Genomic DNA, 71,020 nt, shown 5'->3' with positions numbered 1-71,020 from the left:
CCTTGGCATTTTGGTCGCCTTAATTTTGCGCTTCGAGATCAAGGTAAATGAACCATCACGACTCCATCATTGAATGGACCGTGATATTAAATTGGTGTCACGACAGGATTCTGAGAATACAGAGGAGTGCAGGTGCTGTGTGGTCTGTAATAGGGGAAGAAAGTTTCGCTCCAGCCACACCTGGCCCTACACCCGATAAGGTGAGAGGTGTCCAGAAAGTAAGGGGGGTGATTCAGTTTTTTTGCACACCACACATGCCTTGGTGTTGAGCACTCCAAACTTGAGTTGAGGGCTCTGTCTCTGGGATCTCAAAGTGCAAAAATGGGTGTTGTTCTCATGTTGATGAGAATTGTCCGCTAGGGAGAGTGAAGGGGCAATCCTGTGTGTTTGCGTAACTAAGTTGAGCCTGCCCGTAGCAGATTTTTGTCCCCTCCAACCACTCGGGAAAGAGAAGGGTGACACAGCAGTTGCTGTGCTTTTGTATAACTAACTTGTGCCTTCCCAACGTGGGTTTGGTCCCTTCATAATAAGAATGACTGAAAAGGTTGATAATCAAGATTTTTGCTTAGGGAAAGATCGAGACTCATTCTACACACTTTTAGCAAAGTGCGGGGCTCGACCCTCCATACCCAGAGAGGACTGGGCTTGTGATAATTGGGCTAATTTACAGAGTGTAGTTGTGGATAACTTTTTAGGAGACATAACATGTATGTGTGGTAAGCAATCCAGGGCTCCACATGGCCGCGGTTTAGGTTTAGGCTGCCGCTTGCCGTCCTCTACCAGCAGAGACATGGAACGTCACGGCGCGTGGACAGTGGCTGATCACCAATAGCAAATGGGGATGGGACGCGTGATCAGCGCATTGTAGCCAATCATTACCGTTTCTTTAGCGCGTGCTCAGGGAAAAAGTTCTATATAGTCTTTGTTGTTATGTTGAATAAAGGAGAACGATTTAACCCACATTGGGATGCTGTTGTTATTCTGGCCAACTCTTTCCGTCCAACGAGGCTCGTCCTAAGGATCCACTCCGACATGTAGTGGACCGAGTGATTTCTCTACAGACTAAGTCTAAGTTCAGATCAGATAAGAACAAAGCTATGGTCTGTGCTGTCCTAGGCCAGCCTAGTAGCAACGATTGAAGATCACCTCAGGCAACGTAGTAATGAAAGCAAAATTATAGAATCCCTTGAAAATCTGGTGCAGATTTCGCAAAAAACGATCTCCAATTTAGAACAATTAGAAAATTCTTCACAAGGATTCGAAAAAGAGAGGGAAGAAAACCGCTCATTAAAAGCTACTCTAAAGGAGGAATGTTTATAAAACACAGGAGTGCTGAGGGAGCGGCAGCTAGAGGAGAAAAGTATCTGAGAAATAAATCAAATTTACCCTCAGAAAGAATTGGAGGAGATGAGAAAACGTGATGAGGAATACCCACACGTGAGACCCTTAGTGAAAACAGAATATTTTTATGCAAATGAAGAGGATACTGACCCTCACATTACAACTAAGCAAACACCTTACACTGCCACCGAGCTGGCCAAGCTAAAGAGAGAGTATGGGCGCCTCCCTAAAGAATCTGAACCGGAGCACGTGTGGCACGTATCCCTAACTGGGGGAGACCAAATTCAGTGAAGTGAACAGGAAGCTAATGGTTACTGGGGGCATGGAGTTTTCTTAACAACTGGTGACAGACGTGCCCCATGGTCCCTAACCCAGCGAGCTGCTTATTGGGCTGGAGGGCTAAACCCTTTAGATAGAGGAGAGCCCCTGGCAATCACTGTCACACCTCATCAATTGCTAGAAAGTGCACACAAAGCAGCCTGCTTGCAAATGGTACATGAAAGAAAATTGATTCCCGAATGCGAATCCTCAATGATGCTGGCAGTGAGTCCTGACATGATGACTCCCTTGATAAGGGGACTTCAGGAATCACTTAAACCTTCAAAGGACAATCGCATTGATGAGCCCAGTAGGTTGGAAGGTTTGATTAGAAGCCAGGGTACCAGAAGTGGGAGCCAGAGAGGTGGACCTGACACTGCCATTGATTCACTCTTTACCCCTGCCCCGACTTCCCCCAACCAACTAAATACTAAAAAGGTGTGGACGTGGGGGGAAGCAGCACAAGAATTGATACATTATATAATAGGAAATATGGCCCTGTAAAAATCCTAGATGAAAGGTCAAGAGCAATCCATCATATTGAAGGAAAGAATCTGCCCCTCTCTACTGGTACTGCTGCTGCTACCAGTGCTGCGAGAAAGCAGCATCCGCATATTAAAAGAGGAAAGGGAGAAAAACCTAAGATCTGACAACAACGGTGGTTTTTAGGAATTAAAAAGGGAGTTCCCAGAGATATAATAAAGGGCTTACCCCTTGATAAACTGAGTAAACTGGTATCAAGGTGGCGTAATCCAAAAGAACATTCACAGAGCATGAAAGAAGTCCTACCCGTTATACCTTCAGCTCCCTCCTCCACCGAGGATGAAACTCTCCCAGAAACAGGAAAACTAGAACCTCCATTCCCTCCATTCCGCACTCATACCTGAGGGCAGGACGTGACAGGCTGTGGGCATTACAACATAGTCCAGGAGCTTCTCAGCTTCTCTGGGCACCTCCTTTGTTGAGGACCCTGTCAACTGACTGAGGGTCCCACCCCTCCTGCCCCCCAGCTGGTGCAGGTGAAGTCACCCTGCCCGGGGCAGGGGAGGATGTGACTGTCAGCACCTTGGTACCACCCTGGTGTGTACGTGGGGACAGGCACAGTGGGGCACAAAAGGTGCTAAGGAGCCATCGACTGCCCCACTGAAGGCTCTGGATCTCAGGGGGATGTGCAACTGCCACAGTGGGGCATTGTGATGTCACTGGTGATGTCACAAAGGGCCCTGCCCAGGCACCCCTTTAAAAGCGGGGCTGGGGGTGCAGAGCTGCATCCTCTGGCAGGACAGGGAGGTGGCCACTCCACCATGGCCCAGTCCTGGTGAAAGAGGAGATGTCGCCGCAGCTGGAAACGCTGCCGTGGCCGGCGCCGCTACCAGAGCCGCTCTTGCTGCCGCTATGTCCCATCCCTGGAAACTGTGAGGCCCCTAAGAGCCAAAATTTCCCATCCCTGCACACCTTGGGCCACGCAGGGTAAAATTTCCTGTCCCTGGACCCTTTAGGTCACCAAGATCTAAAATGTCACATCCCTGGATCCAAGATGTCCCGTCTCTAGACACTTTAGGCCACCCAGGCCCAGATATCCCATCTCTGGACCCCATGAAGCCACCAAGACCCAGGATGACCCATCCTTGGAAACTCTGGGGACACCAAGTCCTAAGATGTCCCATCTCCAGCCACCTTGGGCCACCAAGATCAAGATGTCCCATTCCTGGACACTTTGGGCCACCAAGACCTAAAATGTCGCATCCCTGGATCAAAGATATCTCATGCCTGGACACTTTGGGCCACCAAGACGCAGGATGTCCCATCCCTAGACCCAAGATGTCCCATCTCCAGCCCCCTTGGGCTACCCAGGCCAAGATGTCCCATCCCTGGAAACTTTGGGCCACCAAGACCCAGGATGTCCCATCTCTGGATCCCTTAGGCCACGAAGAACTAAAATGTCCCATCCCTGGACACTTTGGGCCACCAAGATGAAGATGCCTCATCTCTGGACACTTTGGAACACGAAGACCAAGATGTCCCATCTCTGGACCCAAGATGTCCCATCTCCAGCCCTCTTGGGCCAACCAGACCCCTGATATCCAATCCCTGGACCCCTTAGGCCAACAAGATGTCCCATGCCTGGACTCTGTGAGGCCATCAGGTGCCAGAATGCCCCATCCTTGGATCCTTTAGGTGACCAAGGCCAAGATGTCTCATCCCTGAAAACTATGAGGTCACCAAGACAGAGGATGACCCATGCCTGTACACATTTGGTGACCAAGACCTAAAATATCCTATCCTTGGGCCCCTTGGGCTACCAAGACCTAAAATGTCTCATCCCTGGACACTTTGGGCCACCAAGACCCAGGATATCTCATCCCTGGACTAAAAATGTCCCATTTGCAGCCATCTTGGGCCACCAAGACCTAAAATGTCCCAACCCTTGCACCCCTTGGACCACCCAGGCCAAGATGTCCCATCCCTGGACACTGTGAGGCCACGAAGACCCGGGATGTCCCATCCCTGCACCCTTTGGGGACACCAAGTCCTAAGATGTCCCATCTCCAGCCCCCTTGAGCCAGCCAGGCCAAGATGTCCCATCTTTGGACCCCTTAGGCCACCAAAAGACCTAAAATGTTCCTTTCCTGGACCCACTGAGCCACCAAAACCCAGGATGTGCCATCCCAGGCTCCAGATGTCCCATCCCTGGACACTTTGGGCCAATCAGACCCAAAATGTCCCATCCTTGGAACACCCAGGCCAAGATGTCCCATCCCTGGACACTTTGGGCCACCAAGACCCAGTTTGTCCCATCTCAGGACCCAAGATGTCTCATCTGCAGCCATCTTGGGCCACCAAGACCTTAAATGTCCCAACCTTTGGACCCCTTGGAGCACCCAGGCCAAGGTGTCCCATCCCTGAACACTGTGAGGACACCAAGACCCAGGATGTCTCATCCCTAGACCCTTTGGGGACACCAAGTCCTAAGATGTCCCATCTCCAGCCCCCTTGGACCACCCAGACCAAGATTTCCCATCTCTGGACAACTTTGGCCACAAAGACATAAAATGTCCAATCCCAGACCCTGCATATACCATCCCTGGAGACTTTGGGTGATCAAGACCTAAAATGTCCCATCCCTGGACCTCTCGGACCACCAAGACCAAAAATGTCCCATCCCTGGACCCCTTGGGCCACAGAGAGCAAGGGTGTCTCATTCCAGACCCCGGATGTCCCATCCCTGGACATTTGGGCCAACCAGAGCCAAGAGGTCCCATCCCTGGATCCCTTAGGCCAAAGAGACCAAGATGTCTCATCCCTGGACACTTTGGGCCAACAAGACCCAGGATGTCCCATCTCTGGACACAATATGTCCCATCTCCAGCCCCTTTGAGCCACCAATACCTAAAATACCCCAATCCATGGACCACCCAGGCCAAGATGTCAATTCCCTGGACACTTTGAACCACCAAGACCCAGGATGTCCCTTTTCTGGACCCCTTAGGCCACCAAGATATAAAATGTCCAATCCCAGACCCCAGATGTCCCATCCCTGGACACATTTGGCCACCAAGACTTAAAATGTCCCATCCCTGGACACTTTGGGACACCCAGGCATAGATGTCCCATCCCTGGACACTGTGAGGCCACCAAGACCCAGGATGTCGTATCTCCAGACCCCTTCGGCTACCAAGACCAGGATGTCCCATGTTCAGCCATCTTGGGAAACCAAGACCAAGATGTCCCATCTTTGGACTCCTTGGACAACTGTGAACCAAAATGACCCATCTCAGAGCTCCGATGTCCCATCACTGGAAACTTTGGGCCATTGAGACCAAGATGTCCCATCCCTAGATCCAAGATGTCCCATCTCTGAACACAAAATGTCCCATCCCTGGACACTTTGGGCCACCAAGGTGCAGGATGTCCCATCTCTGGAACTTTTAAGCCACCAAGACCCAAAATGTCCCATCTCCAGGCATCTTGGTCCACCAAGACCAAGATGTCGCATCACTGGACCCCTTGGGCCACTGAGACCAAGACGTCCCATTCCTGGAGCAAAGATGTCCCATCCCTGGACTCTCTGGGCCACCAAGACCCAGGATGTCCCAACCCTTGGACCCCTGGAGCTCCCAGGCCAAGATGTCCTATCCTTGCACCAAAGATCTCCCATCGCTGGACACTTTGGGCGACCAAGATGCAGAATGTCCAATCTCCAGCCCCCTTGCTCCACCAAGACCAAGGTTGTGCCATCTCTGGACCCAAAATGTCCCACCTCCAGCGCCCTTGGGCCATCAAGAGCCAAAATTTCCCATCCCTGGATACCTTGGGCCACTCAGCGCAAGATGTGCCATCCCTGAAACCCTTAGGCCACCAGGACATAAAATGTCCCATATCTGAACACTTTGGGCCATCAATACTGAAAATGTTCTAAACCGGGACCCCTTAGACCACCAATACCCAAGATGTCCCATCCTTGGACACTTTGGGGACAATAAGACCAAGGACATCCCTTCTCTGGACTCAAGATGTCCCATTTGCAGCCATCTTGAGCCATCAAGATGTTAAATGCCCCAACCCATGGACCACCCAGGCCAGGATGTCCCATCCCTGGACACTGTGAGGCCGCAAGACCCAGGATGTCCCATCTCTGGACCCCTTTGACTACCAAGATCAGGATGTCCCATCCCTGGACCACCTGGGCCACCCAGACCCAGGATATCTCATCCCTGGACTCAAATTGTCCCATCTCCAGCCCCCTTGGGCCATCAAGAGCCAAAATTTCCCATCCCTGTATCCTCTGGGCTACGCAGAGCAGGATGTCCCATCCCTGGACCCCTTAGGCCAACAAGACCTAGAATGTCCCATCCCCGGACACTTCGGGCCACCCAGGCCAAGATGTCACATCCCTGGACCCTGTGAAGCCATCAAGACTCAGGATGTCCTATTCGTGGACACTTTGGGGACACCAAGTCTTATGATGTCCCGTCTCCAGCTCCATTGTGCCACCCAGGCCCCGATGTCCCATGTCTGGACCCCTTGGGCCAACCAGAACCTCAACATCTCCCCCAACTTCGTCCCACCTTATGTGGAGAGTATTGAACTCCAAGACCTCAAAACTTCTCCCCAAACTTACCCCCTCCTCACCTGGGGATGTTCAGCCCCAACCATCTCCCTAACTTCACCGCACCTCATCAAGAGGATGTTGGACCGCCAGACCAAACATCTCCCCCAACTTCACCCCACCTCACATGGAGGAGGTTGAACTCCAGCTGAGACCAAACATCTCCTCCAATGTTGTCCCATCTGGGGAATAGTGAACCCAAGACCCCAAACACCTCTCCAACTTTGTCCCACCTCATCTAGAGGGTGGAGAATCCCAAGACCCCAACCATCTCCCCAAATTCACCCCACCTCATATGGAGGATGTTGAACCCCAGCCAAGACCCCAAACATCTCTCCAACATTGTCCCACCTCATCTAGAGAGTGGAGAACCCCAAGACACCAAACATCTCCCGCAGTGTTGTCCCACATCATCCAGAGGATGTTGAACCCCAACATCTCACCCAATTTTGTCCCACCTGGAGGATATTGAACCCCAAGACCCCAAACACCTCCCCAACTTCATGCCTTCTTCACCTGGAGGATGTTGAACCCCAACCAAGACTCCAAACATCTTTGCCAATTTTGTCCTACCTCATCTGGAATGTGGAGAACCCAGGACTCCAAAACATCTCCCGCAGTGTTGTCCCACCTGGGGGATGGAGTACTCAAGACCCAACCATCTCCCCCAACTTCATCTCTCCTCATCTAGCCGGTGGAGATCTCCAAGACCCCCAACATCTCCCTCAGTGTTGTCCCACCCGGAGGATGTTGAACCCCAACCAAGACTGCAAACATCTCCCCAACTTCATCCCTCTTCCCCTAGAAGGATGGAGAACCCAAGACATGAACCATCTCCCCCAATGTTGTCCCACCTCACGCTGACAACGTTGAACTCCAAGACTCCAAGATCTCCCCAACTTTGTCCCACCTGGAGGATGTCGAACCCCAACTGAGACCCCCAAACATCTTCCCAACTTCATCCAACCTCATCTGGAGGATGGAAAACACAAGACCCTAACATCTCCCGCGAACTCCTCCTGATTGGTGAGTGGAGGGGGTGGGGTGGGGTGGGGTCTGTGGGCGGGGCCTGCCAGGGGCAGTGGCCACTGCTGCTCTCCCAGGGAAGTTCATCTGGATCCATTTTGGGGCCACCAGGAAGTTGGTGTCGCCCAACAAGACGTGTGAGCGGGCGGAGGGCCCAGCAGGTGCCATCTAGTTGGCCGGCGTCTACTTGTCCATCATCCATCTGTCCATCCATCCGTCCCTCCACATGGCCATCCCTCCATCTCCTCATCCCACCACCCATCTGACCCTCATTCTCCATCTCCTGGTGTCTCCACCCTCATCTGTCCGTATGTCCATCCCCATCTTCTCACCCACCTCCTGGTCCCTCCATCTCCATCTCCTGGTGTCTCCACCCTCATCTGTCCATCTGTCCATCCCCACCTTCTCACCCACCTCCTGGTCCCTCCATCATCTCCATCTCCATCTCCATCTCCATCTCCACCTCCATCTCCATCTCCATCATCTCCATCTCCATCTCCACCTCCATCTCCATCTCCACCTCCAACTCCACCTCCATCTCCACCTCCATCTCCATCTCCATCTCCATCATCTCCATCTCCATCTCCATCTCCATCTCCATCTCCACCTCCATCTCCACCTCCATCTCCACCTCCATCTCCATCTCCACCTCCACCTCTATCTCCTGGTGTCTCCATCACCTCGTGTCTCTGTCCATCTGTCCATCCCGAGCTCCTCACCCACCACCCACCCGACCCTCCCTCTCTTGGTGTCTCTATCTCCTCATCCATCCATCTCCTCACATCTCCCTCTCCTGGCCCCTCCATCTCACAGAATCACAGAAATCAGGGATTGGAAGGTGTAAGAGTCGGTCTGAAGAACAGTACTTGCCTGAACATCACCATCAGGGACTTGGAGAACAGATGTCCTGATAGAAAGAATTGGAAAACGACTTGGAGAGAGGCCTGACGAAAAAAGTTGTGTTGTACAGGTCTCTCCAACCCGGGGGCTACAGGTAACAGTGGCTGCTGTACGGATTCCACCTGCTGCCGCAGCCAGACTTGCCCCCACCTCCTAAAAGGAATTGTGTTCTACAGGTCTCTCCCACCTGGGGACTATAGCTGCTGTCCAGAAGATGGATTTTCACCTGCTGCCTCAGCCAAACTTGCCCCCACCTCCTCCCTGCTACTAAGGCCAGTGAAGAAGAGCATGCGCAGAGGCTTGACGAAGGTCTTGAGGTCACCCAATGGACCAGTAAGAGACCCCTGAACCGAGGCGATGCAGGCACAGACGGGTTCTGGCAAGCGAAGCGGGGACTCTTCAGGCCTGCGCAGTTCAGCCTGGATTGCGAAACAAAGGCAGAGATTGGCCTCAATCCATGGGAGAAAAGCGGGGTGAAGAAGCATGAAAGACGATTCCCGACGGGACATCGCTGAGCTCTCCCCACCAAAGGATCACGGATCACAACGGAGAACCGGCAGGACTCTTCTCACGACACCTGAGACCATAGGGACGCCTTTGCATCTCGTAGTGGTAGCCAACCCTTTTTTTTCCCCCTTTCTTTTCTTTCCTTTTTCACCACTCTCTCTATCGTGTGCCGCTTTACAATCAAAATAATAAAGTAACACTGTTTGATTGAATTATAACCGCTTGGCATTTTGGTTGCCTTAATTTTGCGCTTCGAGATCAGGGTAAATGAACCATCACGAGTGTATCACCGGATGGACTGTGACAGATGGGACCTTGAAAGTTCATCCAGTCCAATCCTCCCGCCAGGGCAGGAGCACCCAGATGAGGTTACACAGGAAGGTGTCCAGTCGGGTTGGAATGTCTGCAGAGAAGGAGACTCCACAACCTCCCTGGGCGGCCTGGTCCAGGCTCTGTTACCATCACTGAGAAGAAGTTTCTTCTCATCTTTAAGTGGAACCTCCTGTGTTCCAGTTTGCACCCATTGCCCCTTGTCCTATCACTGGTTGTCACCCAGAAGAGCCTGGCTCCATCTTCATGACACTCACCCTTCACATATTGATCCCCATGAATGAGGTCACCCCTCAGTCTCCTCTTCTCCAAGCTCAAGAGCCTCAGCTCCCTCCGCCTTTCCTCACACAGGAACTGCTGTCCCTGAGGCTTTTTCAAGGTGAGGGGTGGGAGTGTGATCGCCATCACTGTGGTAACGCCCACGCCACGTCCGCCACTCTCGCAAGGGCTCCCAGGGGCTTCCAGGTGGCGAAATCAAAACCCAAAAAGGTCCTTCAGCAGAGGGAATCTCACAGTTAGGGTTCCAGTTAGGTGCCTTCCGCTGCCCTGTCAGAGACACTGGAAGTTGTGAGCTTAAAAGCACACATCCCAGAAACAAGTCATGAGCTGAACTATCAGCTATTAATATTCCAGAAAGGATCATAGAATCACAGAATCATTTCCGGTGGAAGAGTCCATTGAGATCATCGAGTCCAACCATAACCCAACTCTTGCACTAAACCCTAAGAACCGCATCTATACATCTTTTAGACACCTCCAGCAATGGTGACTCAACCACTTCCCCGGACAGCCTGTTCCACTGCTTCACAACCTTTTCCATGAAGAAATGTTTCCCAATATCAATTCTGAACCTTCTCTGGCACAAGCTGAGGCCATTTCCTCTCATCCTATCACTTGCTACCCAGGAGAAGACCAACACCCTCCATGCTGCAACCTCCTTTCAGGTAGCTGTAGAGAGCAAAAAGGTCTCCCCTCCATCTCCTTTTCTCCAGGCTAAACACCCCGAGGTCCCTCAGCTACTCCTCAGAAGACTTGTGCTCCAGACTCTCAACAGCCTTGTCCCCTCCTCTGCACTCACTCCAGCACCTCAAGGTCTTTCCTACAGTGAGGAACCCAAAACCGAACTGAGGATTCGAGTTGTGTCCTCACCAGCACCAAGTACAAGGGGATGATCGCTGCCCCAGTTCTGCCCACTACACTATTCTTGATGCACACCAGGAGGCCATTGGCCTTTTGGCCACCTGGGCACACGCTGGCTCATGTTCAGCACCTGTCAATCAACACCCCCAAGTCTTTTTCCGCCAGGCAGCTTTCCAGCCACTCTTCCCCAAGCCTGTATTGTTGCAGGGGATTGTTATAAACCAAGTGCAGGACCCGGCACTTGGCCTTGTTGAATCTCAGATAATTGGCCTCAGTCAGCCAACGTCCCTCTGTGTGGCCTTCCCACCCTCCAGCAGATCAGCACTCCCACCCAGTTTGGTGTCATCTGCAAACTTACTGAGGGTGCACTTGATCCCTTCATACCGATCATTGATAAAGAGATTAAACAGAACTGGCCCCAATACTGAGCCCTGGGGACACCACTAGTGACCGGCCGCCAACTGGGGTTGGCTCCGTTCACCACAACTCTTTGGGCCCGGCCCTCCAGCCAGTTCTTTATCCATCGCAGATACACCATCCAGGCCATGAGCTGCAGCTTCTCCAGGAGATGCTGTGGGATACGGTGTCAAAGGCTTTACTGAAGTCTAAGTGTACAACATCCACAGCCTGTGTGGCGGATTCACTCCCCCACGACAGACTTTCCCTCATCTGCTAAGCTGGTCACCTTGTCACAGGAGGAGATCAGGTTGGTCAGGCAGGACCTGCCTTTCATAAAGCCATGCTGATTGGGCCCGATTGCTCGTCTCGTATGTGTGACCTCCCAGTCCTTTCCCAGCCCTGTTCCTGCTGTTGGCCTGTCCCCTGCAGGGGCACAAGTGACTCACAGTCCCCTCCACAGCCATTGGCTTCCTGCTGGACTGTGAGTTCCTGAGACACAGCTGAGCACATGACATCGTACCCAGCCATCGCCCTCCTTGTGCTCCAGTGTGTGAGCAGGTAAAACTAAGCTGGTTTCATCAAATGTATCTAATAGATTTCCTATCAAGGGTTTGAGTGGAGAAACGTTCCTCAGAGGAGCTGCTGTATTTACACTGGGGCATTTTATGTCTCTGCTTCTGCCTCTTTTTCTTTCTTCTTCCTCTGTCTATTCTGACATGAAAGAGCTCTCCAAGAAAAGATTCATGGAATCCTACAATAACGCAGGTTGGAAGAGACCCCTGAACACCATCTCTGTCCCACTGACCTTTATGGCACTCCAAGGAAGAGCTGATAGCATTTGTGCTCCCTTGGGTTCATCTTACCACATGCACACAGTGGACAGGCACATGATGTGTATGCTTACAACTCATCTGTACAACGAAAACATGGAATCATAGAATGTCCTGAGTTGGAAGGGACCCACCAGAATCATGGAGTCCAATTCCTGTCTCTGCACAGGACAACCACACAGTTCATACCATGTGTCTGAGGGCTTTGTCCAGTCTCTTCTTGATCACTGTCAGGTTGGGGCCGTGACACCTCCCTGGGGAGCCTGTTCAGTGTCCAGCACCTCTGGGTGAAGAACCTTTTCCTCATGGCCAACTGACCCTCCCCTGGCACATCTTCCTGCCATTCCCTTGGGTTCTGTCACTGGTCACCAGAGAGAAGAGCTCAGTACCTACCCTTCCTTCTCCCCTTGTGAGGAAGCTGTAGCCACCATGAGGTCTTCTTTTAGTGTTTTCCTCAGCTCTGATGGTCAGAAACCCCTTGGTTTGCTTTCTGAAGCAGAAAGGAGAAGCCATGACCTCCAGGCAATGGGAAGGGGGATCCTGCCCCTCACACACGGCTCAGGGCTCTTCCTGGGACCGTGGGATGTGGGTGTGCAAGGCCGAGGGAAGGACAACACTGGTACAACAACTTCCAGCTTCCCCATGGGGCTGCAAGGAGGCAACAAGGCCCCAGTGCCGTGAGGACAACATGTCTTCTCCCAGGCCTCAGTGGCAGAGACAACTGCCATGGCCAAGGGGTCAGAGACCTGGGTCCTGTTGGTTCCTTCCAGCCTCACCAGTGCCCTTTGCCATCTCCATCACAGGCTGTTCTACACGGTCCTACACCTGCCCCTCTTTCCCTGCAGGCTGCACACACCCATCTGCTTCCCCACCTGCTCTCACCCCAGCATTTCTGGACCTTCACTGATGTGTCTGCACCCTCACTGGCTGTTCTTTGGAACACAAACCATGGGCTGATCCAGCTCCCTCTGGGTGACCTCTTGCACCACAGCACTGCCCTTCCAGTGACATTTCTTCCTCCTGATATCCAGTCTCCATCTTCCAAGTTGCACTTTCTGACATATTTTTTCTCTCTTCTGCTTCTTCCCACTATCAAGGAAAGCTCAACCATCTCAGAACCTGCCCTTCATGCAGGGAACCCAACCCGTTAGGCTTCTTGTGGTGTTTCACCTCACCAGAAAGAAGTAACCTCACCATGATCTTCTAAATCCCAGGACTGCTGCTGGCCTTTCAGCTTCTCTGATAGACACGACCATGTCCCTGCTGCTGTGCCATCATGTACTCAGGTGGGATGGACATGACAGCCCGTCTCCAAGGCCTCTTCCTGGGTAGGGGCTGTGGGTACTTTGGCAGAGGTTCTTTCCCAGCCACGTTCCTGCTGCTGGGCTGTCACCTCCAGAGACAGAACTGACCCCACAGTCCCCTTCACAGCCACACGCTGCTTACTGGATTAGGAGTTACTGAGACACAACTGACCTCATAATACCACACCCATCCATCCCCCTCCTTAGCACCCAGGACCTGACCAAGACTGAAGTGTGCTCTACACAGTCCTACACCTGCCTCTCTTTCCCACAGGCTATAGGCACCCATCTCACATCCTCACCTTGTTCAAATTTGTCAAACATATTTCCTACTAACAATATGAGTGAAAAGCATTCTGGTTTCTCTAGCACTTTTGAGAGCACAATCTGGAATCACGGGCAAGGTTGATGTGCCAGAATGCAGCACTTGCAATGATCCTATCCAGGGAAGCTGAGATGAATCTCACTGGGCCAATGGGGTTTGTTCCTGGAGTCACACACAGAAATGTCAGGTTCTGTCAGGTGTCCACATCTGAGCTGGCCTCATGGGCTCCTTCTGCACCCAAGGATGCTCAGAGATGGGGTCTGTCCATTTTACAAACAGAGGCAGGAGTCACAGTGTCTCTCTGGCCTCCTGTTCCACTCCCAAAAGATGGGAAACACCTCAGCCCTGTGGTGTGTCACCCTGCTCTGCACTCATCTGAGATGTCCCACGTCATGAGGAATGGACACGGGGACCTCAGTTCAAGGAAGCACATCCCAGTGCTGCATTCAGGTGGTTTCCCACGGGATGTTCCTCCCAATATGAAGTGACCTCAAGACCTTGTCTGTGCCACAGGCCTTCATGGAAACCAAAGGAATAGTTGATGGTGTTTGTGCTCACTCGTGTTCATGTCACCTCACGTACATGATGTGTGTGCTCACATCTCATCTCTACAATACAAACTCGGACTGGTGAACAACTCATTCAATGTCCATCCATGGAGGGAAGAAGAACCTCTGTGAGATGGGGAGAGAGGCCAGGGCTGGAAATGTTGGTTGTGAGGGGCCAGTCCATGACGATGCCCTGGGGCAGCTTCCATGGGGTGTCCAGTGCACAGGGGCACAGCCCAGCCCCTGCTCTGCTGGTCCTGCAGGTCTCTGGCAGGAGGCCTGGCTGTGAGAGGACACTGCTGTGTGCCCAGCCCTGCACACACACACTGTTTATCTCTACACTGCTGTTTCCACCTGCAGGCTGCTTTCTTGTGCATGTCCTGAAGACGAACTTGAAGAAGACCTAAGCCTTCAGGCACTGCCCTATGAACATCACTTTCCTTTATAGAAGTAGTGTTACGGAGGCCAGCTCTGTCACAGCAGTGCCCATGGCCTGTCCCTGCCTGCGCTCACAGGACTGACACACAGCAGGACGGTGACCAGGCTGCCAGAGCACTCAGGCCTTGCACCAACACAAGGGATGAGAAGGAGAGTGTGGGAGTGGAACGAGAACAGCTCTGGAAGGCCAAGCGCTGGTGCTCCCTGGCAGGGCTGCCAGGCTGGACTCTTTTCCCCTCCTCCCATGCACACAGGAACTGTCCCTGCAGCTTGAAAAAGGTCTTGGAGTTCGGATGTCAGCAGAAAACAGTTTGCCGGAGAGCCCTTTGTTTTGCTTAAACACAGGGAGCATGATTCCTCATGGACACAGACACTCAGTGAGAAAAGAAAAGCAGGCAGTGAACTAAAAATGAAATTACAGTAGTATCATAAGAGAAAAACACAACTAGAGACAAAAAATACTGCACACAGGATGAACCTGCAATAAGTTAGACTATAACTCGTATGTAGAAGAAGACAGAGACAGTTTATAGCTTCGGAAGAAATCCAGTCATCAGTTTCCACAGGGCATCCTTGAGCTCCTGGTTCCTCATGCTGTAGATGAGGGGGTTCACTGCTGGAGGAACCACCGAGTACGGAACAGACACCACCAGGTCCAGGGATGGGGACGAGATGGAGGGGGGTTTCAGATAGGCAAACACGGCAGTGATGACAAACAAGGAGACCACGGCCAGGTGAGGGAGGCACGTGGCAAAGGCTTTGTGCCGTCCCTGCTCAGAGGGGATCCTCAGAACAGCCCTCAAGATCTGCACATAGGATACCACAATGAACACAAAACACCCAAATGATAAACAGACACTAACCAAAATAAGCCCAGCTTCCCTAAAGTAGGACTGTGAGCAGGAGAGCTTGAGGATCTGGGGGATTTCACAGAAGAACTGGTCCAGGGCATTGCCCTTGCACAGTGGCAGTGAAAATGTATTGGCCGTGTGCAGCAGAGCACTGAGAAACCCAGTGGCCCAGGCAGCTGCTGCCATGTGGACACAAGCTCTGCTGCCCAGGAGGGTCCCGTAGTGCAGGGGTTTGCAGATGGCAACATAGCGGTCATAGGACATGATGGTGAGAAGATAATACTCTGCTGAAATGAAAAAGACAAACTGAGAGACCTGGGCAGCACATCCTATGTAGGAGATGTTCCTGGTGTCCCAGAGGGAATTGGCCATGGACTTCGGGACAGTGGTGGAGATGCAGCCCAGGTCCAGGAGGTCGAGGTTGAGCAAGAAGAAGTACATGGGGGTGTGGAGGTGCTGGTCACAGGCTATGGTGGTGATGATGAGGCCGTTGCCCAGGAGGGCAGCCAGGTAGATGCCCAGGAAGAGCCAGAAGTGCAAGAGCTGCAGCTCCCGTGTGTCTGTGAACGCCAGGAGGAGGAACTGGGTGATGCAGCTGCTGTTGGACATTTGCTGCCTGTGGGCATGAGGACCTGTGCAAGGAGGAAAAGACAGTGACGGTTTAGATGAGACTTGTCTGGGAAAAACCAAAGTCATTTCCCACAGACCCTCCCACAAAGAGAAGCTTTTCTTTCAGAGGAGAACATCCTGGCTGGAGTCCTGGTCAGTGCTTGATGAGTGTGCAATGAAGAGCAGGGTCTCTGCCCAGGGGCTCTTGAGGAGTCAGCCTGACCCTGTGTGATGGGTAGGGCAGGGGCCAGTCCTGGGGTTCAGCTTTGTCAGATGGAACCGCTGCTGCTGCAGAAGGGACTGCCAGCATCTATACCCGCAGGGCTGAGAAACTGAGTTTGAGAGGTTTGGCGTTTCTACAGCTCCTTCTCCCCTCCCACCCTGGGGAGTGTTCTTGGATGTTAGAAACCCTCAGCATTTCTGCTGCACTCAGGGAGAACAAAGAGAGTCCTGCGAGACCAGAGGATGCCTGTGGGTCAGTGCAGAGTGAGGGCAGCTGCTCTGTCCCTCTGTCTTGCTCCAGCTGCTCTGGGCTGGCACCTTTCTGAGATGGTGATCACACTGCCATGTTACCATGAAAAGCCACCAGGCATTGCTGAGAGCAGAGGGATCCACCTCAGACCATGACATGTCTCACGCTTTCGTCAGGTCTCAGCACCCCACTTCTATCCCAGGACACACACGGCTCATTTCACAAGCCAAACAGCATTTCTTCCATCATAGCATCTCTGCACTTCTGCATGAGTAATTCAGATAATGCTAACGTGCTATAGGAGAGGTTTGCATCCTGGAGGGAAGCTCACAGCTTGGAAGAAAAACTCAAGGAGACAGCCAAGTGTCCTAATGATGGCATTTGATTCAGGGAGACTCAGCTCATTCCCCAGCCCCACACACTGCATTGCCCACAGCCCCACAGCTCAGAGCAAAGCTGGGACACGTGTTCCCATGGACACAGCTGCAGGAAAGGACCCACAAGATCAGGCTGTGACTCTGCAGCTGAAACTCCCATCCCCAGAGAGCCTGACAGCAAGAACCAGATCACACCAGCAGTGACCCAGAGCAGTGGAGCAAGAAGGAAACTGCGGTGAGGGTGGGTGTGAGAGAGGCCAGGGCAGAGGCAGCCGGGCACTCAGACAGCGTCACCCTTCCCCAGCTGTGCAGCCACCTCCCACACACCAGCATTGCCGGGCAGCTGCTCTCAGCCCCTGTGCTCTGCAGAGGGAACTGGAGCTCTGGCTGCACAGGAGCTGCTTCATGCCTTGGAGCCCCCGGCCCTGAGGGCAGAGGCTTTGCTGGGTGGGAGAGGAGGCGAGGGGGCTGCTCACAGGAGGGATCTGCACTGTTCTCTGTTCTCTCTTCTCTCTCCCATAAGAATTACAGGTTTAGTGTCCCCTCATTTCGGATTATTTCCCTGCTGTTTGGAGATTCTCCCCCTGGGAGGTGTTTCCCTGTCCACGTCTCTTCCCTGTCAGCACTCACAGACCATCCCGCCCTCTGTGCCCTCACCCTGACCCTACAGATCCTGCCTGTTCACAGGGCACTGCCTGGGGGCGTCTTCCTGTTTGCAGGTTGGAAAACAGGACAGGTCAGACTAAGGCTGACAGGTACAGCAGATGTGATGCTGGTGCTGTGCACAGGCAGAGCAGCAGCTGAAGGGCTGTTATGAGGCTTCTGGCAGACATACTGATCACTTAAAGTTGCAGTTCAGGAGTCTCAGCAACTTTTTTAAGCAGGAGGGCTCATTTTCCTTTTCTCTTTTCCTGTACCCCTCACCACTTCGATAGGAAACTGAAAAGAAAGGCTCAGAAAAGCTCCCTATCTGTCTACTAATGCTTGCATTGATCTTCTGCTTGAGGCATTCACTTGGAAAAATCGTGGGGGTGATCTGGAGCTGTGTGCACACCTGACCCACATAGCACGCTCTCCACAGCAGAAGCACCTTTCCTGCCCTGATAGGGGTCGCTCCTTCCCCCCACAGCTTCTCCCCACAGCACCGTGGGGATCTCCCCGGGCAGGCTGAGCGCTGACCCTGGCAGGCGGCAGAGTCCCTGCCCCGGCACAGCCCTGGGGTGCAGGGACCCTGCTCTGCAGGACAGCTCTGGGCAACTCTGGCTGCTCACCCACCTTCACACAGCTGCAATTGATTCAGGAGAAAGGAGCTGTCTTGGCCTGGGTCTTTTACGGTGTAGAATGAATCTCTCCCTAGGAGGAGCCCATATTCCTTCACAACTATGAAAACGACACTGCCATCCTGCCAGATCTTATCTGCTGCAGGACATGCCAGCTTCAGGAGGTCCCTCCAGGAACTGCAGCTTCATTCCTCTGTAGCCATAGACTTGCTATGTCAAGGACAGTGAAGATTTCTCCTTTGAATTCACAGCATCCTCCCACCCCAGACTGCTTTTCCCTCTCTCTGCCTGGCTCCTCTCCCCTCGGTGCTGCAGGCAGAGCCCTCAGCCCTGCTGCGCTTTGCAGAGGAGCTGCTCCTGGGCAGAGCTGTCTCTCTGCAGCGCTGCCGCTTGCCATGAGCTCCCTGTGTCCCAGGAGCCCAGCCCAGCTCAGCAGCACAGGAGCAGCCCAAGGCACTTTAATGACCCCTCTGGTGGCTTTGGTGCTGAGTCCATGAACATCAGACCCTGAGGGAAAGTTGATAAAACCTCTCAAGAAGTCAAAGTCAGATTCAAACTCCAAAGATTCTTGTCATGTTAATGGGTCCACTCAGGGAACCTACTGAGAAACCATCCCCAGGGTCTAGTCAGAGAAAAAAAATGGAAGCAGTGATGACAGGTCAGGAAAAGCAAAGCAAAGGTGGCTCTAATGCAAACCTGGATGTGTTTCATTAACCAAAGGGCCAAGCCCTGACCCCCAGCCCTGGGAAGGCAGATCCTGTCCCTCCCACGTTGCCCAGGGCCCTTCCTGGGACAGTGTGATGTGGGGCTGTGCAAGGCCAAGGGCAGGACTATGGTCCCACACCTCCCAGGTTCCTGGCTGGGGACAAGGAGGCCATGAGGCCCCTGTGCTGCAAGGACAAGGTGTCTCCTCACAGGCATCAGAGCTGGAGACAACAGCCACAGCCAAGGGGAGAAGCAGCTCGTGTCTTGTGGGGGCTTTCAGCCTCTTTACATCCCTTGATCATCTCCACGACAGCCTGTCCTATGCTGTGGCATCCCCTGCACCTCTTTCCCTGCAGGCTGGAGACATCCCCCCTGCTGCCCCACCTTGCTCTTGTCTGAGCATCTTCCTTCCTTTGCTGATCTCTCTCCATCCTCCCCAGCTGTTCCTTGAAGCACAAAGCCTTGGGCTGATGCAGACTCCCTCTGGGTGACCTGCTCCACCACAGCACTGCCCTTCCACTCACATTCCTTCCTGCTCATGTCCAGCCTGGACCTCCCCAGCTGCACGTTGTGCCATTATTTCTTTCCTATTCTGTTTCCCACTATGAAGAAAACCTCCACCATCTCTGAAACCACCCTTCCAGCACTCTCAGGCTACTCCTACACTGCTGCAGCCTCCCCAGCGCTGCTGGGCCAGAGCAGCCCAGGTCCCTCAGCATCCCACACCATGTGCACAAGGTCCTGAACCCTGCCTTGGCACAGCCCTGCACTCTCCAGTTCCTCCCTGCTTCTCCAAACTGGGAGCCGCACACTGGCACACACCCGTGTGTGGGGGGTCACACCAGTGCTGAACCGAATGGGATGAGAACTCCAGGTGTCTGGGTCCCCACGCTCCTCCTCATGCAGCCCTGTGTGCAGCTGCCTTGTTCATGGTGAGCGTGCAGCACAGGCTTGTGTGGCGGCCCTTGTAGTGCCCAGGCCCTTCTCCTCAGGGTCACTGCTCAGCGTGTCAGGTCCTGCTCTGTTCTCATGGATGGGGTTGTTCTCCTGCCCTGATAAAGAACTGGTTATTTTTCCTTTTAAAACTTCAGAGATTCCTGATGGTGGAACCCCAAATTTCTCAAGGTCTGGACTCTCTCTGGACTGCTGCAGCCACGGTCCCTCCAATTCCAGCGAGGGCAGGGACCGCTCGCCCGGGGAGCCCCCGGTGCCCCCTAAAGAAAAGGGGCCTCAGCCTCCAGGACTCTCCTGAGCCCAGAAAGTGGCCACTAAAATGGCAGCAGTAGCAGGGTTCCATCCAGAGTTTATTCAAGAAAAAAGAAATAATTTCCAATTTCCCTAGCACAGTCTTTCAGTGCTGCTTTCTCCTCCTTATGCTGGTGCCTCTCCCTGACTGCTGTGCCCCACTTTCAGTGGCACCAGATTGTTGGGGACTGGTCATGTGCCCCCACAGCCCCAGGGCTTTGTCATTGTGGCCACACTCACAAGGGAAAACCCATTTTGTCACTTGCCACGTAAAGGAGCTCCATACATCCACGCAACTTCTTCACTCTGAGGGAATCCCACTGCTGACCCTTCCAGCCCGTCTCTCCTGAAACGCCCGTACCCAGCCATTGCAGCACCCCAAGCTGTGTGACTTGTCCCACCACGCCTGGCAGTGACTCCATGGGTGTCAAACAGCACAGGCTGCAGCTTGTCCTGGCTGTGCCCTTGGCTGAGGGCATCAGTGCACAGTTGGGCTGTGGCACCTCAGCTGTAGCACCCGGCCAAGCTCTGAGAGTCTTAGGGAAATCTGGTTGGTCTCAAGAATCCAGGTCCCCATGTGTGCAAAGGTTTGACTTCAGAGCAGAGCAATGTCACAGTGCTTGGCAGATGGAAAGTTAGGGCTGAAACTGGGCAACAGGAGAGTGAGCAAGCCCTGCTGTCCCCAAGGCCAGAGAGAAACAGGGCTGGGAATGACAGACCTGGAAGGAAATGTGTGTTTTGTCAGTGGCGTCTCTGCTGCCCCTGAGGTACTTGGGCAGACGTGTCACTGATCTCTAGGAATGACAAGGTGCTGCTGACAGGCCCAAGGTGACAATGGTTTGTCTGTTCCTTGATTGTGTTATCAAGGGGTTGAGAACAGGGTGGTCTCTTTTTTTCCAGGCTAAACAGCCTCAGGTCCTTCAGCCGCTCTTCATAAAACTTGTGCTTCAGACCCTCACCAGCTCTTTTGCCGTTCTCTGAACTTGCTCCGGCACCTCATGGTCTTTCCCTTTGCGAGGGGGCCAGAGCTGAACAGAGGATTCGAGGTGGGGCCTCACCAGTGCCCAGTACACGGGAAGGTCACTGCCCTGGTACTGCTGGCTGTGCTATTCTTGGTGCACGTCAGGATGCTGGTGGCCTTTTTGGCCACCTGGGCACATGCTGGCTCCTGTTCAGCTGCTGTCAGTCAACACCCGCAGATCCCTTTCTGCCGAGCAGCTTTCCAGCCACTCTTCCCTGAGCCTGGAGCCTTCATGGGGTTGTTGTGACCGAAGTGCAGGACCCAGGACTTGCCCTTGTTGAACCTCAGACAACTGGCCTCAGCCCATCAATCCAGCTCATCCAGATCGCTCTATATGACCTTCCTATCCTCCAGCAGATCAACACTCCTTCCCTGCTGTGCTGTGCTTTACTTGGTGGCCAAAATAGCTTTGAGAACACGCTGACATTTTAGTTCTTGCTGAGCAGTGCTGGCACAGCCTCAAGGCCTTCTGTGTTTCTCAGTCTGCCCCAAAAACAAGAGGGCTGGATGTGGCTAAAGGGTGGGAGGGGACCAAGCCAGGACAGCTGACCCCAACTGACCAAAGAGATATTCCACACCATATGGCAGCATGCTCAGCAACCTCATACAATTGTTCTCAGTCCATCATTTCATCCGGTCCAGATCCCTCTGTATGGCCTTCCCACCCTCCAGCAGATCAACACTCCCACCCAATTTGGTGTCACCTGCAAGCTTACTGAGGGTGCACTCGATCCCCTCGTCCAGATCATTGACAAAGAGATTAAACAGAACTGGCGCCAATACTGAGCCCTGGGAACACCACTCATGACCGGCCGCCAACTGGGTTTGTTTCCGTTCACCACAACTCTTTGGGCCCGGCCCTCCAGCCAGTTCTTTCTCCATCACAGATACACCATCCAGGCCATGAGCTGCAGCTTCTCCAGGAGATGCTGTGGGATACGGTGTCAAAGGCTTTACTGAAGTCTAAGTGCACAACATCCACAGCCTGTGTGGCGGATTCACTCCCCCACGACAGACTTTCCCTCATCTGCTAAGCCGGTCACCTTGTCACAGGAGGAGATCAGGTTGGTCAAGCAGGACCTGCCTTTCATAAAGCCATGCTGATTGGGCCCGATTGCTCGTCTCGTATGTGTGACCGCACAGTCCCTTTCCCAGCCCTGTTCCTGCTCTTCCTGGGTAGGTACTTTGGCAGAGCTTCTTTCCCAGGCACGTTCCTTCTGCTGGGCTGTCACCTCCAGAGACAGAACTGACCCCACAGTCCCCTTCACAGCCACACTCTGCTTACTGGATTATGAGTTACTGAGACACAACTGACCTCATAATACCACACCCATCCATCCCCCTCCGTAGCACGCAGGACCCAACCAAGACTGAAGTGTGTTCTACATGGTCCTACACCTCCCTTCTTTCCCACAGGCCCTAGACATCCATCTCGCTTCCTCACATTTTTTCAAATTTGTCAAATATATTTCCTACTAACAATGTGAGTGAAAAGCACTCCTCGCTGGAACTGCTATACTTATATTAACACTTCTATATCTCCACTTCTGCTTTTTTGTTTTTACTATTCTTCTACGTATTTTCTTCCAGAAACCTCTCCAAGGCAAAAAGTATTTCAAATCACAGAATAAGATTTGAAGAGAGCCCTTGTCTCACTCATCTTGTCTCACTCTCCTGCTCAGGGCAGGGTGAAACAGGGGAGGTTGCTCAAGGCCTCCACCCAGGTTTGCACCATCCACAAAGGCACTGAAAGTGCACTCTGTTACATCATAGAAGGGGAGAAAAAAGATGTTCAACAGTGTTGGCCCAAGTGCTGGTCACTGAGAGATGACACTGGTAACTGGCTGCTCGGAGGACTTTGTACCACTGGTGATATTTGGGCTTGATGGTTCAGCCAACTTCCCACCCAGCATCCACTTCTTGAGCCCCATCAGCACCACTCTGCCCAGAAGGAGACCATGTCTGAGGCCTTGCAAACGCCCTGCACACAACATGCCTTTCTTGCTCCTGTCCATTCGGGTTCAGCAATCCCTTCCTTGTCCTTCACGTTCCTGGAAATGGCTGCAGGATGACATATCCCATCCCCTTCCCAGGGCTGGAGGTAGGGTGGCCAGCCTGTTATTCTCCCAGTTCCTGTTCCTGCTCTTCTTGAAGATGGGTTTGAGGTCTGAATTTGCTAAGTACCCCAGATCCATTCTGGTTTCTATGGTACTTTGGACAGCACAATCCAGAATCAAAGGCAAGGGTGACATAGCAGACTGGAGGACTTCCAATGCGCCTGTCCAAGGCAGCTGAGATGAATCTCACTGGGCCACTGGGGTTTGTTCCTGGAGTCACACACAGAAATGTCAGGGTTCCATCAAACATCCATATCTGAGCTGGCCTCATCGGCTTCTCATGGACCCAGGGATGCTCAGATCCTGTTCCTTTTCAACACAGAGGCAGGAGTCACAGTGTCCCTATGGCCTCCTGTTCCACTCCCAAAGGATGGGAAACACCTCAGCCCTGTGGTGTGTCACCCTGCTCTGCACTCATCTGAGATGTCCCATGTCATGAGGAATGGACACGGGACCTCAGTTCAAGGAAGCACATCCCAGTGCTGCATTCAGGTGGTTTCCCACGGGATGTTCCTCCCAACATGAAGTGACCTCAAGACCTTGTCTGTGCCACAGGCCTTCATGGAACTCCAAGGAATAGTTGATGGTGTTTGTGCTCACTCGCGTTCATGTCACCTCACGTACACGATGTGCGTGCTCACATCTCATCTGTACAATACAAACTCGGGCTGGTGAACTACTCATAGAGTGTCCCTCCATGGAGGGACAAAGAACCACTCTGAGCTGGGATTTGAGGCCAGGGTTGGAAAAGGTGTTTGTGAGGGGCCAGTCCGTGACGATGCCCTGGAGCAGCTTCCGTGGGGTGTCCAGTGCACAGGGGCACAGCCCAGCCCCTGCTCTGCTGGTCCTGCAGGTCTCTGGCAGGAGGCCTGGCTGTGAGAGGACACTGCTGAGTGCCCAGCCCTGCACACACACACTGTGCAGCTGTACCCTGCTGCTTGCATCTGTGGCCACTTTCGTGGGCAAGTTTTTGAGAGAAGGTTTGTAAAAAGACCTAAACCTTGAGGGCCTGCCCATAGGAGATCACCTTTCTTTCTGCAAAGGCTGTTCTGAGGCCAGCTCTGTCACAGCAGTGCCCATGGCCTGTCCCTGCCTGCGCTCACAGGACTGACACACAGCAGGACGGTGACCAGGCTGCCAGAGCACTCAGGCCTTGCACCAACACAAGGGATGAGAAGGAGAGTGTGGGAGTGGAACGAGAACAGCTCTGGAAGGCCAAGCGCTGCTGCTCCCTGGCAGTGCTGCCAGGCTGGACTCTTTTCCTCTCCTCCCATGGACACGGAAACTGTCCCTGCAGCTCCAAACAGGCCTTGCAGGGACGATATAATGAAAAACACATCACTACGGGACCCTTTATTTTGTTTAAATACGCACAGACCATGGCTCCTCATTTACACAGCCAGTGGTTATAAAAGAAAAGCAGACAGTGATTTACAGGGAATGACAATGTTATCACAATAAAAAACAACTTCAATAAAAACAGAAAATACAAATGAGAGGCTGGACCTGTAACTAGTTACATTAAAACTACTATGTAGAAGGAGAGAAGCAGTTTATTGCTTCAGAAAACACAGAGATATGAGTTTCCACAGGGCATCCTTGAGCTCCTGGTTCCTCATGCTGTAGATGAGGGGGTTCACTGCTGGAGGCACCACCGAGTACAGAACAGACACCACCAGGTCCAGGGATGGGGAGGAGATGGAGGGGGGCTTCAGGTAGGCAAACATGCCAGTGCTGACAAACAGGGAGACCACGGCCAGGTGAGGGAGGCACGTGGCAAAGGCTTTGTGCCGTCCCTGCTCAGAGGGGATCCTCAGCACGGCCCTCAAGATCTGCACATAGGACAGCACAATGAACACAAAACACCCAAATATTACTAAGAGACTAACCACAGAAAGCCAAACTTCCCTGAGGGAGGCATCTGAGCAGGAGAGCTTGAGGATCTGGGGGATTTCACAGAAGAACTGCTCCAGGGCATTGCCCTTGCACAGTGGCAGTGAAAATGTATTGGCCATGTGCAGCAGAGCATTGAGAAACCCACTGGCCCAGGCAGCTGCTGCCATGTGGACACAAGCTCTGCTGCCCAGGAGGGTCCCGTAGTGCAGGGGTTTGCAGATGGCAACGTAGCGGTCGTAGGACATGATGGTGAGAAGAGAATACTCTGCTGAAATGAAAAAGAGAAAGAAAAACATCTGTGCAGCACATCCTACATATGAGATGACCCTGGTGTCCCATAAAGAATTTGCCATGGATTTGGGGACAATGCTGGAGATGCAGCCCAGGTCAAGGAGGGAGAGGTTGAGCAGGAAGAAGTACATGGGGGTGTGGAGGTGCTGGTCACAGGCTATGGTGGTGATGATGAGGCCGTTGCCCAGGAGGGCAGCCAGGTAGATGCCCAGGAAGAGCCAGAAGTGCAAGAGCTGCAGCTCCCGTGTGTCTGTGAACGCCAGGAGGAGGAACTGGGTGATGCAGCTGCTGTTGGACATTTGCTGCCTGTGGGCATGAGGACCTGTGCAAGGAGGAAAAGACAGTGACAGTTTAGATGAGACTTCTCTGGGAAAAACCAAAGCCATTTCCCACAGCCCCTCCCACAAAGAGACCCTTTTCTTTTTCCAGGAGAACGTCCTGGCTGGAGCCTTCGTCGGTGCTTGATGAGTGTGCAATGAAGAGCAGGGTCTCTGCCCAGGGGCTCTTGAGGAGTCAGCCTGACCCTGTGTGATGGGTGGGGCAGGGGCCAGTCCTGGGGTTCAGCTTTGTCAGATGGAACCGCTGCTGCTGCAGAAGGGACTGTCAGCATCTGTACCCGCAGGGCTGAGAAACTGAGTCTGAGAGGTTTGGCGTTTCTACAGCTCTATGTCCCCTCCTACCCCGGGGAGTATTCTTGGGTGTCAGAAACCCTCAGCATTTCTGCTGCACTCAGGGAGAACAGAGCGAGTCCTGCGAGACCAGAGGATGCCTGTGGGTCAGTGCAGAGTGAGGGCAGCTGCTCTGTCCCTCTGTCTTGCTCCAGCTGCCCTGGGCTGGCACCTTTCTGAGATGGAGGCTGATCACACTCCCATGTTACCCTGAAAAGCCACCAGGCACTGCTGAAAGCAGAGGGACCCACCTCAGACCTCGACATGTCTCACCGTTTTCTAAGGTCTCAGCACCCCACTTCTGTCCCAGGACACACACAGCTCATTTCACAAACCAAACAGCATTTCTTCCATCATAGCATCTCTGCACTTCCGCATGGGGAATTCAGATAATGCTAAAGTGCTACAGGACAGGTTTGCATCCTGGAGGGAAGCTCACAGCTTGGAAGCAAACCTCAAAGAGACAGCCAAGAGTCCTAATGATGCCATTTGATTCAGGCAGATTCAGCTCATTCCCCAGCCCCACAGACTGCATTGCCCACAGCCCCACAGGGCAGAGCAAAGCTGGGACACGTGTTCCCATGGACACAGCTGCAGGAAAGGACCCACAAGATCAGGCTGTGACTCTGCAGCTGAAACTCCCATCCCCAGAGAGCCTGACAGCAAGAACCAGATCACACCAACAGTGACCCAGAGCAGTGGAGCAAGAAGGAAACTGCGGTGAGGGTGGGTGTGAGAGAGGCCAGGGCAGAGGCAGCCGGGCACTCAGACAGCGTCACCCTTCCCCAGCTGTGCAGCCACCTCCCACACACCAGCATTGCCGGGCAGCTGCTCTCAGCCCCTGTGCTCTGCAGAGGGAACTGGAGCTCTGGCTGCACAGGAGCTGCTTCATGCCTTGGAGCCCCCGGCCCTGAGGGCAGAGGCTTTGCTGGGTGGGAGATGAGGCGAGGGGGCTGCTCACAGGAGGGATCTGCACTGCAGGGGTCACATGGAGTTTTTTCTGCTCTCCCTCACAGAACAATTCCAGGTTTAGTTTCCTCTCATTTCTGATCATTTCCCTGCTGTCTGGAGATTCTCCCCCTGGGAGGTGTTTCCCTGTGCATGTCTCTTCCCTGTCAGTGCTCACAGACCCCATCCCACCCTCTGTGCCCTCACCCTGGCTCTACAGATCCTGCCTGTTCACAGGGCACTGCCTGGGGGCATCTTCCTGTTTGCAGGTTGGAAAACAGGACAGGTCAGACTAAGGCTGACGGGTCGAGCAAAGGTGATGCAGGTGCTGTCCACAGGCAGAGCAGCAGCTGAAGGGATGTTCTGAGGCTTCTGGCAGACATACTGATCACTCAGAGTTGCAGTTCAGCAGTATCAGTGACTTGTTTAAGCATGAGAGCTCATTTTCTTTTTATACTTTCCTGCACGCCCCACCCCTTGGAAAAAGCAACTGAAAAGACAGGCTCAGGAAAGCTCTTTATCTGTCTGCTAATCCTTGCATTGGTCTTCTCCTTGAGGCATTCACTTGGAAAAATCGTGGGGGTGATCTGGAGCTGTGTCCAGCCCTGACCCACACAGCACCCCCTCAACAGCAGAAGCACCTTTCCTGCCCTGATAGGGGTCGCTCCTTCCCCCCACAGCTTCTCCCCACAGCACCGTGGGGATCTCCCCGGGCAGGCTGAGCGCTGACCCTGGCAGGCAGCAGAGTCCCTGTCCCGGCACAGCCCTGGGGTGCAGGGACCCTGCTCTGCAGGACAGCCCTGGGCACCCCTGGCTGCTCACCCAGCTACACAGCTATTCAAAATTCCCTGACAAGAGCCCCCTCCTTTCAGATCCCTCAAGCTGTGCCTGTGCTAACTTGAGGAGATGCCTCCAGGAGCTACAGCTGCATTGCCCTGCACCCAGAGACTTACGATGGCAAGGGCTGCAAAGATTTCTCCTCCAGTGAGCTCTCAGTCATCCTCCCCATCCTGACCACCTTTCATCTCTCTCTGCCTTGCTCGTCTCCCTGAGATCCCCAGGCAGAGCCCTCAGCCCTGCTGCGCTTTGCAGAGGAGCTGCTCCTGGGCAGAGCTGTCTCTCTGCAGCGCTGCCGCTTGCCATGAGCTCCCTCTGTCCCAGGAGCCCAGCCCAGCTCAGCAGCACAGGAGCAGCCCAAGGCGCTTTAATGACCCCTCTGGCAGGTTTTCTGCTGAGTCCATGAACATCAGACCCTTAGAGGCAATTGAGGAAACCTCTCAAGAAGTCCAAGTCAGAATCACACTCCAAAGTTTCTTGTAATGTTAATGCATCCCACTGAGGAACACTACTGAGGAACTGACCCCAGGGTCTGGTTAGAGAAGAAAACTGGAGGCAGAGATGACAGGTCAGGACAAGCAAGGTGAAGGTCTCTCTGATGCTGAGTAAACCTGGATGTGTTTCATTAACCAAAGGGCCAAGCCCTGACCCCCAGCCCTGGGAAGGCAGATCCTGTCCCTCCCACGTTGCCCAGGGCCCTTCCTGGGACAGTGTGATGTGGGGCTGTGCAAGGCCAAGGGCAGGACTATGGTCCCACACCTCCCAGGTTCCTGGCTGGGGACAAGGAGACCATGAGGCCCCTGTGCTGTAAGGACAAGGTGTCTCCTCACAGGCAGCAGAGCTGGAGACAACAGCCACAGCCAAGGGGAGAAGCAGCTGCAGCTGTTAGTGTTTACATGCAGACGGTTTATCCTGATGAGAGCGTCTATCCCAAGATAACATCATGAGGAGTTACAGGACACTACGAATATCACCTGCAGGAGAAACTTTGCGGTCTTGGGGGGCTAGTGCTCGTAATGCCAGAGGTCTGGACTTAGAGGGGAAGTTTCCCTTCATGTGGGAGAACATCAGGAATGTGTGGAGCTCTGCCTGGGGACAGAGAATATCAGCTGAAAGTTGAGGAGTCAGCGTGAGAGGGCAGAACAACATGGGCAATGTTGTGGTGACTGGACATCAGCTACTGACTCACTGATGAGGAAGAGGAATTAGATGAGGCCTCCTCCAGACAAATGAAAGAAGCCTCATGTTTCCAGGCAGTGTCCTCATGGCAAACCTAAGATATCCCAATATCTGCAAGGTACCAGCCGTCCAGGAGAGTTTTGGAGCTCATGGACAACATCTTCCTGACACGGGTGGCTGAGGAGTCAGTGAGGTGAGGTGCCCTGTGGGACTTCACACTTACAAACCAGAAAGGGTTGGTCAGGGATGGAACAGTCAGGGCTGGGAAAGTGGAGTTGAGGCTCCTGGAAGATGATAACAAGGCAAAGAGCAGGATTTCAGGAGAGCAGGCTTTGGCCTGCTGAAGGACCTACTTGGGTCCTATGGGATATGACCTTGGTGATTGCAGTGATTTTTTTCTCACATTTCCTCCCTCCTCTCTCCCACCTGCTGTTGTGCAGTGTTTTTTACCCTTTCTCAAATACAATATCACAGAGGTGCTGCCAGCATCCCTGAGTGGCTCAGATTTGGCAAGGAGTGGGTCCATCTTGGAGCCAGCTCATATCGGCTCTGTCTGACATCAAACTCCTGTTGTCTTCTCAGAGAGGTGACAACTGTAGCACACCCACACTCACTCCAGTTCCAAGACTTTGCCATGTAAACCCGGTAGATGGTGACAATGTGTTGGGTGTTACAAACTACTTGACCATGGGGAAGAAATGGAAAAGATCTTCTGTCAGCAACCTGAGGAAGCCTCAAGTCAATGAGTAGGTTCCTATGGGGAACTGTCATTGCCCTGATATTCACTGGCCAGGCAAATTGGCAGGTGCCAACGGTCCAGAGGATCTTGGGCCAACTTCTTAACGTGGCTGCCTGGTGGGCCAACAAGGGTGATGCTCACCTGGATCTGGAACTAGGAGACAAAGAAGAGCTGGTGAGGGATGTGCACATCAGTGTCCACCTTGGCTGTGGTGACCAGGCAACAGTGGGATTCCAGGCACCAGAGGGGAGGGAGGAAGGCCAGCAGCAGAGCACAGGCTGGTGGGCTCCAGAGGAGAAGACTTTGACATGCTGGGAGATGGTGGCCAATAAAGGTGGTGACATGGAAGTAGGTCTGAAGGGTGAAGGAGCTCAGGAAATCCGAGAAGCCTTAAAGGACACCTTGCTCCAAGCACAAGAATGATCTCTCCGAGTACCCATGAAAAGAAGACTTTATGTCATGAGGCTGCTTGTCTGAACTGACAGAGCTCCAGGGCAAAAAGGCAGCACATGGGAGGTGGAAGCAGGTCAAGCTGTAAAGGAGGAATTTAGAATCCTTGTCCATGGATGTGGGGATGATGTCAAAGCTGCCCTGGACTTGATACCTGCAGGGGAGGCTGAGGGCAGCAAGATGAGCTGACATTGCTTCCTTACAGTAGAAGAATAGACAGGGCGAACATGGGCCTGCTGCTGAACTTTGTAAGAGTAGTATCAGACAGGACTGAGGTACTTCACGGCTTCTTTGCCTCCATCTCCACCAGCAAGGTCTCCTGGGACTTTGTTCCTGAAGGCAGGAGTCTGGAGAACAGCCAGGAGTGGATGGGGCTCAAGTCAGGAGTTACCTGAGCAAACTCAGACACCATTACAGAAAAGGAGATGGGTCATTTGACCATCTCCCTGAACACAAGTATCGCTGTGCTGTGGCACCTGAGATTCCCAGGAACACCCACCTCTGGGTCCAGAGTTGTGTGATTCCTCTTGAGGTGTCCTGGCCTGTCTCCTCACTCAAGTGGTGCTTTAGGCACCCACTTTTCTGACACATTCAGTCTTTATCAGGAGATTCTCTAGATCAATATTGGAGATTGTTGATACCAGCTGTTCTGGAAATGAGTGCATTGGGAGGGGGATGGAAATATAAGAAATTTGTCTTTATTACTGTTTATTATGGAAATGCTCACTGTTTGGCTACGGTTCTGAAATCTGTCTAATCATCCACACCAGACTTGTCGCCTTTAGGCAAGTGCTGCAGAGAGCCTTGGCTTGTAAGCGCATTTTGGCTGTTAATGAGCCCTCTGCTGCCGTGGTCCTGAACTGCAGCTACTGAAAGAATGAACAAACCTCTAATGAAGTGAAAGGCAGAAACACACCCCAAATTTCTGAGGCTGTTTGGGACCCCACGAGGGGCCATCGCTGACACAAGCAGTCCCTGTCCCTGGAGGCTGCTGAAGGAAAAGCCTGGAGACAATGGTCAGAGGTGGTAAAGGCGATGTGGAGGTGGCTCTGGTGCCCTGTCAGCCCTTCATGGTTGTTTAGCATCAGAATGGCCAAGCCCTGACCCCCAGGGCCTGGCAAAGGAGACCCTTTCAGTCAAATGTTTCTCAAGGCTCTGCCTGTGGTCACTGGGAGGGTATTTGTGGTTTGGGTGTGGCTTTGGTGCCAAGTGCTGTTGCTTTATCCACAGGGCTCTAGTTTTCTGAGGGTTTGGCAATGCCTATGAGGCTCCCCAAGCCCATGCAGCTTCTTTCATAGACCTGCAATGGTCACCAATCACCTGAGCTGTCCCGGTCCCAAACTTGCTTGAATCCACTCTTTGGATCCATGCCCCAGCACTGAAAGCACACGTTCCTTCTTCTGCTGCCCTAAAATAAAAAAGAAAAATCAATCTATTCCACATTAGCACGATCAGCCAATGGTCTTTAGGTCTTCTTCTTTAACACGTTTACTACTACGCATAGACCCGTGTCTTCCTGCACTCCCATGTGTCTCACAAACCTTTCACTCTTGTCCTCCAGTAATGGGCCAACACTCCAGGAGGCTGGTGCTTCCTCCAGGCTCATGGATGATTCCTGAGGACCATCCAAGCATGGGGAGTGCAAGAGAGGAGCAGAGCAAGGTCAGCTCATGGGCCATGCCTGAGCACAGCCCCCCGAGCAGCAGCCATTCCCCATCTCCCAGGCACAGCCATGCCCACAGCATGCAAATGTCACTGCCATATATGACTAGTCCAAGAGAAGCCTGCCTTCTTTCCAAAATCACCAAAAATATTTCTCCTATTCCTCCTCCCCCCGCAGACATCAGCCACATCCCACTTGCAGGCTCAGACATGGTTATAAGGATTTGCTGAAGTCATCAGCCATCACCCTTCTCTACCTCACATCCCCTGACCCTCCCACACCACACATGGCCGCTCACTGCTGCTCAGGGCCTCTCACTCTTCAGAAGAGGCCTTGAGCTTCTTGGTTCTTCCTGGTGCTTGTTATCATCTTCGTCCCTCCCTCCAGAGCTCATGGTGAGGTTTCTTGTCCATAACAGCACCTTTATGACCATGTTTTACTAAATGGGTGTCTTTTTCTGAGCATTTGTGCAGAAAGAGTAGTCTCAGGAAAAAAACAAATATATAAAAACTGATGCCAAGTGAAATGCCATGAAGACCTGAGGAGTTACTCCCATTGCTGTGTCTCTCCTGGAAGGAGTCTGTCCCGAGAAGGGCATCCAGCTTCTGCCACTCTGGAGAGGCACATGAGCAGTGTCCGTGCACCTGGGGAGGAACAGGGTGATTTTTGCCAGACCACCCTTCATCTGACCCACTTAGATGTGTACTTATGGATGGGGTGTCATGCCTTATACTGCAAATACCTATTGGATTGGCACTGCCAGTGGGGCTACCACAGATGCAGACTGCTGTGTTACAGATATTTACTATTTTTAATACTGACACTCTTAGAGAAATTATACAAACACTTGAATGATTATTGATGCCTCTTAACATGATTATCCACAGAAGGCCCAGCAGCTTTGCATCTCAAGAAATGGGATGCCAGAGGGCAAGGGCAGGATGGCTTGGGCTCTGTCCTGGCATCTGGAAACTGAAGTGTGCGCCCATCTCCCAACACCTGCCCTGCCCAGAGAACGGTGTGAGAAACTCTGCCAATGAGCTCTGAAGTCACAGTCATGACAGGTATCTTATGTCTAACTGCAGACAGTGTTGTCCTGCCAGCTCAGGATTGGAGCTTCCATCCCTGAAGGTATTTAAAAGATGTGTAGACATGATGCTTAGGGATATGGTGTAATGGGTGGGCTTGGCAGTGTCGTATTTACAATTGGACTTTATGACCTTAATGGTCTTTTCCAACCTTAAATTATGATTTGAGCTAAAACCATTTCAATTCCCATCACCTCCAGCTGCCCCTGAGGTTGGCTGCTGTGTGGCACCACTCACCTGGCTCTCCAGGCAGGCTGGGCACTGGTTTGGTGCCTGTGTTGGGACTTTTCCCCTTTCTGGGGTAAAAGATCTTCGATGAGAGACAGATGTAGAGATCTGAGTTGCAGAGATTTCAAGCAGTCCTTTCAAAATCTGAGCAGGCTCAGTTTTGGAGCCAGCGAAAAATAGAGACAATCTCAAGGATGTTTTTGAAAAGTGATACAATCACTAATAAGAATAACAGGGAGTTCCTTATTCTTGATGATGATGATGATGAACTAAAGTTTTTTAATTTCATTCCCAACAGTCATTCTTGCTTCTCAAAAGAGCTACTACGTCTCAGTAGCTGACCTCTTGCATGGAGTTCTTTTTAAGAGCTTTTTCTCTCACTTCTACTAGTTTTATCATTTAAAAAGTACATCCTAGGAGAGAATTGCCCTGAAATCACCCCTCTTTCATGCTTTTTCCCCTTTTTTTCTGGTGTGAGGGGAGGTGACATAGGGCAGTTTTATTTCTTTTTTGACCAAAGAATGACAAGGAACAGATCCCAGGTCAGTGCAAAAGCAAAAAGGAATCCAGAATGTTTATGTGGTGTGCACTGACACACACCGTCACCTGCATTTCCAGTCTCTCAAGTCCCAACAGTGCAGCAGAGTCTGGAGTTCTGAGCTCCCTTCATCTGCCCTGTGTGACACATGTAAAATGAAACTACCCCAGCCAAAGAGTTGGTTTTGATTCTCTTCACCCCCTGAAGCCCCACATGGGTCAAGAGACAAGCCAGGATACCCAACGAGGACTCACATGCTCTGCACTTAAAGTTCAGGTGTTCACGGGAATCTCAGCAGACAAGAAATGCCGATTCCTGGGTGCAAGGAGCTCGTCAAGAGCCTCGTCTCCATTTCTGTAACGATGGCTTTGCTGCCTGGCTGGTGTGCAGACTCTGTACACGGATGCTGACACCTGTTGAGCAACCTGCTCTGAAAGGATGAACAAGGTGGGCATGAGGACAGCAGAACAGAAGAACTTGGGTGGAGGCAAATGAAAAGGGATGCACAAGATGTGGTCAGAGCTGTTTGGGGGCACTTGTAAAGCAGCCCTGCACCTCATGTGAATTATTCCTGTGGCCAGGGAGAACTAGAGAACTGTCCCTAAATTGAAAACATGAAGGGAATGAAAGGACAGCATCATTCAGGCTGGATGGGACCTTGGGAGGTGTCTTGACCGACCTCCTGCTCAAAGCAGGGTCGGACCAGATTACTCAGGGCTTTATCCAAACACATCTTGGTCACTTTCTGGGGTAGAGTGGATGCGCACCCCTGGGAAACAGCTTCCAGGGCTTGACTGTCCTCAGGATTGGAAAGTTTCTCCCTTTCTATAGCAGCTTTCCAAGCCTGACCATCCAGATTATTTTTTACCCGTCTACTTACACACTGACACAAACCATAATATCCTACCTTGGACACAAGAATATTGTGGGGGATGATGCTGAATGCCTTGCTGACTGCCAGGTAACAGACGACCACTGCTCTCCCCACGTCCAGCAACCCTGTCCTTTCCTCACAGAAAGCAAAGAGGATGGACAGACACAACCTGCCCTGGGTAAACCCCGTCACCTTCTCTTTCACACACCCAGAAATGGGGTCCCAGTGGACATGTTCTGGGGCACAGCCCTTAGTTCCCCTGCTCACCCATTGGCCATTTTTGAAAAGTGCGCACACTGTGTGAGAGCTGCCAGTGGTCAGGGAGTCCCCCCAGTCTCCATGAGCTTTCCAAGAAGGTGGAGAGTGTCCTCACTGTGACATGGTCCTGCTGTCTCAGCTCCTGGGATGCTGCCCCTCCTGCCCCATAGACTGGAAAGGATTGTGTTAGTTCCAGGGACCCCTGGCTTGATCCCCATCCACTGCTGGTTGTTCTGCCTCCAGTCACAGAGGCCTGGGAGACCTTGCTGGTGAAGATGGAGGACTAGAGACACAGAGAATATCACTTCTTTCCCTTATTAAATCAATGAGTGGCCACAAGGTGTCTTTGTTTCTCCTTTAACTGTTCCTGCAGTAGGAACAGCTCATTATGGGGCCCTTGAATTGCCTTACAGGTCTAGACTGAGTTTTGCTCTGGACTGTTGCTGTACTTGGAGGCTGCTGTGCTTGAAGACCAGATGAACTACCTTCTGCCACTCTGCCTTGGCAGTTTATTCCATCCGTGTCACAGCTCTGTCTGCAACACTGACAGCTCCAGCTCAGCCAGTCAGGTCCCTGGCTGAGGCCATTGCCTCACATCTGGGCTGAACCACCCCAGCTGTGGCACCAGGAAACCTCTGAGTCGCCCCATGGAAACCTGGTACCAAGTGTCCAAGAGCCCATGTGTGCAAAGGCTTTGCCTCAGAGCACAGACATGACGTGGCCAAAAGATGGCTGGATATCTCTCTAGACCTATGAGTATAAAACCAAAATATAATGCCTAAATTCATTCAGGTGAACATATTCCTCCTCCAGTTTTTAGAAATTAGATCCTTTCCTGTAACTTTCTTTTTGTCCTGCCTAATAATGGGACAAGAAAAGATGATTCTCATACCAATTTATTTTTTAGTACAAAGAACACAATGCTGGCAAGAAGTGTCTCTCCTGAAGAGAGAGAATCAACATGTCTGATTACTTCAGGTTGTCTCAAAGGATGTGCCCCTGGAGCCCCAGGGACACCTGGAGGGAGCCCAGAGGGGACAGAGAAAGGGACATCGTGGGCTGCTCCTGTGCTGCTGAGCTGGGCTGGGCTCCTGGGACAGAGGGAGCTCATGGCAAGCGGCAGCGCTGCAGAGAGACAGCTCTGCCCAGGAGCAGCTCCTCTGCAAAGCGCAGCAGGGCTGAGGGCTCTGCCTGCAGCACCGAGGGGAGAGGAGCCAGGGAGAGAAAGGGCAACGCAGTCTGGGGTGGGAGGATGCTGAGAGATCACTAGAAATGAAATCTTCGCAGATATGATGCCTGTGGCTGTAGGGCATTGCATCTGCAAATCATGGTAGGATCTCAGAAAGCTGTCACATTGCAGAGCCTACAGGAGACGTAAGTAAAACTCTCAGAGATTCTCTGATGCAAAGGAAGAGGATGTGCTGCAGAGCAGGGATTGCCTTCTGCACCGTCAGAGTGACAGGACATGAATGCTGTGTTCTGCCAAGGATGGCGGTGGGGTGTAAATGTAAATGTGCAGGCAGGGGTGGCCAGGGCTGTCCTGCAGAGCAGGGTCCCTGCACCCCAGGGCTGTGCCGGGGCAGGGACTCTGCCGCCTGCCAGGGTCAGCGCTCGGCCTGCCCGGGGAGATCCCAACAACACTGAGGGGAGAAGCTGTGGGGGGAAGGAGCGACCCCCAGCAGGGCAGGGTCATTCTGCCTCTGGGTTCTCCGTGGGTCAGGGCTGCTCACAGCTCCAGATCACTCCAGACTGCTTCCAATTGGAGGTTTCAAGGAGAAGATCTATACAGGTATTACTATAAAGATAAGGAGCTTTCCCGAGTCTGTCCTTTCAGTCTCCTATTCCAAGACTTGGAGGGTGGGGAGATGGAGGAAGGGATAAATGCAAAAGGAGCTCTCCAATTTTAACAAGTCACTGAGACTCCTGAACTGCAACTCTGAGTGATCAGCCGATCTGCCAGAGGCCTTGTAACATCCCTTCAGCCACCCCTCTGCCCATGGACAGCAGCAGCATCACCTTGGCTGGACACATCAGCCTTAGGTTCACCTGTCCTTTTTTGCAGCCTGCAAACCTCTGCTCTCAGCAGTGCCTGGTGGCTTTTCAGGGTAACATGGCAGTGTGATCACCATCTCAGAAAGGTGCCAGCCCAGGGCAGCTGGAGCAAGACAGAGGGACAGAGCAGCTGCCCTCACTCTGCACTGACCCACAGGCATCCTCTGGTCTTGCAGGACTCGCTCTGTTCTCCCTGAGTGCAGCAGAAATGCTGAGGGTTTCTAACACCCAACAACACTCTCCAGGGGAGTTGCAGGATTGGACTACATGATCTTTCGAGGTCCCTTCCAATCCCTAATTTTCTGTGATTCTGTGAAGCTGTCAAAACCCCAAGCATTTCAAACTTCATTTTACCATCCTGTTTCATTCTTGGTGACAGTGCAGATGCTGACAGGCCCTTCTGCACCAGCAGCAGTTTCAGATGACAGCTTTGAGCCCCAGGACTGGCCCCTGCCCCCCGTTCCATGACCCCTGCTGCAGAGCAGGGCTGACTCCTGGGCAGCCAGCGGGCACAGGCCCTGCTCCTCACGGCACCTCCAGCCAGCACCACCCAGGGCTCAGCCACGGACCCGAAGGAAGGTCTGGAAAAGGACAAGGGGTGTGGAGCAGGGGAGGGTGTGTGAGAAATGGCTTTGATTCTGCTCAGAGAAGTGTCCCCTATCTTTTCATTTTCTTTTCGCGTATGACAGTGTCCACGCCCAGAGGCAGCAAATGTCCAACAGCAGCTCCATCACCCAGTTCCTCCTCCTGGCGTTCACAGACACACGGGAGCTGCAGCTCTTGCACTTCTGGCTCTTCCTGGGCATCTACCTGGCTGCCCTCCTGGGCAACGGCCTCATCATCACCACCATAGCCTGTGACCAGCACCTCCACACCCCCATGTACTTCTTCCTGCTCAACCTCGCCCTCCTCGACCTGGGCTCCATCTCCATCACTGTCCCCAAATCCATGGCCAACTCTCTGTGGGATACCAGGGTCATTTCCTTTGCAGGATGTGCTGCCCAGGTCTTCTTTGTATGTTTCTTGTTTGGTGCAGAGTATTCTCTTCTCACCATCATGTCCTACGACCGCTACGTTGCCATCTGCAAACCCCTGCACTACGGGACCCTCCTGGGCAGCAGAGCTTGTGTCCACATGGCAGCAGCTGCCTGGGCCACTGGGTTTCTCAGTGCTCTGCTGCACACGGCCAATACATTTTCACTGCCACTGTGCAAGGGCAATGCCCTGGACCAGTTCTTCTGTGAAATCCCCCAGATCCTCAAGCTCTCCTGCTCACACTCCTACTTTAGGGAAGCTGGGCTTCTTGTGGTTACTGTCTGTTTAGGATTTGGGTGTTTTGTGTTCATTGTGCTGTCCTATGTGCAGATCTTGAGGGCCGTGCTGAGGATCCCCTCTGAGCAGGGACGGCACAAAGCCTTTTCCACGTGCCTCCCTCACCTGGCCGTGGTCTCCCTGTTCCTCAGCACTGGCATGTTTGCCCACCTGAAGCCCCCCTCCATCTCTTCCCCATCCCTGGACCTGGTGGTGTCTGTTCTATACGCATTGGTGCCTCCAGCAGTGAACCCCCTCATCTACAGCATGAGGAACCAGGAGCTCAAGGAGTCCATTAGGAAAGTGATTTCATGGGCGTTTGTCAATACTGATCATCTTTCCATCACTGTCCACAAATGATGTCTAATTGTATCCCAATGCAGGCCTGTACCCTGTTTTATCCCTTTTACTTTGTTAGCATTACCCATATTGTTATTTATGGTTATTATGTTGGTACATAACTGTTCATGTTTAGCTCACTATCCTGAATAATGAACCCATTATAAATAGTTTTAAAACACCTGAAACCTGTATAAATCTTTTTCTAACACTGTGTCAGAGCTGAGTCTCCCATAGCATCTCTGTAATAAAATGACATCTCCAGAGTGCAGTTCCTCAAGATTTGGTTGTTCTTCCAAAGCTGTTTTCAACAATGGGCCCAGGAATTTCCCTCAAAAGGGCCTGAGGAAAAAGCTCGATGCCACCTTGGAAGCTGATTCACAACAGAGTTGTGATTTAAGACACAACCCTTGCTGTCTGTTGACAGTGGAGATGGGGAGTGGTCATGAGATACAGCCACACTGGGCTGTCCCAGTGCATGATGAGGCAGAGGACAATCCTCCTGGAGAGGAATCTGGAGCTGCCCGAGAGCCCGTGAGATACACACGGACCGGCTGTGCCTGAGGTGGGCAGTGACAGGACCCCACAGAGTGAGACATGGCCCAAGGTGGAGTCATCAAAGGGAAAGCACTAAATGCAGGTATCTGCAGGGAAGCAAAGATGGACACAGACCATGTGACACTGACCAACTCCAACAGGCAACAGCACCCTCACAGCCACCACACCAACAGCAGCACTTACACAACCATGAGCAACAGAACTGACCCTGTCCTGTTGCCCCTCTCAGGCTGATCTGGTGTGAAGGTTGCACGAGTGGTCTGTACATCCTGGGTAGAACCTACCTGCAGTTTCACACACCCCTGTGGTCCCTCCAGTGTGGACCCGGGGTTTGGGTCAGCCCAGACTCAGAGATATTACCCACTTGGACATTCCAACCCTGGGGTTCTCCAGATCCTGGTGTCCTCCTCCTCCTTGCTCGCCTCACTTAGAATTGACCAAGAAGGTGTGTACATGCCATCACACCCAAACGCACACACAATAGTGAGCTCACTCACACAGCAAAGAGCCAGGAGCAGAGTTTAACTAGTTTTGTAGTTTAACCCTGACAAGCATCTCAGCACCACATAGTCTGTCACTCACTGCCCCACAGCAGGATGAGGCGGAGGATTGGAAACACAAAAGAAAACCTGTGGGTTGAGATAAAGACAGTTTTACAGGCAAAGCAAAATCTATGCATGTAATCAAAGAAAACTAAGGAATTCATTCACTGCATCAGTGGCAGGAGGGTTTTCAGCCATCTTTAGAAAAGCCAGGCTCCATCACATGTAACCGTTACTTGGGAAGACAAATGCCATCACCCCGAATGTCCTCCCCTCCCTTCTTCTCCCAGATTTTATTGTTGACCATGCTATCCTATGTTGTGGAACATCCCTTTGGTCAGTTTGATTCAGCTGTCACAGCCATGTCCTCTCCCAATTTCTTGTGCACCCACAGCCCCCATGCTGGTGGGGTTGGTGTGAGAAGCAGAAAAACCCTTGATACTGTGCAAGCACTGCTCAGCAATGACTGAAACATTGGGGTGGGACCAACACTGTTTCCATCACAAATGTAAAATGAACTCATACAAGTTGCTATGAAGATAAGTAACTCTACCCCAACTGAAACCAGTCTATTAAGCAGGACAGACCATGGTGTTCAGGCAGGAGGTTTGGCCAGACCAGCACTGACCAGCCACCTCCACACGGGCAGCTGGTCCCTTGAATCCCCCTCCTCCCCACTCTTCTACAGGCTGCTTCTTCCACGATCCAAATTTCTCTGCCCCGATCTCCTCACAATTCATAACCATCATCAGTTACTTTTTCCCCAGTGGGCTCAGGTTTTCTCCATTTGCACTCAAATTTGATAGTTTGCATTCCATTGCCTTGGTCCTCTGGGACTTCAGTGGCATCACTGGTGGCTCCTCCAGGCACTGATGGCCTTGCAAGACTTGACTGCCCAGACAGTCCCCAGTGCTCCCCTCTGGGCAGTCTGGCCAACCTGGTCACATCTGCAGCCACCTGTGAGGCCCAGCTGGCACACACGGAGCTGCCCATACTGCTGGTCCCTTCTCACATCCCTCAGCTTCTCATGCATGTGCCACAGTTTCCCGTGGCACGTACAGGTGGTTTCAGCCCAGGGCAGGGCCTCCCCAGGGGCTCACTCATCTTTCTGCAGCCTTCCCGTCTGGTGTCCTTGATGACCTCATGATACCTGCCTACCTCTGGCCAATCACATTGCTGTCATGAGGTGACCTCACAAGTAACAATCTGGCCATGTTGGCTTTGTCCACATCTACCCCAGGTAACTGCAATAGAAGTGGCATCACAACCCACCTCCAGCCGTGTCATGTTCCCTTTCTCCTGCATCTCCCGTCTCCCAGGCTCTCAGCACTGCTGGGGGTGTTTCCCAGCATCCAGGTGACATCACCAGGCCTGTCTCACCACATGCCCAGTTGGGTTGTTTCCAAAGATGTGACCTCAAAATCCACCTCCCTCCCATGATGCACCTTGCATCATCCTCTTCTGGCACCAGGGGTCACCTCCCAGCCAACCTCCCACACACTGCCCCTTTACCTGCCTCTCCTCTTTCCTACCCAGCACTGTCGGTTCTGCTGGGCAGGCAGCAGCGTGCTCCCCATGGGGACTGCAGAGCCCTGGTGGGACAGCTCGGTGGTGGGAGGGCAGCCATGGGTGGGCAGGGCTCCTCAGGAAGGCAGGCGGGTGGATGAGGAGGTGGAGATGAGCTCTGTGCAGAGGGGAGCCTGGCGTGCACAGCCCTTGCCTTGGAGGAAGCTTCATGGTCACAGGTCCTGGATTACATGGCAAGCTGGACCATCTCTCGGTCTGCTGGGAGGGCAGCAGAGCTGGGCACAAGCAACCCAGGAGGTTCCTGCAGGATGTGGAAGACAGCATTTTGAGACAAACACTGGACGAGCTGGCTAGGGCTGGTCTCTTACTGGCAGACAAGGTGGTTCAGGCTGGGGATCTAAGGATGAGGGCGGCCATGGTTGCAGTGACCGTGAGATGGTGGAGAAGCAGGGCAACTGCAGAACAACAGTGCAGTCCTGCAGGAGAGCTGATTTCAGTTAGCTGAGGATCTCCTTGGGCTGTCCTGGAGAACAGAGGGACTGCTCTCTTGGATCTTCAGGGACAGCTTCATCAAAGCCCAGGAAGAAGCCAATCTGATGGTCAGGGAGTCGAGCAGGGCCTGGCAAGAGGTCAGCATGGGTGCACAGCAACCCCCTGGCTCAGGAGATCAAACAGCAGAAGGACGTGCAGGGAGGCTGGAGGGGAACAGGCTGCCCAGGAGACAGACAGACAGACAGCTGGCCTGGGGGTGCAGGGATGGAGCCAGCAAAGCCAGCGCTGAGCAGTGGCTGAAGTGGCCATGCAAGGGGAGCACACCCAGGAGGGCTTCTCCAAAGATATTGTCAGCACAAGGAAGGCAGCTGAGGGAACCCTGGTCCCAGTGGCCAGTGGGGCAGGGGACGGAGTGACAAAGACAGTATCGAAACAGCAATTTCTCAGAAGAAAGATTCTTCCTTTGACAGTGCTGGTAGGAAATGTGTTTTGCTGAGTAACTGGACGCACCTATGCATTTTACTATTCATTTACCTCTACATAAATATTTCTTTTTCCTTATACTCACATAGAAAGACAGATAACACAGGCCTGTTGAGATCACTGTCAACATGAACATCTACAAAGAGAACATTTCAATTAACCTTTATATTCTTCTTTCCTCCATCAGGCAAGAGTGGCCAACAGCTTTGAGCATGACTCACGCTGTACCAAGAGCAAAAAGTGGCATTGACAGTCCAGGGCAGTGGATTTTTTGGTGCCTTCGACTCTGTGCAAGACACATGGATTATCTTTCTTAATGCTGTAGGCTTTGGTGGGACAGAAATCTAGAGAACATTTTCTAAAATTGGAGGGAAAAAGAAACCAAGTGAAAGATGTAGAGTGAAGGAAATGCTTTCTTGCAACTTTAAGCATCAAACTTTGTTGGTGGTGTAATTCTCCTTTCTTTGTTTTGAATACTTTAAATACCAGTGTTTTCCCATGAGATCAAAAGGAGACTTTTCAGGATGTGCATTAAGAGCAAGAGGACAACTACTGATCTTCCACAAGATTTGCTTTCTCAGCACTCTCTCTGTTAGGCTGTGCATCTGACCTCTCTCATCCTTCAGGTATTTCCTCCTGCCCTAACTAAACTGACCATGTCTGAAGTACAATTTCAAGCAGCCAATCTGCACACAAGCACTTGCTCTCTGGATTTCCCTTGCCCTTACTGTTTGATCACTCAGACACTTGTCAACAATCCAGTTGCTGCTTTCAGCTTCAAGGAGTTAAAAGCTTCATTGTCTTTCAGTAGTCTGTCTAATTCTGTCTTTAGCCAACTCTTTTATTGTGTTTATTTTACAATTCTCTTTCTCTCTAAAACATTTCTTGCAAGGTTATGCCTTGGAGAAGGCGAACCTCATTGGTGGCAGTTTTTCCTTGGCATACAGTTGAGGAGTGTGGGTTTTTTTAACCATGATTCTTATCAGTTTATTTTGTTTGTTCAAAAGTAAAGAAAAGTCCCTCTTTGCCTGTGTGCAGCCAGGTCTCCAAGGAGAGCAGGTGGGAGCTGGTGCAAAGGAGCTGGAACATCCAGCTGCAGGCTGCAGTGGAGAAGTCTGGTGTAAGGAAAAGGGATGCAAGTGCCAGGTGGCCAATGAGAGAAATGATGGGGCTGGGGAGGTGAGGAGCAAGGTTGTCCACACGGTGTCAGAGCTCAAGGGACAGCTTCTCCAGCCAGTCCAGACCTCCTTAGGAGAGACCCTGGATCAATATCAGATAATGCTGCAATCACCTCTTCTGCACACGGAAAAAAAATAAACTATATCCTTCACCAAAAAAAAAAAAAAAAGTCATTTTTATTAGAAGGTTTTTGAAATCACTCTCCATAACTACAGTAGGAAATGTCTCTTATTAACTGTACAAGACTAGAAGGAAATTACAAGAAGAGACATGGTTTCTTAGAGCTTTCTTCAGTGTGATGAGCCCCATGGTGCATTTGGTGCTAAATCCTTGAACCTCAGGTGCTGAGAGGAGATTGCACAAACCTTTCCAAAAGTCAATGTCAGAAGAAAAAAGTACTAAGTCCCTTGAAGTATTAATGAGTTCCACTGAGGGCAAGTACCAGCAAAGCCTCCCCAGGGGCTCGTTAGAGCAGAGAACTGGAGGCCATGCTGGCAGATAAACAAAGGGTCATGTGCAGGCAGCTGAGAGGCTGAGAAAACCCTGGTTTTGTTGGACGAAGCAGAGAGGCCAAGGCCTGACCCCCAGCCCCTGGGAAGGCAGATCCTGTCCCTCACCCGTTGCTCAGGGCTCCTCCTGGGGCAGGGGGATGTGGGCTGTGTGATGCTGAGTGAAGGACAATGGTGTGACAGTTCCCAGCCTTACTGGGGTGTGCAAGGAGGCCATGGGGTGCCCCAGTGCCTGAGGACAACATGGCTCCTCATAGGCCTTGGTGGCAGAGACGATTGCCATAGACAAGGGGACAAAGACTTGGGTTCTCTTGGCGACATCCAGCCTTGCCAGTGCCCTTTGCCATCTCCACCACGGGTTGTCCTCCACTGTCCCACAGCTGCTTCTGTTTCCCTGCAGGCTGCAGACACCCATCTCGCTTCCTCCCCTTGCTCTCACCCTGGTGTTTCCATACATTGGCTGATGTGGCTCCACTGTCTTGCTCTGTTCCTTGAAACACAAGGAGGTGGACTGATCCCATGCTCCTGGATGATTTCTTGTACCACAGCACTACCCTTTGAGTGACATTTCTTCCTCCTCATGTCCATTCCAAGATGCGCTGTGTGGCAGTGCTTCTCTCTGCTGTAGAAAGGAGGATCCTGAAAACTACTGACCTGTCAGCCTCTGACCTGTGCCTGGGAAGACCATGGAACAGATCCTCCTAGAAGCTGTGCTAAGGAACAAGGAGGACAGGGAGGTGATTTGAGACAGCCAGCACGGCTTCACCAAGGGCAAGTCCTGCCTGACTAACCCAGTGGCCTTCTGCGATGGAGTAACTACGTCAGTGGACAAAGGAAGGGCAATGGATGTCATATCTATCTGGACTTCTGTAAAGCCTTTGACGTGGTCGCTCACAACATCCTTCTCTCTGCATTGGAAAGGTATATATTGGATGGCTGGACTGTTTGGTGGGTAAGGAACTGTTTCAATGGCTGCACCCAGATAGCGGTGGTCAATGGCACAATGTCTGGATGGCCACTGGTGACAAGTGGTGTCCCTCAGGGGTCCATACTGGGATCAGTACGGTTTAACATCTTCATCAATGGCATAGTGGGATCAAGTGCACCCTCAGCAAGTTTGCAGATGTCACCAAACTGAGTGGTGTTGCTGACACGCCTGAGGGACAGAAGGCCATCCAGAGGGACCTGGATAAGCTCAAGAAGTGGATTCATGTGAATCTCCAGAGGTTCAACGGGGCCAAACGCAAGGTCCTGCACCTGGGTTGGGGCAACCCCCACTGTCAGTATGGGCTGGGGCGTGAGGGGATTGAGAGCAGCCCTGACGAGGAGGACTTGGGGGGACTGCTGGTTGAAGACTGGACAGAAGTTGGCAATGTGCGCTTGCAGCCCAGAAAACCAATCTTATTTTGGGCTGCATCCAGAGGAGCATAATCAGCAGGTCAAGGGAGGAGATTCTGCCCCTCTGCCTCGCTCTGCTGAGACCCCAGCTGGAGTTCTGCATCCAGCTCTGGAGCCCTCAGTACAGGACAGACATGGAGAGGGTCCAGAGCGGGGCCACCAAGATGATCAGAAGGCTGGGACAGCTCTGCTGGGAGGACAGGCTGGGAGAGTTGGGGTTGTTAAGCCTGGAGAAGACAAGGCTCCAGGGAGACCTTATTGCAACCTTTCTGTACTTAAAAGAGACTGATAAGAATGACGGGGCCAGACTTTTTAACAGGGCCTGTTGTGACAGGACAAGGGGTGATGGTTGTGAGCTAGAAGAGGGGAAATTCAGGCCAGACACGTGGAAGACACTTTTTACAATGCGGGTGATGAAACATGACCACTGGTTGCCGAGAGAGGTGATGGGTGCCCCATCCCTCGAGACATCCCAGGCCAGGCTAGATGGGACTCTGAGCAACCTGATCTGGTTGAAGATGTCCCTGCTCATGGCAGGGGGGTTGGACTACATGGCCTTTGAAGCTCCCTTCCAACACTCTTTATGATTCTATGATTCCTGCCACAAAGGAAATTTCCACAGTCTGGGAGATAACCCTTCAAGCATAGAATCATAGAATCGTGGAATCATTTGAGATGGAGCAGACCATTAAGACCATTGAGTCCAACTCCAGCACTAAACCATGACCCTAAGAACCTCGTCTATACATAAACACCTCCAGGAATGGTGACTCAACCACTTTCCTGGGCAGCCTGCTCACTGCTTCACAAACTTTTCCATGAGGAATGTTTCCTAACTTCAATTCTGAACCTTCTCTGGTACAAGCTGAGGCCATTTCCTCTCATCCTATCACTTGCTATTCAGGAGATGACCAACACCCTCCATGCTACAACCTCTTCTTAGACAGTTGTAGAGAGTGAAATGGTCTCCCCTCAGTCTCATTTTTCTCCAGGCTAAACAGCCATGGGTCCCTAAGCTGCTCCTCAGAAGACTTTTGCTTCAGACTCTCAACAGCCTCGTCGCCCTCCTCTGCACTCACTCCAGCACCTCAAGGTCTTTCCTATAGTGAGAAGCCCAAAACTGAACAGAGGATTCAAGTTGTGGCCTCAACAGCACCAAGTACAAGGGGATGATCACTGCTCTGATTCTGCCCACTACACTATTCTTGATGCAAACCAGGAGGCCATTGGCCTTTCTGGCCACCTGGGAACACACTGGCTCACGTTCAGTTGCTGTCGATCAACACCCCCAGGTCTTTTTCCACCAGGCAGCTTTCCAGCCACTCTTCCTCAAGCCTGTATTGTTGCAGGGGATTGTTATAAACCAAGTGCAGGACCCAGCACTTGGCCTTGTTGAATCTCAGACAATTGGCCTCAGTCAGCCAACGTCCCTCTGTGTGGCCTTCCCACCCTCCAGCAGATCAACACTCCCACCCAGTTTGGTGTCATCTGCAGACTTACTGAGGGTGCACTTGATCCCTTCATACCGATCATTGGTAAAGAGATTAAACAGAACTGGCCCCAATACTGAGCCCTGGGGACAACACTCGTGACCGGACAACAACTGGATTTGGCTCCGTTCACCACAACTCTTTGGGCCCGGCCCTCCAGCCAGTTCTTTATCCATCGCAGATACACCATCCAGGCCATGAGCTGCAGCTGCTCCAGGAGATGCTGTGGGATACGGTGTCAAAGGCTTTACTGAAGTCTAAGTGCACAACATCCACAGCCTGTGTGGCGGATTCACTCCCCCACGACAGACTTTCCCTCATCTGCTAAGCCGGTCACCTTGTCACAGGAGGAGATCAGGTTGGTCAGGCAGGACCTGCCTTTCATAAAGCCATGCTGATTGGGCCCGATTGCTCGTCTCGTATGTGTGACCTCCCAGTCCTTTCCCAGCCCTGTTCCTGCTGTTGGCCTGTCCCCTGCAGGGGCACAAGTGACTCACAGTCCCCTCCACAGCCATTGGCTTCCTGCTGGACTGTGAGTTCCTGAGACACAGCTGAGCACATGACATCGTACCCAGCCATCGCCCTCCTTGTGCTCCAGTGTGTGAGCAGGTAAAACTAAGCTGGTTTCATCAAATGTATCTAATAGATTTCCTATCAAGGGTTTGAGTGGAGAAACGTTCCTCAGAGGAGCTGCTGTATTTACACTGGGGCATTTTATGTCTCTGCTTCTGCCTCTTTTTCTTTCTTCTTCCTCTGTCTATTCTGACATGAAAGAGCTCTCCAAGGAAAAGATTCATGGAATCCTACAATAACGCAGGTTGGAAGAGACCCCTGAACACCATCTCTGTCCCACTGACCTTTATGGCACCCCACGGAAGAGCTGATAGCATTTGTGCTCCCTTGGGTTCATCTTATCACATGCACACAATGGACATGCACATGATGTGTATGTTTGCAACTCATCTGTACAATGAAAACACAGACTTTTGACCTAGTATTTCATAGAATGATAGAATGTCCTGAGTTGGAAGGGACCCACAAGGATCACAGAATCACAGAATCGCAGAATGTTGGGGATTTAAAGGGACCTCAAAAGATCATCTAGTCCAATCCCCGTGCTGGAGCAGGAACACCCACGTGAGGTTACAGAGGAACCAGGCGGGTTTTGAATGTCTGCAGAGAAGGAGACTCCACAACCTCCCTGGGCAGCCTGTTCCAGGCCCTGTCACCCTCATTCTGAAAAAGTTTCTTCTCATATTGAAGTGGAACCTCTTGTGTTCCAGGATCATTGAGTCCAACTCCTGTCCTTCCACAGGACAACCTCACAGTTCACACCGTGTGTCTGAGGATGTTGCCCCGTTTCTTCTTGATCACTGTCAGACTTGGGGCCGTGACACCTCCCTGGGCAGCCTGTTCAGTGTCCAGCACCTCTGGGTGAAGAACCTTTTCCTCATGTCCAACTCACCCTCCCCCGGCACATCCTCCTGCCATTCCCTTGGGTTCTGTCACTGGTCACCAGAGAGAAGAGCTCAGTACCTACCCTTCCTTCTCCCCTTGTGAGGAAGCTGTAGCCACCATGAGGTCTCCTTTTAGTGTTTTCCTCAGCTCTGATGCTCAGAAACCCCTTGGTTTGCTTTCTGCAGCAGAAAGGAGAAGCCACGACCTCCAGGCAATGGGAAGGGGGATCCTGCCCCTCACACATGGCTCAGGGCTCTTCCTGGGACCGTGGGATGTGGGTGTGCAAGGCCGAGGGAAGGACAACACTGGTACAGCAACTTCCAGCTTCCCCATGGGGCTGCAAGGAGGCAACAAGGCCCCAATGCCATGAGGACAACATGTCTTCTCCCAGGCCTCAGTGGCAGAGACAACTGTGATGGCCAAGGGGACAGAGACCTGGGTCCTGTTGGTCCCTTCCAGCCTCACCAGCGCCCTTTGCCATCTCCATCACAGGCTGTTCTACACGGTCCTACACCTGCCCCTCTTTCCCTGCAGACTGCACACACCCATCTGCTTCCCCACCTGCTCTCACCCCAGCATTTCTGTCCCTTCACTGATGTGTCTGCACCCTCCCTGCCTGTTCTTTGGAACACAAACCATGGGCTGATCCAGCCCCCTCTGGGTGACCTCTTGCACCACAGCACTGCCCTTCCAGTCACATTTCTTCCTCCTGATATCCAGTCTCCATCTTCCAAGTTGCACTTTCTGACATATTTTTTCTCTCTTCTGCTTCTTCCCACTATCAAGGAAAGCTCAACCATCTCAGAAACTGCCCTTCGTGCAGGGAACCCAACCCGTTAGGCTTCTTGTGGTGTTTCACCTCACCAGAAAGAAGTAACCTCACCATGATCTTCTAAATCCCAGGACTGCTGCTGGCCTTTCAGCTTCTCTGATAGACACGACCATGTTCCTGCTGCTGTGCCATCATGTACTCAGGTGGGATGGACATGACAGCCCGTCTCCAAGGCCTGTTCCTGGGTAGTGCCTGTGGGTACTTTGGCAGGGGTTCTTTCCCAGCCACGTCCCTGCTGCTGGGCTGTCACCTCCAGAGACAGAACTGACCCCACAGTCCCCTTCACAGCCACACGCTGCTTACTGGATTATGAGTTACCGAGACACAACTGACCTCATAATACCACACCCATCCATCCCCCTCTGTAGCACGCAGGACCCAACCAAGACTGAAGTGTGTTCTACATGGTCCTACACCTGCCCTTCTTTCCCACAGGCCCTAGACACCCATCTTGCTTCCTCACATTTTTTCAAATTTGTCAAATATATTTCCTACTAACAATGTGAGTGAAAAGCACTCCTCACTGGAACTGCTATACTTATGTTAACACTTCTATATCTCCACTTCTGCCTTTTTGTTTTTACTATTCTTCCACGTATTTTCTTCCAGAAACCTCTCCAAGGCAAAAAGTATTTCAAATCACAGAATAACTCAGATTTGAAGAGAGCCCTTGTCTCACTCATCTTGTCTCACTCTCCTGCTCAGGGCAGGGTGAACCAGGGGAGGTTGCTCGAGGCCTCCTCCCAAGTTTGCACCATCCACAAAGGAGCTGAAAGTGCACTCTGTTACATCATGGAAGGGGAGAATAAAGACGTTCAACAGTGTTGGCCCAAGTGCTGGTCACTGAGAGATGACACTGGTAACTGTCTGCTCGGAGGACTTTGTACCACTGGTGATATTTGGGCTTGATGGTTCAGTCGACTTCCCACCCAGCATCCACTTCTTGAGCCCCATCAGCACCACTCTGCCCAGAAGCACACCATGTCTGAGGCCTTGCGAACGCACTGTACACAACATGCCTTTCTTGCCCCTCTCCATTGGGGTTCAGCAATCCCTTCCTTGTCCTTCACGTTCCTGGAAATGGCTGCAGGAGGACATGTCCCATCCCCTTCCCAGGGAGGGAGGTAGGGTGGCCAGCCTGTTATTCTCTCAGTTCCTGTTTGTGCTCCTCTTGAAGATGGGTTTGAGGTCTGCATTCTCTAAGTACCCCAGATCCATTCTGGTGTCTATGGCATTTTTGAGAGCACAATATGGAATCACGGACAAGGGTGACATAGCAGACAGGAGCACTTGCAATGAGCCTGTTCAAGGCAGCTGAGATCAATCTCCCTGGGCCACTGGGGTTTGTTCCTGGAGTCACACACAGAAATGTCAGGGTTCCATCAAGCATCCATATATGAGCTGGCCTCATCGGCTTCTCATGGACCCAGGGATGCTCAGAGCCTGTTCCTTTTCAACACAGAGGCAGGATTCACAGTGTCTCTATGGGCTCCTGCTGCCACTCCCAAAGGACAGGAGGCACCTCAGCCCTGTGGTGTGTCACCCTGCTCTGCACTCATCTGAGATGTCCCACGTCATGAGGAATGGACACAGGGACCTCAGTTCAAGGAAGAAGATCCCAGTGGGTTGTTTCCCATGGGCTGTTACTCCCAATTTGAGTGACATCGATGTTTGTCCCACAGGCCTTCCTGGCACTCCCAGGAATAGCTGATGGCATTTCTGCTCACTCGTGTTCATCTCACGTCATGTACATTATGTGCATGCTCATATCTCATCTGAACAATGCAAACATGGACTTCTGACCTACTCATTCAGGAAAAAATTCTCAATCTGGTGTGACAGCCCAGTGCTGGAAAGGGAGGTTGTGAGGGGCCAGTCCATGACGATGCCCTGGGGCAGCTTCCATGGGGTGTCCTGTGCACAGGGGCACAGCCCAGCCCCTGCTCTGCTGGTCCTGCAGGTCTCTGGCAGGAGGCCTGGCTGTGAGAGGACACTGCTGTGTGCCCAGCCCTGCACACACACACTGTGCAGCTGTACCCTGCTGTTTGCATCTGTGGCCACCTTCTTGTGCATGTTCTTGACAGAAACTTGAAGAAGACCTAAGCCTTCCGGCACTGCCCTGAGGAGATCACTCTTCTTTATAGAAGTCCTGTTACGGAGGCCAGCTCTGTCACAGCAGTGCCCATGGCCTGTCCCTGCCTGCGCTCACAGGACTGACACACAGCAGGACGGTGACCAGGCTGCCAGAGCACTCAGGCCTTGCACCAACACAAGGGATGAGAAGGAGAGTGTGGGAGTGGAACGAGAACAGCTCTGGAAGGCCAAGCGCTGGTGCTCCCTGGCAGTGCTGCCAGGCTGGACTCTTTTCCCCTCCTCCCATGCACACAGGAACTGTCCCTGCAGCTCCAAACAGGCCTTGCAGGAAGGATATAGTGAAAAACAAGTCACTACAGACACATTTATTTTGTTTAAATACACACAGATCATGGCCCCTCATTTACACAGCCAGGGGTTATAAAAGAAAAGCAGACAGTGAATTAGAAAGGGGATGAAAATGTTATCACAATTTAAAAAAAGGCTAATAACAACAGAAAATACAGATGAGAGACTGGACCTGTAACCAGTTACATTAAAACTGCAAAGTAGAAGCAGAAGAGCAGTTTATTGCTTCAGAAAACACTAAGATATGAGTTTCCACAGGGCATCCTTGAGCTCCTGGTTCCTCATGCTGTAGATGAGGGGGTTCACTGCTGGAGGCACCACCGAGTACAGAGCAGACACCACCAGGTCCAGGGATGGGGAGGAGATGGAGGGGGGCTTCAGGTAGGCAAACATGCCAGTGCTGACAAACAGGGAGACCACGGCCAGGTGAGGGAGGCACGTGGAAAAGGCTTTGTGCCGTCCCTGCTCAGAGGGGATCCTCAGCACGGCCCTCAAGATCTGCACATAGGACACGACGATAAACACAAAACACCCAAATCCTAAAAAGACACTAACCACAAGGAGCCCAGCTTCCCTGGAGTAGGACTGTGAGCAGGAGAGCTTGAGGATCTGGGGGATTTCACAGAAGAACTGGTCCAGGGCATTGCCCTTGCACAGTGGCAGTGAAAATGTATTGGCCGTGTGCAGCAGAGCATTGAGAAACCCAGTGGCCCAGGCAGCTGCTGCCATGTGGACACAAGCTCTGCTGCCCAGGAGGGTCCCGTAGTGCAGGGGTTTGCAGATGGCAACGTAGCGGTCGTAGGACATGATGGTGAGAAGAGAATACTCTGCTACTATCAAGAAACCTAAGAAGACAACCTGGGCAGCACATCCTGCAAAGGAAATGGCCCTGGTATCCCACAGAGAGTTGGCCATGGATTTGGGCACAGTGATGGAGATGGAGCCCATGTCGAGGAGGGCGAGGTTGAGCAGGAAGAAGTACATGGGGGTGTGGAGGTGCTGGTCACAGGCTATGGTGGTGATGATGAGGCCGTTGCCCAGGAGGGCAGCCAGGTAGATGCCCAGGAAGAGCCAGAAGTGCAAGAGCTGCAGCTCCCGTGTGTCTGTGAATGCCAGGAGGAGGAACTGGGTGATGGAGCTGCTGTTGGACATTTGCTGTATCTAGGCATGGGCACTGTCATAGGAGGAAAAGATAGTGACAATTTAGGGGAGACTTCTCTGGGGAAAACCAAAGCCATTTCCCACAGACTCTTCCACAAAAAGACCCTTTTCTTTTTCCAGGAGAACATCCTGGCTGGAGCCCTCGTCGGTGCTTGATGAGTGTGCAATGAAGAGCAGGGTCTCTGCCCAGAGGCTCTTGAGGAGTCAGCCTGAGCCTGTGTGATGGGTGGGGCAGGGTCCAGTCCTGGGGTTCAGCTTTGTCAGATGGAACCACTCCTGCTGCAGAAGGGACTGCCAGCATCTGTACCCCCAGACCTGAGAAACTGAGTTTGAGAGGTTTGGCGTTTCTACAGCTCCTTCTCCCCTCCCACCCTGGGAAGTGTTCTTGGGTGTCAGAAACCCTCAGGATTTCTGCTGCACTCAGGGAGAACAGAGCGAGTCCTGCGAGACCAGAGGATGCCTGTGGGTCAGTGCAGAGTGAGGGCAGCTGCTCTGTCCCTCTGTCTTGCTCCAGCTGCCCTGGGCTGGCACCTTTCTGAGATGGAGGGTGATCACACTGACATGTCACCCTGAAAAGCCACCAGGCACTGCTGAGAGCAGAGGGATCCACCTCAGACCATGACATGTCCCACCCTTTCCTAAGGTCTCAGCCTGTTTAGCTCGGGATACACACACCTCATTCAACCAACCAAACAGCATTTTGTCTGTCACAGCTTCTCCTTGGAGCCTTCAGATACCACACAGATGCTGTAGGACTGGTTTGCATCCTGGAGGGTAGTTCAGAGCATCTGTGTAAACTCCCAGGAGATATCCAAGTGTCCTAATGATGCCATTTGATTCAGGGAGACTCAGCTCATTCCCCAGCCCCACACACTGCATTGCCCACAGCCCCACAGCTCAGAGCAAAGCTGGGACACGTGTTTCCGTGGACACAGCTGCAGGACCCACAAGGACCCACAAGATCAGGCTGTGACTCTGCAGCTGAAACTCCCATCCCCAGAGAGCCTGACAGCAAGAACCAGATCACAACAGCAGTGACCCAGAGCAGTGGAGCAAGAAGGAAACTGCAGTGAGGGTGGGTGTGAGAGAGGCCAGGGCAGAGGCAGCCGGGCACTCAGACAGCGTCACCCTTCCCCAGCTGTGCAGCCACCTCCCACACACCAGCATTGCCGGGCAGCTGCTCTCAGCCCCTGTGCTCTGCAGAGGGAACTGGAGCTCTGGCTGCACAGGAGCTGCTTCATGCCTTGGAGCCTCCGGCCCTGAGGGCAGAGGCTTTGCTGGGTGGGAGAGGAGGCGAGGGGGCTGCTCACAGGAGGGATCTGCACTGCGGGGATCATACGGAGTTTTCTATGTTCTCCCTCCCATAACAATTCTGAGTTTAGTTACCTCTCATTTCTGATCATTTCCCTATTGCCTGGAGATTCTCCTCCTGGGAAGTGTTTCCCTGTCCATGTCTCTTCCCTGTCAATGCTCACAGACCCCATCCCGCCCTCTGTGCCCTCACCCTGGCCCTACAGATCCTGCCTGTTCACAGGGCACTGCCTGGGGGCATCTTCCTGTTTGCAGACTGGGGAAAAGGACAGGTCAGACTAAGGCTGACAGGTATAGCCAATGTGATGCTGGTGCTGTGCACAGGCAGAGCAGCAGCTGAAGGGATGTTATGAGGCTTCTGGCAGATGTGACGATTAATCGGAGTTGCAGTTCAGGAGTCACAGTGACTTGTTTAAGCATGAGAGCTCATTTTCATTTTATACTTTCCTGCACCCCCCAACCCTTGGGATAGGAAACTGAAAAGGCAGGCTCAGGAAAGCTCCCTATCTGTCTGGTAATCCTTGCATTGATCTTCTGCTTGAGGCATCCACTTGGAAAAATCCTGGGGGTGATCTGGAGCTGTGAGGAGCCCTGACCCACACAGCAGCCTCTCCACAGCACAAGCACCTTTCCTGCCCTGATAGGGGTCGCTCCTTCCCCCCACAGCTTCTCCCCACAGCACCGTGGGGATCTCCCCGGGCAGGCTGAGCGCTGACCCTGGCAGGCGGCAGAGTCCCTGCCCCGGCACAGCCCTGGGGTGCAGGGACCCTGCTCTGCAGGACAGCCCTGGGCAACCCTGGGTGCTCACCCACCTTCACAGCTGTTCAACACTGCCTGCCAAGAGCCTCCTCCTCACAGATCCCTCAAGCTGTGCCTGTGCTAACTTGAGGAGATGCCTCCAGGAGCTGCACCTGCATTGCCCTGCACCCTGAGACTTACCATGGCAAGGGCTGCAAAGATTTCTCCTCCAGTGAGCTCTCAGTCATCCTCCCCATCCTGATCACCTTTCATCTATCTCTGTTTTGCTCGTCTCCCTGAGATCCCCAGGCAGAGCCTTCAGCCCTGCTGTGCTTTGCAGAGGAGCTGCTCCTGGGCAGAGCTGTCTCTTTGCAGCGCTGCCGCTTGCCATGAGCTCCCTCTGTCCCAGGAGCCCAGCCCAGCTCAGCAGCACAGGAGCAGCCCATGATGTCCCTTTCTCTGTCCCCTCTGGGCTCCCTCCAGCTGTCCCTGGGGCTCCAGGGTCACATCCTTTCAAACAGCCTGAAGTACTCACTGATGTATTCTCTCTCCTCTGCAGAGACACTTCTTGACAGCATTGTATTCTTCCTATTAGAAAATAAATTGGTATGAGAATCAGCTTTTCTTGTCCCATTATTAGACAGGACACCAGAAAGGTTACAGCAAAGGATCTAATTTCTGCAAACTGGGGGAGGAATATGTTCACCGGAATGAATTTAGGGATTATATACTGGGTTTATACTCCTAGATCTAGAGAGACATTCAGCAATCTTCTGGCCATGTCATGTCTGTGCTCTGAAGCAAAGCCTTTGCACACATGGAGTCTTGGACACTTGGTACCAGGTTTCCATGGGGCGACTCAGAGGTTTCCTGGTGCCACAGCTGGGGTGGTTCAGCCCAGATGTGAGGCAATGGCCTCAGCCAGGGACCTGACTGGCTGAGCTGGAGCTGTCAGTGTTGCAGACAGAGCTGTGACACGGATGGAATAAACTGCCAAGGCAGGGTGGCAGAAGTTAGTTCATCTGGTCTGCAAGGACAGCAGCCTCCAAGCACAGCAACAGGCCAGAGCAAAACTCAGTCTAGACCTGTAAGGCAATTCAAGGGCCCCATAATGAGCTGTTCCTAGTTCAGGAAAGGAGAAACAAAGACACCTTGTGGCCACTCATTGATTTAATAATGGATAGAAGTGATATTCTCTGTGTCTCTTGTACTCCATTTTCACCAGCAAGGTCTCCCAGGCCTCTGTCACTGGAGGCAGAACAACCAGCAGTGGATGGGGATCAAGTCAGGGGTCACTGGAACCAACACAATCCTTTCCAGTCTATGGGACAGGAGGGGCAGCATCCCAGGAGCTGAGACAGCAGGACCATGTCACAGTGAGGACACTCTCCTCTCCACCTTCTTGGAAAGCTCATGGAGACTGGGGGCACTCCTTGACCACTGGCAGCTCTCACACAGTGTGTGCACTTTTCAAAAATGGCCAATGGGTGAGCAGGGGAACTAAGGGCTGTGCCCCAGAACATGTTCACTGGGACCCCATTTTTGAGTGTGTGAAAGAGAAGGTGACGGGGTTTACCCAGGGCAGGTTGTGCCTGTCCATCCTCTTTGCTTTCTGTGAGGAAAGGACAGGGTTGCTGGACGTGGGGAGAGCAGTGGTGGTCTGTTACCTGGAAGTCAGCAAGGCATTCAGCATCATCCCCCACAATATTCTTGTGTCCAAGGAAGGATAATAGGGTCTGCATCGGTGTGCAAGTAGATGGGTAAAAAACAATCTGAATGCTTGGACTTAGAAAGGCTCTAGATAAAGGGAGAAACTTTCCAGTCATGAGGACAGTCAAGCCCTGGAAGCTGTTTCCCGGGAGTGCGCACTTACAGTGTCCCAGAAAGTGTCCAAGATGTGTTTGGATAGAGCCCTGAGTAATCTGGTCTGACCCTGCTTTGAGCAGGAGGTTGGTCAAGACACGTACCAAGGTCCTTTCCAGCCTGAATGATGCTGTCCTTCCTTACCCTTCAGTTTTCAAAATAGACTAAACTCTCAGGTTTTCCCTGACAACGGAAATAATTCACATGAGCTGCAGGGCTGCTTTACAAGTAACCCTAAACAGCCCTGACCACAACTTTTGCATCCCTTTTCATTTGCCCCAACCCAAGTTCTTCTTTTTGGCTGTCCTAACACCCTTCCAGAAAGAACAGGCCACCTCGTTCATCCTTTCAGAGCAGGTTGCTCAACAAGTGTCAGCATCCATGTACAGAGTCTGCACTTCAGCCAGGCAGCAAAGCCATCGTTACAGAAATGGAGACGAGGCTCTTGACCAGCTCCTTGCACCCAGCAATTGGCATTCCTGAGATTCCTGGGAACACCTGAACTTTAAGTGCAGAGCATGTGATTCCTTGTTGGGTATCCTGGCTTGTCTCCTGACCCATGTGGGCCTTCAGGCTGTGAAGAGAATTAAAACCAACTTTTCATTTTACATGGTGTCAAACAGGGCGGATAAAGGGAGCTCAGAACTCCAGTCTCTGCTGCACTGTAAGGCTTGATACCCCATCCATAAGTACATATCTAAGTGGTTCAGACAAAGCGTGGTCTGGCAAAAGTCACCCTTTGTGTCCCCAGGTGCATGGACACTGCTCATGTGCCTCTCCACAGAGTGGCAGAGGCTGGATCACTTTCTCAGGAGAAACTCCTTGCTGGAAAAATACAGCTAATGGGGTGGCTCAACAAGGTTTTGTTGCATTTCACTGGGCATCGGATTTGATATATTGGGTGCTTTCCTGTTATCACTCCTTCTGCACAGATGATCACAGAAAGACAACCGTTTTGTAAGAGTTGGTTACAAAGGTCCTGTTGTGAACAAGAGAGCTCACCATGAGCTCTAGAGGGAGTGAGGAAGTTTATAACAAGCACCAGGAAGAACCAAGAAGCTCAAGGCCTCTTCTGAAGAGTGAGAGGCCCTGAGCAGCAGTGAGCGGCCATGTGTGGTGTGGGAGGGTCAGGGGATGTGAGGTAGAGAAGGGTGGTGGTTGATGAATTCAGCAAATCCTTACGACCATGTTTAACCCCGCAAGTGGAATGTGGTTGATGTTTGTGGGTGGAGGGGGAATAGGAGGAAGATTTTTAGGGGGTTATGGAAAGAAGGCAGCCTTCTCTTGGGCTAATCATATATGGCAGTGACATTTGCCTGCTGTGGGCATGGCTGTGCCTGGGAGATGGGAACGGCTGCTGCTGGGGGGGCTGTGCTCAGGCATGGCCCATGAGCTGACCTTGCTCTGCTCCTCTCTTGCACTCCCCATGCTTGGATGGTCCTCAGGAATCATCCATGAGCCTGGAGGAAGCACCAGCCTCCTGGAGTGTTGGCCCATTTCTGGAGGACAAGAGTGAAAGGTTTGTGAGACACATGGGAGTGCAGGAAGACACGGGTCTATGCGTAGCAGTAAACGTGTTAAAGAAGAAGACCTGAAGAGCATGGTCTGGTGATGCTAATGTGGAATAGATTGATTTTTCTTTTTTATTTTCGGGCAGCAGAAGAAGGAACGTGTGCTTTCAGTGCTGGGGCATGGATCCAAAGAGTGGATTCAAGCAAGTTTGGGACCGGGACAGCTCAGGTGATTGGTGACCATTGCAGGTCTATGAAAGAAGCTGCATGGGCTTGGGGAGCCTCATAGGCATTGCCAAACCCTCAGAAAACTAGAGCCCTGTGGATAAAGCAACAGCACTTGGCACCAAAGCCACACCCAAACCACAAATACCCTCCCAGTGACCACAGGCAGAGCCTTGAGAAACATTTGACTGAAAGGGTCTCCTTTGCCAGGCCCTGGGGGTCAGGGCTTGGCCATTCTGGTGATAAACAACCATGAAGGGCTGACAGGGCACCAGAGCCACCTCCACATCGCCTTTACCACCTCTGACCATTGTCTCCAGGCTTTTCCTTCAGCAGCCTCCAGGGACAGGGACTGCTTGTGTCAGCGATGGCCCCTCATGGGGTAGCAAACAGCCTCAGAAACTTGGGGTTTGTTTCTGCCTTTCACTTCATTAGAAGTTTGTTAATTCTTTCACTAGCTGCAGTTCAGGATCATGGCAGCAGAGGGCTCGTTAACATCCAAAATGCTCTTACAAGGCTCTCTGCAGCACTTTGCTAAAGGCTTCAGGTCTGGTGTGGATGATCAGAGAGATTTCAGAACTGTAGCCAAACAGTGAGCATTTCCTTAATAAGTAGTCATAAAGCCAAATTTCTTATATTTACGTCCCCCTCCCAATGCCCTCATTGCCAGAACAACTGGTATCAATGTCCACTAAATATTGATCTAGAGAATCTCCTGATAAAGACTGAACGTGTCAGAAAAGTGGGTGCCTAAAGCACCACTTGAGTAAGGAGACAGGATAGGACTCCTCAGGAGGAATCACACAACTCTGGACCCAGAGGTGGGAGTTCCTGGGAATCTCAGGTGCCACAGCACAGCGATACTTGTGTTCAGGGAGCCGGTCAAGTGACCCATCTCCTTTTCTGTAATGGTGTCTGAGTTTGCTCAGGTAACTCCTGACTTGAGCCCCATCCACTCCTGGGTGTTCTCCAGACTCCTGCCTTCAGGAACAAAGTCCCAGGAGACCTTGCTGGTGGAGATGGAGGCAAAGAAGCCATGAAGTACATCGGTCCTGTCTGATTCTACTCTTACGAAGTTCAGCAGCAGGCCCACGTTCGCCCTGTCTATTCTTTTACTGTAAGGAAGCAACGTCAGCTCATCTTGCTGCCCTCAGCCTCCCCTGCAGGTATCAAGTCCAGGGCAGCTTTGGCATCATCCCCACATCCATGGACAAGGATTCTAAATTCCTCCTTTACAGCTTCCCCTGCTTCTGCCTTCTGTGTGCTGCCTTTTTGCCCTGGAGCTCCATCTGTTCAGGCAAGCAGCCTCATGACATAAAGTCTTCTTTTCATGGGTACTTGGAGAGATCATTCTTGTGCTTGGAGCAGGCTGTCCTGTAAGGCTTCTCAGATTTCCTGAGCTCCTTCACCCTTCAGACCTACTTCCATGTCACCACCTTTATTAGCCGCCGTCTCCCAGCATGTCAAAGTCTTCTCCTCTGGAGCCCACCAGCCTGTGCTCTGCTGCTGGCCTTCCTCCCTCCCCTCTGGTGCCTGGAATCCCACTGTTGCCTGGTCACCACAGCCAAGGTGGACACTGATGTGCACATCCCTCACCAGCTCTTCTTTGTCTCCCAGTTCCAGATCCAGGTGAGCATCACCCTTGTTGTCCCACCAGGCAGTCACGTTAAGAAGTTGTCCCAAGATCCTTTGGACTGTTGGCACCTGCCGCTTTGCCTGCCCAGTGAATGTCAGGGCAATGACAGTTCCCCATAGGAACCTGCTGATTGACTGGAGACTTCCTCAGGTTACTAACAGAAGATCTTTTCCATTTCTTCCCCATGATCAAGTAGTTTGTAACACCCAACACTTTATCACCCTGTATTGGGTTTACATGGCAAAGTCTTGGAACTGGAGTGAGTGTGGGTGTGCTACAGTTGTCACCTCTCTGAGAAGACAACAGGAGTTTGATGTCAGACAGAGCCGATATGAGCTGGCTCCAAGATGGACCCACTCCTTGCCAAATCTGAGCCACTCAGGGATGTTGGCAGCACCTCTGTGATATTGTATTTGAGAAAGGGTAAAAAATGCTGCACAACAGCAGGTGGGAGAGAGCAGGGAGGAAATGTGAGAGAAAAATTGCTGCAGACACCAAGGTCATGTTCCATAGGACCCAAAGGTCCCTCAGCTGGCCAAAGCCTGCTCTCCTGAAATCCTGCTCTTTGCCTTGTTAGCATCTTCCAGGAGCCTCAACTCTCCTTTCTCATCCCTGACTGTTACATCCCTGACCAACCCTTTCTGGTTTGTAAGTGTAAAGTCCCACAGGGCACCTCACCTCACTGACTCCTCAGTCACCCGTGTCAGGAAGATGTTGTCCATGAGCTCCAAAACCCTCCTGCATGGCTGGTACATTGCAGCTATTGGGATATCTTAGGTTTGCCATGAGGACACTGCCTGGAAACATGAGGCTTCTTTCCTTTGTCTGAAGGAGGCCTCATCTAATTCCTCTTCCTCATCAGTGAGTCAGTAGCTGATGTCCACCCACCACAACATTGCCCATGTTGTTCTGCCCTCTCACGCTGAGTCCTCAACTTTCAGCTGATATTCTCTGTCCCCAGGCAGAGCTCCACACATTCCTGATGTTCTCCCACATGAAGGGAAACTTCCCCTCTAAGTCCAGACCTCTGGCATTACGAGCACTAGCCCCCCAAGACCGCAAAGTTTCTCCTGCAGGTGGTATTCGTAGTGTCCTGTAACTCCTCATGATGTTATCTTGGGATAGACGCTCTCATCAGGATAAACCGTCTGCATGTAAACACTAACAGCTGGAGCTGCTTCTCCCCCTGGCTGTGGCTGTTGTCTCCAGCTCTGATGCCTGTGAGGAGACACCTTGTCCTTACAGCACAGGGGCCTCATGGCCTCCTTGTCCCCAGCCAGGAACCTGGGAGGTGTGGGACCATAGTCCTGCCCTTGGCCTTGCACAGCCCCACATCACACTGTCCCAGGAAGGGCCCTGGGCAACGTGGGAGGGACAGGATCTGCCTTCCCAGGGCTGGGGGTCAGGGCTTGGCCCTTTGGTTAATGAAACACATCCAGGTTTACTGAGCATCAGAGAGACCTTCACCTTGCTTGTCCTGACCTGTCATCTCTGCCTCCGTTTTTCTTCTCTAACCAGACCCTGGGGTCAGTTCCTCAGTAGTGTTCCTCAGTGGGACCCATTAACATTACAAGAATCTTTGGAGTTTGAGTCTGGCTTTTGACTTCTTGAGAGGTTTCTTCTACTGCGTCTTAGAGACTGAGGTTCATGGCCTCAGCACCAAACCCACGAGAGGGGTCATTAAAGCACCTTGGGCTGCTCCTGTGCTGCTGAGCTGGGCTGGGCTCCTGGGACAGAGGGAGCTCATGGCAAGCGGCAGCGCTGCAGAGAGACAGCTCTGCCCAGGAGCAGCTCCTCTGCAAAGCGCAGCAGGGCTGAGGGCTCTGCCTGGGGATCTCAGGGAGACGAGCAAGGCAGAGGGAGATGAAAGGTGGTCAGGATGGGGAGGATGACTGAGAGCTCACAGAGGAGAAATCTTTGCAGCCCTTGCCATGGTAAGTCTCTGGGTGCAGGGCAATGCAGCTGCAGCTCCTGGAGGCATCTCCTCAAGTTAGCACAGGCACAGCTTGTGGGATCTGTGAGGAGGAGGCTCTTGGCAGGCAATGTTGAACAGCTGTGAAGCTGGGTGAGCACCCAGGGGTGCCCAGGGCTGTCCTGCAGAGCAGGGTCCCTGCACCCCAGGGCTGTGCCGGGGCAGGGACTCTGCCGCCTGCCAGGGTCAGCGCTCAGCCTGCCCGGGGAGATCCCCACGGTGCTGTGGGGAGAAGCTGTGGGGGGAAGGAGCGACCCCTATCAGGGCAGGAAAGGTGCTTGTGCTGTTGAGGGGGTGCTGTGTGGGTCAGGGCTCCTCACAGCTCCAGATCACCCCCAGGATTTTTCCAAGGGGATGCCTCAAGCAGAAGATCAATGCAAGGATTACCAGACAGATAGGGAACTTTCCTGAGCCTGCCTTTTCAGTTTCCTATCCCAAGGGTTGGGGGGTGCAGGAAAGGAAAAAATGAAGATGAGCTCTCATGCTTAAACAAGTCACTGTGACTCCTGAACTGCAACTCCGATTAATCATCACATCTGCCAGAAGCCTCATAACATCCCTTCAGCTGCTGCTCTGCCTCTGCACAGCACCTGCATCACATTGGCTATACCCGTCAGTCTTACTCTGACCTGCCCTTTTCCCCAGTCTGTAAACAGGAAGATGCCCCCAGGCAGTGCCCTGTGAACAGGCAGGATCTGTAGGGCCAGGGTGAGGGCACAGAGGGTGGGATGGTCTGTGAGTGCTGACAGGGAAGAGACATGGACAGGGAAACACCTCCCAGGGGGAAAATCTCCAGGCAGCAGGGAAATGATCAGAAATGACAGGAAAATAAAACTGGCATTGTTATGGGAGGGGGAACAAAGAAAACTCCCTTTGATCCTCTGCAGTGCAGATCCCTCCTGTGAGCAGCCCCCTCGCCTCCTCTCCCACCCAGCAAAGCCTCTGCCCTCAGGGCCGGGGGCTCCAAGGCATGAAGCAGCTCCTGTGCAGCCAGAGCTCCAGTTCCCTCTGCAGAGCACAGAGGCTGAGAGCAGCTGCCCGGCAATGCTGGTGTGTGGGAGGTGGCTGCACAGCTGGGGAAGGGTGACGCTGTCTGAGTGCCCGGCTGCCTCTGCCCTGGCCTCTCTCACACCCACCCTCACCGCAGTTTCCTTCTTGCTCCACTGCTCTGGGTCACTGTTGGTGTGATCTGGTTCTTGCTGTCAGGCTCTCTGGGGATGGGAGTTTCAGCTGCAGAGTCACAGCCTGATCTTGTGGGTCCTTTCCTGCAGCTGTGTCCATGGGAACACGTGTCCCAGCTTTGCTCTGAGCTGTGGGGCTGTGGGCAATGCAGTGTGTGGGGCTGGGGAATGAGCATTATCTGAATTCCCCACAGAGAAGTGCAGAGATGCTATGATGGAGGAAGTGCTGCTGGGTTTGTGAAATGAGCCGTGTGTGTCTTGGGATAGAAGTGGGGAGCTGAGACCTTAGGAAAGGGTGGGACATGTCATGGTCTGAGGTGGATCCCTCTGCTCTCAGCAGTCCTGGTGGCTTTTCAGGGTAACATGGCAGTGTGATCACCATCTCAGAAAGATGCCAGCCCAGGGCAGCTGGAGCAAGACAGAGGGACAGAGCAGCTGCCCTCACTCTGCACTGACCCACAGGCATCCTCTGGTCTCGCAGGACTCGCTCTGTTCTCCCTGAGTGCAGCAGAAATGCTGAGGGATTCTGACACCCGAGAACACTCCCCAGGGTGGGAGGGGAGAAGGACCTTTAGAAATGCCAAACCTCTCAAACTCAGTTTCTCAGGCCTGGGGGTACAGATGCTGACAGTCCCTTCTGCAGCAGGAGCGGTTCCATCTGACAAAGCTGAACCCCAGGACTGGCCCCTGCCCCACCCCATCACACAGGCTCAGGCTGACTCCTCAAGAGCCCCTGGGCAGAGACCCTGCTCTTCATTGCACACTCATCAAGCACCGACGAGTGCTCCAGCCAGGACGTTCTCCTGGAAAAAGAAAAGGGTCTCTTTGTGGGAGGGTCTGTGGGAAATGGCTTTGGTTTTTCCCAGACAAGTCTCATCTGAACCGTCACTGTCTTTTCCTCCTTGCACAGGTCCTCATGCCCACAGGCAGCAAATGTCCAACAGCAGCTCCATCACCCAGTTCCTCCTCCTGGCGTTCACAGACACACGGGAGCTGCAGCTCTTGCACTTCTGGCTCTTCCTGGGCATCTACCTGGCTGCCCTCCTGGGCAACGGCCTCATCATCACCACCATAGCCTGTGACCAGCACCTCCACACCCCCATGTACTTCTTCCTGCTCAACCTCGCCCTCCTTGCCCTGGGATCCATCTCCATCACTGTCCCCAAATCCATGGCCAACTCTCTGTGGGATACCAGGGTCATTTCCTATGCAGGATGTGCTGCCCAGGTCTTCTGTGTATTTTTCTTGTTTGGTGCAGAGTATTTTCTTCTCACGGTCATGTCCTATGACCGCTACGTTGCCATCTGCAAACCCCTGCACTACGGGACCCTCCTGGGCAGCAGAGCTTGTGTCCACATGGCAGCAGCTGCCTGGGCCAGTGGGTTTCTCAATGCTCTGCTGCACACGGCCAATACATTTTCACTGCCACTGTGCAAGGGCAATGCCCTGGACCAGTTCTTCTGTGAAATCCCCCAGATCCTCAAGCTCTCCTGCTCAGATGCCTACCTCAGGGAATCTGGGCTTATTGTTGTTGGTGTCTGTTTGTTCTTTTTGTGTTTCGTGTTCATTGTGGTGTCCTATGTGCAGATCTTGAGGGCCGTGCTGGGGATCCCCTCTGAGCAGGGACGGCACAAAGCCTTTTCCACGTGCCTCCCTCACCTGGCCGTGGTCTCTCTGTTCATCATCACTGCCATGTTTGCCTACCTGAAGCCCCCCTCCATCTCCTCCCCATGGCTGGACCTGGTGGTGTCTGTTCTGTACTCAGTGGTGCCTCCAGCAGTGAACTCCCTCATCTACAGCATGAGGAACCAGGAGCTAAAGGATGCCCTGAGGAAACTCATGGCTGGATAATTTTCAAAGGCTTTAAACTTCCCATCTTCTGCATATCACTCATGACATAACTCATGACAGGTCCAACCTGTCTTTTTTATATTTCGTAGTTGTAGATGATTTTTTGGAGTTAGGGGAAGGCTTGTTTGGTTTTGCTTTTTTAACTATGATAATACTGCCCACAAGGAAATGTTATTATTCATCCCACTTCTAATTATCTGTCCACCTTTATAGTTCGAGTGAAAGACCTTGTAAATGAGAAGTTGTGCTCTCTGTGTATTTAAACAAAATAAATGACCCTGCAGTGAACAGTTTGTCTGAGATCTTTCCTCTGCAACCTTTGTGAAGGTCAACACAAGGTGTCTGTTGGCAAAGATGGAGGAAACAGTCCCAGCAGAGCAGCTCTGCCAGGGAGCACCAGCCTTGTTCTTCCCAGAGTCCTTCTCTTTCCACTTCCCCACTCTCCTTCTCAGCCCTTGTGCTGCTGCAAGGCCTGAGGGCTCCCAGGGCTTGGTCACAGTCGAACTGTGTGTCGGTCCTGTGACCAGGACAGGCAATGGGCACTTGTGTGACAGAGCTGGCCTCGGAACAGCATCTCCAGCAGCAAGGGGATCTCCTTAGCACAGTGCCTGAAGGTTTAGATCTTCTTCCAGAGTTGTTTTAAAGAACATTCCTAAGGAACAGACTCTCAAGGGGCTCATTGTTTGGCTTGTTTCTCTGTGGGCTCAGTGTGATGGGATCAGGGTCCCAGTGTGGCTGTCGAGGGACTTCGGGCTGGTTGTTCAGCAGTTGCTTGCTGGTGGCCAGCACCCACGCACATGGTGAATAAGGCAGGGTCCCTCTGAGCACCCTCCGTGGCCACCCAAGAGTTTGTGTGGGACGCGGGCAGTGGCAGTGACCACCATCAGCTGGGGCTGCCTCCCAGTCTGGCCAGTACGGCCCCGCAGAGTCACCACAGCCCGGGCACCACAGCCCACTTGATCTACAGAGCAAACCCCCAGCTCGGGGGCTGTGGGGAGCGTGGGGACAGGGTGCAGGAATGGCAGCCAGGCCAGTGCAGGTGTGCTCTCCCTAGGGAAAGGCTTTGTGGGGAGATGGGATGTCCCAGGAGAAGCGCAGGACACAGTGTGTGTGCAAGAGAGACATGGAAACAGTCTGTCGTGCTGCCGGGTGCCAGCTTGGGGCTGTTGCCTCTTGCAGCCACCATTTTGATCATTGTCCTCTCACCAGGGCTCAGAGAGCTTGTTCTTCCCGCCATGGAAAGACACCGAATGACTAGGTCAGAAGTCCAGGTGTGCTCTGAGGGGAGATGTGAGCATGCACATCCTGTGCGGGGGCAGATGTACCCTAATAAGCACAAATACCATCAGCTGTTCCTGTGGGTGCCATGGAGGCCTGTAGGACAGTGTATTGAGGTCACTTCATGTTGAGTAACTTCCCCAAGAAACCACCGGCATGCAGCACTGGGATGTGATTCCTGGAACCGAGGCCAGTGTGACCTCCCTGGAGACCTGCTACAGCTCCAGCACCCAGACCCACTTGCTGCCCAGTTTTGTGGCTGACAACGGCACCATCTCTGCTCACAGATGTGTTAGGACTATTTTCTGCAGCTCTTGCATATGCTGAGCATTTGCATTTCAGAACCATTTCTCCCCTTCCTGTTCACATGGGCATCCCATGAATGCATCACTGCTCTCTACCCCAGTGTAGACAGGCACAAGGCTTTCTCCACCAGCTCCTCTCACCAGTGCCACTGTTTTCTACAGCATCCTCATCCTTGACTGTGGGATGCCCAGAACAACCCTCCCAAGACAGTTTGATAAAGCCTTTTTTCTACACCATCCCCACATCCCTGCTCCCCCTCATCCACAGCTTAAGGACCAGAAAGGTTTGGCACTGAGCAAAATGCTCAGGAAAGCTTTGAGGTGCACAGAGAGCCCATGAACATATTGACGAGCTGCTCTCTTCTGAACAAGCCCAGAAGACCTGGACAGCATTTGCCGTGTCCCAGAAACTTGCCTGGAAGGTTGGGTTATGGAGAAAATTTTTGGTGCGGGAAGGGGCAGACAGGTGCTGGTGGAACTGGCTGGTGTGACCGTGAGACATCTCTCAAACACCTCAGAAAAGTCATGGCTCTCAGGGAGGTTGCATAGTCCTCTGAGAAAGAAAACATCAAAAATGACTTACCATGGAATCATAGAATAATTGTGGTTGGAAGAGACCCTTAAAATCATTGAGTCCAACCATAACCTAAATCTGGCACTAAACCATGTCCCTAAGAGCCCCATCTATCTGTCTTTTAAACACCTCCAGGGATGGCGACTCGACCCCCTCTCTGGGCAGTCTGTTCTGTTGCTTCAAAACCCTTTCTGTGAAAAAATGTTTCCTAACATCCAATCTCAACCTTCCCTGGTGCAACTTGAGGCCAGTTCCTCTTGTCCTCTCACTTGGTACTTGGCAGAAGAGACCAACACCCTCCATGCTACAACCTCCTTTCAGAGAGCTGTAGAGAGTGATAAGGTCTCTCCTCAGCCTCCTTTTCTCCAGACTGAATTCCCCAAGGTCCCTCAGCTGCTCCTCATAAGACTTGTGCTCCAGCCCCTTCACCACCCTTGTCACACCCTCCTCTGATCTCTCTCCAGCACCTTGATATCTTCCTTGTCATGAGGGGCCTAAAACTGATCACAGTACAAGGGGATGATCTCTTCTCTAGTCCTGCTGGCCACACCGTTCCTGATACAAGCCAGGATGCTGGTGGCCTTTTTGGCCACCTGGGCACACGCTGGCTCAGGTTCAGCTGCTGTCAATGAACACCAGCAGGTCCTTTTGTGCCAGGCAGCTTTCCAGCCACTCTTCCCCAAGCCTGTAGTGCTGCCTGGGTTGTTCTGACCCAAGTGCAGGAGCCAGCACTTGGCCTTGTTAAGCCTCCTACAATTGGCCTCAGCCCAACGATCCAGCTCATCTAGATCCCTCTGTATGGCCTTCCCACCCTCCAGCAGATCAACACTCCAGAACAATTTGTCATCATTTACGAACTTACTGAGGGTGCGCTCGATCACCTCATCGAGATCATTGATAAAGAGATTAAACACAACTGGCCCCGATACCAAGCCCTGGGGAACACCACTCGTGACCGGCCACCCACTGGATTTGTCTCCATTCACCGCAACTCTTTGGGCCTGGCCAAAGCATCCTTGTATTCCTCTTAAGCCTCCCGTCACTCCTTCCAAAGGTTATAAATTCTCTTTTTATTCCTAAACTGCAGACACAACTGTCTGTTCAGCCAGGCCAGCCTACTTCCCCGCTGGTTCGCCGTCCGGCACACGGGGACAGCTGCTCCTGCGCCTCTGAGATCACCTTCTTGAAGAGAGACCAGCTTCCTGGACACCTTTGTCCTTCAGAACTGCCTCCCAAGGGACTCTGCCAACCAGCCTTCTGAACAGGTCAAAGTCTGCCCTTCGGAAATCCAAAGTAGCAGTTCGGCTGACCACCCTCCTGCAGTCCAACTCCTGTCCCTGCACAGGACACCCCACAGGTCACCCCGTGTGTCTGAGAACGTTGTCCCGTTTCTTCTTGAACACTGTCAGGTTGGGGCTGGGACACCTCCCTGGGGAGCCTGTTCAGTGTCCAGCACCTCTGGGTGAAGAACCTTTTCCTCATGTCCAATTCACCCTCCCCCGGCACATCCTCCTGCCATTCCCTTGGGTTCTGTCACTGGTCACCAGAGAGAAGAGATCAGTACCTACCCTTCCTTCTCCCCTTGTGAGGAAGCTGTAGCCACCATGAGGTCTCCTTTTAGTGTTTTCCTCAGCTCTGATGCTCAGAAACCCCTTGGTTTGCTTTCTGCAGCAGAAAGGAGAAGCCATGACCTCCAGGCAATGGGAAGGGGGATCCTGTCCCTCACACACGGCTCAGGGCTCTTCCTGGGACCGTGGGATGTGGGTGTGCAAGGCCGAGGGAAGGACAACACTGGTACAGCACCTTCCAGCTTCCCCATGGGGCTGCAAGGAGACAACGAGGCCCCAGTGCCATGAGGACAACATGTCTTCTCCTAGGCCTCAGTGGTAGAGACAACTGCCATGGGCAAGGGGACAGAGACCTCGGTTCTGTTGGTCCCTTCCAGCCTCACCAGCGCCCTTTGCCATCTCCATCACAGGCTGTTCTACACGGTCCTACACCTGACCCTCTTTCCCTGCAGACTGCACACACCCATCTGCTTCCCCACCTGCTCTCACCCCAGCATTTCTGTCCCTTCACTGATGTGTCTGCACCCTCACTGGCTGTTCTTTGGAGCACAAACCATGGGCTGATCCAGCTCCCTCTGGGTGGCCTCTTGCACCACAGCACTGCCCTTCCAGTGACATTTCTTCCTCCTGATATCCAGTCTCCATCTTCCAAGTTGCACTTTCTGACATATTTTTTCTCTCTTCTGCTTCTTCCCACTATCAAGGAAAGCTCAACCATCTCAGAAACTGCCCTTCATGCAGGGAACCCAACCCATTAGGCTTCTTGTGGTGTTTCACCTCACCAGAAAGAAGTAACCTCACCATGATCTTCTAAATCCCAGGACTGCTGCTGGCCTTTCAGCTTCTCTGACAGACATGACCATGTTCCTGCTGCTGTCCCATCATGTACTCAGGTGGGATGGACATGACAACCTGTCTCCAAGGCCTCTTCCTGGGTAGGGGCTGTGGGTACTTTGGCAGAGGTTCTTTCCCAGCCACGTCCCTGCTGCTGGGCTGTCACCTCCAGAGACAGAACTGACCCCACAGTCCCCTTCACAGCCACACGCTGCTTACTGGATTATGAGTTACCGAGACACAACTGACCTCATAATACCACACCCATCCATCCTCCTCCTTAGCAACCAGGACCTGACCAAGACTGAAGCGTGTTCTACACATTCCTACACCTGCCCCTCTTTCCCTGCAGTCTCTAGACACCCATCTTGCTTCCTCTCCTTGTTCAAATTTCTTAAATATATTTCCTACTAACAATGTGGGTGAAAAGCACTCCTCACTGGAACTGCTGTATTTATTTTAACGTCTCCTATATCTCCTCTTCTGTCTTTTTAAATTTTTTTACTATTCTTCTACCTATTGTCTCTCCAGAAACATCTCCAAGTCACAAATTATTTCAAATCACGGAATAACTCAGGTTTGAAGAGAGCCCTTGTCTCACTCATCTTGTCTCACTCATCTTGTCTCGCTCTCCTGCTCAGGGCAGGGTGAACCAGGGGAGGTTGCTCGAGGCCTCCTCCCAAGTTTGCACCATCCACAAAGGAGCTGAAAGTGTACTCTGTTACATCATAGAAGGGGAGAATAAAGATGTTCAACAGTGTTGGCCCAAGTGCTGGTCACTGAGAGATGACACTGGTAACTGGCTGCACGGAGGACTTTGTACCACTGACAATATTTGGCCTTGATGGTTCAGCCAACTTCCCACCCGACATCCACTTCTTGAGCCCCATCAGCAGCACTCTGCCCAGAAGCACACCATGTCTGAGGCCTTGCAAACGCCCTGCACACAACATGCCTTTCTTGCCCCTCTCCATTGGGGTTCAGCAATCCCTTCCTTGTCCTTCACATTCCTGGAAATGGCTGCAGGAGGACATGTCCCATCCCCTTCCCAAGGAGGGAGGTAGGGTGGCCAGCCTGTTATTCTCTCAGTTCCTGTTTGTGCTCTTCCTGAAGATGGGTTTGAGGTCTGCTTTTCCTAAGGACCCCAGATCCATTCTGGTTTCTACAGCACTTTTGAGAGCACAATATGGAATCACGGCCAAGGGTGACATAGCAGACTGGAGGACTTCCAATGAGCCTGTTCAAGGCAGCTGAGATGAATCTCCCTGGGCCACTGGGGTTTGTTCCTGGAGTCACACACAGAAATGTCAGGGTTCCATCAAGCATCCATATCTGAGCTGTCCTCATCGGCTTCTCATGGACCCAGGGATGCTCAGAGCCTGTTCCTTTTCAACACAGAGGCAGAATTCACAGTGTCCCTATGGGCTCCTGTTGCCACTCCCAAAGGACAGGAGACACCTCAGCCCTGTGGTGTGTCACCCTGCTCTGCACTCATCTGAGATGTCCCATGTCATGAGGAATGGACATGGGGACCTCAGTCCAAGGAAGAA

General features: G+C 52.5%; 3 protein-coding genes across 3 annotated transcripts; 2 read left to right on the top strand and 1 right to left on the bottom strand.

Annotated features, from left to right (window-relative positions):
• The first annotated feature begins 37,613 nt into the window (after positions 1-37,613).
• Positions 37,614-38,573, top strand: LOC135999497 (olfactory receptor 14J1-like). Its single transcript, XM_065653067.1, has one exon. The coding sequence runs from the start codon at positions 37,614-37,616 to the stop codon at positions 38,571-38,573; it is 960 nt and encodes a 319-aa protein (XP_065509139.1).
• A 13,076-nt stretch (positions 38,574-51,649) lies between these two features.
• On the bottom strand, positions 51,650-52,269 carry LOC135999349 (olfactory receptor 14C36-like). The gene is made up of 2 exons (XM_065652907.1): positions 51,772-52,269; positions 51,650-51,655 (listed from the first exon to the last, which is right to left on the bottom strand). The coding sequence occupies exons 1-2, from the start codon at positions 52,267-52,269 to the stop codon at positions 51,650-51,652; spliced, it is 504 nt and encodes a 167-aa protein (XP_065508979.1).
• An 11,724-nt stretch (positions 52,270-63,993) lies between these two features.
• Positions 63,994-64,911, top strand: LOC135999552 (olfactory receptor 14C36-like). The gene has a single exon (XM_065653122.1). The coding sequence runs from the start codon at positions 63,994-63,996 to the stop codon at positions 64,909-64,911; it is 918 nt and encodes a 305-aa protein (XP_065509194.1).
• Positions 64,912-71,020: the final 6,109 nt, after the last annotated feature.

Source organism: Caloenas nicobarica, chromosome 28, assembly GCF_036013445.1.
Source record: "Caloenas nicobarica isolate bCalNic1 chromosome 28, bCalNic1.hap1, whole genome shotgun sequence".
Taxonomy (NCBI): Eukaryota; Metazoa; Chordata; class Aves; order Columbiformes; family Columbidae; genus Caloenas; species Caloenas nicobarica.
The sequence above is the reverse complement of the archived record's forward strand: the minus strand, read 5'-3'. Positions and strand labels throughout refer to the sequence as shown.

Excerpts from the sequence above, each read along its gene's own strand:
- LOC135999497 (XM_065653067.1), top strand. The coding sequence starts at position 37,614 with ATGTCCAACAGCAGCTCCATCACCCAGTTCCTCCTCCTGGCGTTCACA.
- LOC135999349 (XM_065652907.1), bottom strand. The coding sequence starts at position 52,269 with ATGTCCTACGACCGCTACGTTGCCATCTGCAAACCCCTGCACTACGGG.
- LOC135999552 (XM_065653122.1), top strand. The coding sequence starts at position 63,994 with ATGTCCAACAGCAGCTCCATCACCCAGTTCCTCCTCCTGGCGTTCACA.